Genomic DNA, 72,089 nt, shown 5'->3' with positions numbered 1-72,089 from the left:
ATCCAAACCATAGCACTTGGCATCCAGGAAAAGAGGCATATAGCAGCCCACCCCTGCTCCAGGTCAAACTCTCAAAACTAGACATCTAGGAGCAGCACAGGCCAAGGCAGGTCTGCTGTGGTTCTGCCATCTGTTTGCAAACCACAAAGGAGTGTCTGGCTCCTGCTATCCATGGTTTTCTTTATACCCTCAGATAATCAGAGCTCTGTACCTCCAGATCTAGTCCCTAGTCACCCATTCTGAGCAATAGAGAAAAATATCAGGCAATATCCTGTCATGCAAATAAACCAAGGGCCAAGTGGTCTCTCTATAAGACAGGGAAATTTCTTGTCATAGAACATGAGTTCTTTCTTTACTTAAACCCCTGAATTTATGAAAACTGTTAGATAAGGGGAAGTTGATGTCTAGTTGTTCATCTGTTTGTCTTACTCTTTCCGGCCCCAGACCAGTCCCTTTACCAGTTTCCATAAGAAACCCATTCCCATAAGTGTATGGGGAGTTCATGATTCTGAAAACCCTCAGCCAAATCATAAAGAGAGAATCACACACAGCATTTCACTAGAAAAAGTTTCCACTAGAAACTTGTCCTAAGTCTCTCAGTAACGGGGCCACTAGCAGTGACCTCCCCATTTCTTACCTTTGTTGCTCACCTCAGAGTGGCCTCATGGGCCTGTGACCCATGCAGTCACACAGGGCTCTATGCTTGAAGCTATGGTTTGGAAATGGCTTGAGTGAGTCCCCCAAAGAGTCATGAGTTGGAGGCTTGATCCTCAGTGTGGCAGTGTAGAGATGTGAGACCTTTAAGAAGTACAGCCTATAAACTATGGAACCAACCTAGATGCCCTTCAACAGATGAATGGATAGACAATGTGGTATATATACACAATGGAATATTACTCAGTCTTAAAGAAGAATGAAATTATGGCATTTGCCGGTAAATGGATGGAACTAGAGGATATCGTGCTAAGTGAAATAAGCCAATCAAAAAAAAAAAAAAGCCAGATACTTTCTTTGATAAGCAGATGCTGATCCATAGTGGGGCAGGGGGTATAGGGAAGAATGAAGGAATTTTGGTTTGTGTAGAGGGGAGTAAGGGGAGGGATGAGGTTGTGGGGATGGGAAGGATAGTAGAAAGACACAGACACTATTGTGTTATACCCATGTATGATTATACTGCTGGAGTGACTCTGAACCATGTACAGCCAGAGGAAGGAGAAATTGTGCTCGATTTATGTACAATATGTCAAAATGCATTCTACTGTAAAAATAAATAAAAGAAGTGGAGCCTAGTGGGAGGTGCCAAGGTCACTAGGAGTGCCATCCTCCAAAGGGATTAAGGCAGCTCTCCTGGGTCCCCTAAGTTAGTTTTCATGAGAGCAGATTGTTATAAAGGCCTCAGCCAGACCTCCTGTTTGCTCTTTGGCTTCTTATGATGTGATCTCTCACTCCTACACAAGCTCCCACCATTGTTATGTCATACACCATGAGGTCCTCAGCAGAACCAGGCTGATGCCCATGCCATGCTCTTAACCCTCAGAACTGTGACCTACATAAGCCTCTTTTCTTCATAAGGTATCCAGCCCTGCCGCAGCCCGGCTGGCTGGGCAAAATAACGGGGGGGTTACGAATAACTTGTGTACGTTGATACAGCAGGAATGGAAGCCCTTTATTCTAGGATCTGAGCGATATTTATACATTTTACACAGCTTATCTAATTAGCATAAAATAGATACAGCAGTCAACCAATAAGGAATCTCCACACTTAATGGCTCACTTTTGTTACTTTACAAACCACTCCCTCTGGCATTTTGCCAGGCACCATGCAGACTTGTTTACAGACTCTAACATTTCTCTGGCAAAATAACAGGTGCCAATCTGACTTGTTTACAGACCTTAACACAGCCCCAGATATTTGTTATAGTGATAGAAAATGGAAAATCAGTGCTGAGGAATGAGATCATTACTATAACTATAGATGAAAATGGGGAAGCAGTTTGGAATCAGGTGATACAGAGGTTGGGAGAGTTTGGGGGATCAGGGTAGAAAAAGGTTAGAATTCTGCCAGTGGAGAGTTATGGATGATTCTGGTGAGGGCTCATAAGATGAGGAAACTCTGAAACAAGTCTCAGATGACAATGAGGAATCTGTGGGAAATTAGACTAAAGGCCACCTTTCTTACACTGTGATAAAGAACTTGGATACATTTCACCCTTGCCCAAAGGCTATTTAAGTGAAACCAGGGATAGAATGAAGAAAAAGTGCATGCTAAAGACATTAGCTCAGATAAAGGGAGTCTGGCACTTTTTATCACAACAATTGTACAAAGGCCTCGAGGGCATCTCAGAAATCTTTGAAGCCACCCCTCCCATCACAGGCCCAGTATGCTCCTCTGTACTGGGTCCCAGTCTCTATTTAACATTTTTGGCCTTCATTTCTTTCAACCACATGGATCACATTTATGCATCATAGGAAAGGATAAGGAACACAGTAATCCCTGACACCTGGGCAGAGTGAGGGGCATTCATAGCCAAGTAGCAGCTCTCTACAAAGAAATCTCTTCACAAACCCAATTCCTATCCTTTCAGCGGCTCCAAATGGGTGAGGCAATTGATGATTAACTGAACCAGTTTCCCACCAATTGAGGAATTATAGACTTCAAAAAGTCTACAATTGGTGATCTTTTTTTTAACTTAATGTCTATTAGATTTTGGTGTTTTGGGTTAAACTTCAAAAAGATTACATTATTTACAACAAAGATGGATTTGAGAGGAATGCTCATAGCTGCTAAAATGATGGGTTTTTTCTGAAGCATTACATTTTTCTGGGGAGAAATTTCATAGGTCTCAGATTCTCAAAGAAGTCTGTGATCCCATAAAGTTTAAGAATTATGGCAAAGGAAGATTATTTCTAGAATGATTTTAAGTTAATATTTAATTCAATTTTAGATGAATATTGCCATCTGCCTGGCCATTTAAGTGCTGAGAAGATAATGCCAGAACAATCATAATCCCTCTAGTGATTCAGCCTGAACTTCCTCAAAATATTAGCTTCTTCACAGTACATAAAGTGGAAGTGGTAATGGTGCTCTTCTCCCAGACATGCTTTCCCAGGCACAGATCCCCAAATATTCTGCTCTATACTCCTTCTCTTCTCTGCTAAATGCTTCCTTCCCCCAAGGAAATCCCACTTGGATTGGTCCTACCCTAAAACTCAGTGAGTCCATGAAAGGGAGAGAGGGAAGGGGTGTCAGGGGAGAGCTAGGGATCAAACAGGCCTGATACAGTAACAACTTTTATAAAAGGCGACTTTCATGTGATTTCAGTTCCACGTTTCATATATCAGACTGTGACAATGACCTTGAGAAATACAAAAATGAAAAAAAATGTACTGATTCTGAGAAATTTCTCATTGAGAAAAATGAAAGGTCAATGTTCACCTAACTGTGACCAACAAAATGAAATAGGCGAGAAAGGTGGGAGCGCTGGCCTCCCCTTCACCCACTCATGTGTTTGCTCTTCCTCCTTCCTAAAGGTCGTCCTGCAGACATCACCTACAATCTTCCCGTGGAAGTTGTCAGATTATTTAAGGGACATACAAAACCATATGTTCTTTCCTGAAAACGCATGTGTTTCTGTTCTGTGCTTCTGTTCTTGTTAATTCCTTTAGCTCCAAGGCTCCTTTTCTACCATTTAAAATCCTTTGAGACATAGGTCAAATTTGGATGCAGTTGCATGTAACAAAAAACCTAAATAATAATGTTTCAACCAAGAGGGACTTTTTCTTTTCTTCCTCACATAAAAACTTCTGGAAAGAAGCAGTTCTGAGATGGTGTAAAAATTACACATAGTCATCAGGGAGCCATTCTCCTGCCATCTTTCTGAGCCACTATCCTGAGCCCCCACCAGGCTATCATGTCCTTTTTCGGGTAATAAAAACAAAGGGTTTGTTTTTGTTTTTAAGTACTATCCAGCTATTTTTCTCTTTAATAAATTGGCTACCCCAATCTGTAAATGACAGTGGGAAATTCAGTTCCTGCCTTGGGCAGATTGCCTCAACCACTCTTACTATTTAAAAAAAAAAAAAAAAAAAAAAGCATGGCTATTGGGTACACAACTAGACAGGTCTGCTCAACTTCTACAAGCTCACTTTCTTGTTATATAAAAGATATAATATACTTTAATTTTTTCCCTTCACTAGACAATAGTGGCATTGGCATTTGAGGCTGGATAAGTTTTTGTTGGTGGGGAACTACCTGACATGTCAGATGATGATTAGCAGCATCTATAGCCTCTACCTGCTAGATGCCAATAGGATCTCTCTGTAATTGTGACAACCAAAAATGTCTCCAGAAGTTGTCAAAGTGGTCCCTTATTAGGAACCACTGCACTGACTATCCTAATCATCTTCATATCCCCTCTCCAGCTTAAAAATAATAGCAACTACTTATTGTTATAATTGTCTATTTTAACATTTAATGCTATTTTAAGCTCTTATTTTTAAAAGTGGGAAATGAGCTTATCAAGAGTTTTCTATGGATCACAAAACAAGACCCAACAATATGCTGCCTACAGGAGATGCATTTGATAGGAAAAGACATACATAGACTGAAGGTGAAAGGTTGGGAAAAATCATATCACTCATATGGACTTCGGAAACAAGCAGGAGTGTCCATACTCATATCAAATAAAATAGATTTCAAGCCAAAGTTAATCAAAAGGGATAAAGAGGGACACTACATACTGCTCAAGGGAACCATACACCAACAAGACATAACTATCATAAATATATATGCCCCAAACAATGGTGCAGCTATGTTCATCAAGCAAACTCTTCTCAAGTTTAAGAGTCTAATAGACCACCATACAATAATCATGGGAGACTTCAACACACCTCTCTCACCACTGGACAGATCTTCCAAACAAAAGTTGAATAAGGAAACTATAGAACTCAATAACACAATTAATAACCTAGACTTAATTGATATATATAGAATATACCACCCAACATCAAGCAGTTAAACTTTTTTCTCAGCAGCACATGGATCCTTCTCAAAAACAGATCATATATTATGTCACAGGGCAACTCTTAGACAATATAAAGGAGTGGAGATAATACTATGCATCTTATCTGATCATAATGGAATGAAACGGAAAATCAATGATAAAAGAAGGAAGGAAAAAACATGCATCACTTGGAGAATGAGCAATAGGTTACTAAATGATCAATGGGTTATAGAAGACATCAAGGAGGAAATTAAAAAATTCTTAGAGATAAATGAAAGCACAGACACAACATATCGGAATCTATGGGACACATTGAAAGCAGTTCTAAGAGGAAAATTCATTGCTTGGAGTTCATTCCTTAAAAAAAGAAAAAACCAACAAATAAATGATCTCATACTTCATCTCAAAATCCTAGAAAAAGAAGAGCAAAACAACAGCAAAAGAAGTAGAAGGCAAGAAATAATTAAAATCAGAGCTGAAATTAATGAAATCGAAACAAAAGAAACAATTGAAAAGATTGACAAAACTAAAAGTTGGTTCTTTGAAAAAATAAATAAAATCGACAGACCCTTAGCCATACTAACGAAGAGAAGAAGAGAGAGAAATCAAATTACTAGCATACGAGATGAAAAAGGCAATATCACAACAGACACTTCAGAAATACAGAAGATAATCGGAAACTATTTTGAATCCTTATACTCCAATAAAATAGAAGATAGTGAAGGCATCGATAAATTTCTTAAGTCATATGACCTGCCCAGATTGAGTCAGGAGGATATACACAACCTAAACAGACCAATATCAATTGAGGAAATAGAAGAAACCATCAAAAGACTACCAACTAAGAAAAGCCCAGGACCGGATGGGTATACAGCAGAGTTTTACAAAACCTTTAAAGAGGAACTAATACCAATACTTTTCAAGCTATTTCAGGAAATAGAAAAAGAGGGAGAACTTCCAAATTCATTCTACGAGGCCAACATCACCCTGATTCCTAAACCAGACAAAGACACTTCAAAGAAAGAAAACGACAGACCAATATCTCTAATGAACCTAGATGCAAAAGTCCTCAAGAAAATTCTGGCGAATTGGATTCAAAAACATATCAAAAAAATTGTGCACCATGATCAAGTAGGATTCATCCCTGGGATGCAAGGCTGGTTCAATATATGGAAATCAATAAATGTTATTCACCACATCAATAGACTTAAAAATAAGAACCATATGATCATCTCGATAGATGCAGAAAAAGCATTCGACAAAGTACAGCATCCCTTTATGTTCAAAACGCTAGAAAAACTAGGGATAACAGGAACTTACCTCAACATTGTAAAAGCAATCTATGCTAAGCCTCAGGCTAGCATCATTCTGAATGGAGAAAAATTGAAGGCATTCCCTCTAAAATCTGGAACAAGACAGGGATGCCCTCTCTCACTACTTCTGTTCAACATAGTTCTCGAAACACTGGCCAGAGCAATTAGACAGACGAAAGAAATTAAAGGCATAAAAATAGGAAAAGAAGAACTTAAATTATCACTATTTGCAGATGACATGATTCTATACCTAGCAGACCCAAAAGGGTCTACAAAGAAACTATTAGAGCTAATAAATGAATTCAGCAAAGTGGCAGGATATAAAATCAACACACATAAATCAAAGGCATTCCTGTATATCAGCGACAAATCCTCTGAAATGGAAATGAGGACAACCACTCCATTCACAATATCCCCCCAAAAAATAAAATACTTAGGAATCAACCTAACAAAAGAGGTGAAAGACTTATACAATGAAAACTACAGAACCCTAAAGAGAGAAATAGAAGAAGATCTTAGAAGATGGAAAAATATACCCTGTTCATGGATAGGCAGAACTAACATCATCAAAATGGCGATATTACCACAAGTTCTCTATAGGTTTAATGCAATGCCAATCAAAATCCCAATGGCATTTCTTATAGAAATAGAGAAAGCAATCATGAAATTCATATGGAAAAATAAAAGACCCAGAATAGCAAAAACAATGCTAAGCAGGAAGGGTGAATCAGGCGGTATAGTGATACCAGACTTCAAACTATACTACAGAGCAATAGTAACAAAAACAGCATGGTACTGGTACCAAAACAGGCGGGTGGACCAATGGTACAGAATAGAGGACACAGAAACCAATCCACAAAACTACAACTATCTTATATTTGATAAAGGGGCTAAAAGCATGCAATGGAGGAAGGATAGCATCTTCAACAAATGGTGCTGGGAAAACTGGAAATCCATTTGCAACAAAATGAAACTGAATCCCTTTCTCTCGCCATGCACAAAAGTTAACTCAAAATGGATCAAGGAGCTTGATATCAAATCAGAGACACGGCATCTGATAGAAGAAAAAGTTGGCTACGATCTACATACTGTGGGGTCGGGCTCCAAATTCCTCAATAGGACACCCATAGCACAAGAGTTAATAACTAGAATCAACAAATGGGACTTACTCAAACTAAAAAGTTTTTTCTCAGCAAAAGAAACAATAAGAGAGGTAAATAGGGAGCCTACATCCTGGGAACAAATCTTTACTCCTCATACTTCAGATAGAGCCCTAATATCCAGAGTATACAAAGAACTCAAAAAATTAGACAACAAGATAACAAATAACCCAATCAACAAATGGGCCAAAGACCTGAACAGACACTTCTCAGAGGAGGACATACAATCAATCAACAAGTACATGAAAAAATGCTCACCATCCCTAGCAGTCAGAGAAATGCAAATCAAAACCACCCTAAGATACAATCTCACTCCAGTAAGATTGGCAGCCATTATGAAGTCAAACAACAACAAGTGCTGGCGAGGATGTGGGGAAAAGGGTACACTTGTTCATTGTTGGTGGGACTGCAAATTGGTGCAGCCAATCTGGAAAGCAGTATAGAGATTTCTTGGAAAGCTGAGAATGGAACCACCATTTGACCCAGCTATTCCCCTTCTTGGTCTATTCCCTAAAGACCTAAATAGAGCATGCTACAGGGACACTGCTACATCGATGTTCATAGCAGCACAATTCACAATAGCAAGACTGTGGAACCAACCTAGATGCCATTCAATAGACGAATGGATAAAAAAAAATGTGGCATTTATACACAATGGAGTATTACTCTGCATTAAAAAATGTCAAAATCATAGAATTTGGAGGGAAATGGATGGCATTAGAGCAGATTATGCTAAGTGAAGCCAGCCAATCCCTAAAAAACAAATGCCAAATGTCTTCTTTGATATAAGGAGAGTAACTAAGAACAGAGTAGGGAGGAAGAGCATGAGAAGAAGATTAACATTAAACAGGGATGAGAGGTGGGAGGGAAAGGGAGGGAGAAGGGAAATTGCATGGAAATGGAAGGAGACCCTCAGGGTTATACAAAATTACATACAAGAGGAAGCGAGGGGAAAGGGAAAAATAATACAAGGGGGAGATATGAACTGCAGTAGAGGGGGTAGAGAGAAGAGGGGAGGGGAGGGGAGGGGAGGGTGATAGTTAAGGATAGAAAAGGCAGCAGAATACAACAGACACTAGTATGGCAATATATAAATCAATGGAAGTGTAACTGATGTGATTCTGCAATTTGTATACGGGGTAAAAATGGGAGTTCATAACCCACTTGAATCAAAGTGTGAAATATGATATATCAAGAACTATGTAATGTTTTGAACAACCAACAATAAAAAAAAAAAAGAGTTTTCTAAATCAGAGCAAACAACAGGTTCTACTGAGTTCATGTTCTTCTTCCTCTACCCACTGCCCTGACCACCAGCACAACCTGCCCTCTGGCCCTCTAATACATTAAGCATTCAGGAAACATCAGCTGGATCAAGCTTAGATCAGAAAAATGAACACACGGGGGTCCAGGAAAAAATCCTCAATGTTTTTAAACACAACAGATTTTAGAAGGAAGGAGGAAAGAAAGATAAAAATTTCTGGAGAGCTTTAACATAGTCATTCCTTAAGGTATCTACCTTCAGAGCAGGTAAGGAGGTGACTACCTTATCAGTAATGAGTGATCATAAAGGATAAAAGAATCAGAATAAATGCTGCACTACTTAGACTGTCAAGAAGCATCTAGTGATTTTTCTCCTATAGCAAAGTGTTATTGTTGATGGTGAAATTCAACTCTCCCATTTCTGCTTCAGTGGCAGCTCTGAACCAGTCCAGAGAGCCACAGGAAATGCAGTCATTGGCAAGGGATGGGGGAAAGGCGGACAGGAGGTACACTCATGCCTGGACAGGTCTTGCATTCCCTAGGCAATCTGTAGTCTGTTACAGATCTCATTTGGAAATTGGGACAAAGCACTAAAGAAGAAAGTATGCCTGGGCCCACCAGCATGAAATGCAGTAAGTAGCCTCTCCCTCCCTCTCACCTACATGGACAATGGAGCTAAATGCTTAATGGAAAATACAATATGGTACACCTAGGAATCGGGATGATATTAGGAAAATCCTACCTGGTGGAAAATGTGTCCCTTTTTATTATATACAATGTTTATTGAATGTACTATTTATTTTGTGACCCTGAGTTCCTAGAATTTATTGGATAAGGCATATCTTATTCAGTGTTAGAAATATTTAAAAATCAGGGAAATTTCACTTGATCTGTTCAAAATATTTTTATTGTGATAATATATATCACAAAATTTACCATTTTAATAACCATTTAGTTTAAAATTCAGAGACATTAAGTACATTTCACTTGACTTTTTACATAACTTGGCACTATTAATTATACTCACATTAATACCTACATAACTATTCCCAAAATTTTAGCATTATTTGGCTATTAAAAAAATTCCTATGAGAACAATAAGGTTAATGATTTTTTAGAGATGCCCTTACTCTCACAGACTCTTCTATCATTTAGAAGTGTCAAGTTTTTCTCACCAAAACATTAAATATTATCTATACTCTCTTTAAGTATGTCTCAAAGGGGGTATTGATACTAACCAATTTTTTCCTGCCCTCTTTTATCACCTCACCAGCTCAGATATACTGGATTCATCTGGAGCCAGAACTAGTACTTCTTTGGAAATACCTGGGAGGACAAATGTTTCTGTCAGCAATTAGATATGGTGAGACATTTATCTCAAAATAGTAATATAAATGAAGAGTTTGAGTTTAATTTTCCTAGGAAACAAAAAATGGCCAACAATTATTCATATGCTATTTTATATCACTTTTCTTTGAACTGCAGAGCTCCTCATATTCTTCCTAATGATTTATTTTTACTTTATATCTTATCTGTTTCCCTTATCTTTTTATATTACAGCTAATAAAATCTAGAAATGTTACAATTAATGTCTTAGAATATCTAACAAAATTAGTCAAAAAGATGCCCAAAGATAATAAAAACAGCTGCTCATAGAATATCATGGCATTTTTCCTCTCATGATATAGAATGAATGTAATACATATAATCCTATGTGTAGCTTAGAAAATGGAAAGAATTATTACCCATACTCTCATCCTAAACATAGGAATTAATTATGAAAGGAGCCAAACAGGAAAAACATTATTAGAGCAGGAGTCAAATTAAATTATAACCAGATTAATGTCAAATTGAGACTCTTTGAAAGAGAAATATTATTTTAATCCTGAAGAAAATTTATCATAAAATCTATTCACTTTTTGCTAGATTTCTAAGCATTGGTGTATTATAGTTAATAAAACGTAAAACTATTGTTTCTCTTTCTTTAAAAAATGCAACAAAAGTGATTAGCTAGAGCAATGCACCAGCATAATTGTCACACTGCTTTTAAAATACCATATAGCTTGTCCCTTGTAACTTAAAGCACTAAAATATAACCAATGCTGCAAAATTACTTTTAACCACAAGAGGGCAGAAAATGTGACATGTCTATACATAACTAATTTTAAATTCTTAGGCCAAAACAATAACCTGCACCAAACACCACTACAGCAAAGTCTTTAAGAGGTTCTTGTTTTATTCTGTACAACACACTGTATACACTGGGCTCAGTTAACAACTTTAAACATTTTTAACATTTTTAAACTAATATACAATTACCTCAATTCAACAGTTTATAAAAGGCAAAAAATAAACATCATTTTTTATATCTTGAGTCTAGCTATGAACTAAGGACCATTTGTTTGTACCATTAGTCCATCCTCAAAGAAAGACAGGTACTTAAAACCAGTACCCTTTGAGAATAAGCAAGATTCTTTTTATGTTAAAATATCTGCAATGAGAGACAAAAGTGATATTTATTCTAAAATTGAAATAGTCACTGACTTCACAAAGTTATCCAATGCTAAAATATTTACATTGGCATCTTTAATTTCTGTATGTTCTTTTATTAGCACAAGCCAACAGTAGATCTAATTGAGGTAAACATGTTTTTAGTTTTGTCTTAATTTATCTTTGTGACCTAATTAACTTGTTTCCCTTCCAATGAATCTATTTGCATTTCAGTAAGTGACGAATTACTTTCTTTGATTAGAAACCACAACCTCTTCACTTTTTCACTCTCATTAATTAAAACACATCATGGTAAATTAAGCCATTTGGGTTTCAGTCTCGGTGGGTGACATTTTAACTGTGCCCCTTCAACCTCCTCTCTCTGTCAATCTTGGTCATGTCCTACATCACAGAATAGCTAGAGGGCAATGGTGGCAGGCTGATGGAGGAATGGATCCAGCAGGGAGCCAAGGTTATATATCACTGAAGTAGGTGACTACTTGGATGCATGAGGCTCTCACTTGCCAATCAAACCTGATATGACCTACCTTGCATGACTTTGCCCATGACACTAAATCATTTCTGAAGTCTTGTTTCTCTCCTAAGCAAACCTGTTCTCCCCAGTTCTCAGGTCTGTGTGCAATGTTCACTCTGACACTAATAAATACAGTGCACTGGTTCAAAAAAGCTGGGGATAGGACAGGGTAAGGTTGTTTATTCTTGAGGACTAATGAAAGCAATGCACTTCTAAAAAAGCAGGGCTTTTAGGCTAACATCAGCTATAGAATGGTGTTCAAGGATGAATAATCATCCTGGTTTTCCAGGTACAGTTCCAATTTGCATTAGTCTGTTGGGGCTGCCATGACAAAATACTATAAACTGGGTGAATTAAATAATAGAAATTTATTTTCACACAGTTCTAGAAACAGGAAGTGAGATCAGGATGCCAGGATGGTCAAGTTCTGGTGAGGACTCTCTTCCTGCCTCGTGGACAGCTGCCTTCCCACTCTATGTTCACATGTCCATTCCTCAGTATATGTACATGGAGAGACAGATGTCTCCCTCTCCTCTCTCCCCTCTCTTCCTGCCCCCATCCCTGTGACCTCTTCCCCTTCTTCAATAGATTTAGGGCCCCATCTATTTAACCGAATTACTTCCCAAAGACCCTGTCTCCAGATAATAGTCACATTGTACATTAGAAATTAGGGCTTCAACATATGAAGTTAGCAGGGAGGAATAACAGTTCATAACACAATTTATACCTATTATCCCAGACATGACCCTTTTTCACTCTCAAAAGTGTCTGGTTGGGTGAAAAAACACCATCCTATGTCCCAACCTCATTTTTTTCCAATTTCTTTTCCCCTTAACAACTATTTTCAACTTGTCTAGGATTTCTTCTATTAGGCTCCAAATGTCTAAAAAACATTATTATACTACTTACATCAGCTATAAATTGAGTGTGAATACTAAGTTAGAAACTACATGAAAAAAATCATTAAGAAAATAGAAAGGGTACCTACAAGGTAAACAAGGTAAGATGTCTAAAGATTTATTTCTCTGAAAAAGAATTTTCCTACCTCTCAACACTATGGAATTTCATGCTCATCCGAATTCACAACAAAGTCTACAAGTAGGTGTTGAGCTTTTTGCGTTCTATATACCCTAGAGATTAGTGTTCTATCTGATATGTGAGGGGTAAAAATTTGCTCCCAAGATCTAGACTCTCTATTTACCTCACAGATTGTTTCTTTTGCTGAGAAGAAACTTTTTAGTTTGAATCCATCCCATTTATTGATTCTTGATTTTAATTCTTACACCAAAGGAGTCTTATTAAGGAAGTTGGGGCCTAATCCCACATGATGGAGATTAGGGCCTACTTTTTCTTCTGTTAGACACAGGGTATCTGGTTTTATTCCTAGGTCCTTGATCCATTTTTGAGTTGAGTTTTTTGCATAGTGAGAGATAGGGGTTTAATTTCATTTTGTTGCATATGGATTTCCAGTTTTCCCAGCACCATTTGTTGAAGAGGCTATCTTTTCTCCATACATGTTTTTGGTGCCCTTGTCTAACATGAAATAATTATAATCTTCTGAGTCTCTATGTCCTCATCTACCAGTCTGATTTAGTGCCAATACCATGCTGTTTTTGTTACTATTGTTCTGTAGTATAGTTTAAGGTCTGCTACAGTGATGCCACCTGCTTCACTCTTCCTTCTAAGGATGGCTTTAGCTATTCTGTGTCTCTTATTTTTCCAGATGAATATCATGACTGCTTTTTCTATTTCTATGAGGAATGTCATTGGGATTTTGATCAGAATTGCTTTCCAATCAATAAATGGACCAAGGACCTGAACAGACACTTCTCAGAGGATATACAATCAATCAACAAATACATGAAAAAAATGTTCATCATTGTTAGCAATTAGAGAACTGCAAATCAAAACTACTCTAAGATTTCACCTCACTCCAGTCAGAATGGTAGCTATTTTGAAGACAAACAACAATAAGTGTTGGTGAGGATGTGGGGAAAAAGGTACACTTATACACTGCTGGTGGGACTGCAAATTGGTGCAGCCAATATGAAAAGCAGTATGGATATTTCTTGGAAAATTGGGAATGGAACCACCATTTGACCCAGCTATCCCTCTCCTTGGTCTATACCCAAAGGACTTAAAAACAGCATACTACAGGGACACAGCCACATCAATGTTGCAGGTAAATGGAGGGAGCTGGAGGAGATTATGTTCTATATGTGTAATAAGAATTTTAATGCATTCCACTGTCATATATAAATACAGAAAATTAATTTTAAAAAGTATACAAGTAGAAAGAATTTCATAGTTGAGACACACTACCTAGATATCCCTTCAAAGTAGGAGATCTCCCTTCAAAATAGGATTTGCTATCCAAGTGACCAACTCCAGCAGAGATTGCCTCTACCCCTGGCCCACCTTAAGCCTTCCTAGATGCCTTCCTGCATTTAATACCTGATCAAGACAGGGGTATAAAGGTCATTTCCACCCAACTGGAATGGCTCTGACAGGCCATATGTGCTGCAGAGCTCCCCAGAGGTAAGCTGAGGTTTTTTATTTGTTTGTTTAATTTAAAATTTTTTCTTTAGTTTTAGGTGGACACAATATCTTTATTTTACATTTATGTGGTGCTGATGATTGAACCCAGTACCTCATGCATGGGAGGAGAGCGCTCTACCACTGAGCCACAAATCCCAGCCCAAGCTGAGGTATTGTTAGGACCCCATCACAGATGGACTTCTCAGTCCTAGTTCTGCTTCCTTTCCTTCCTCCACAGGTGCTGATCTTCAATAAATATCTTTATTTCAAACTCTATCTTAACATCTGCTTCCAGAAATCTGCACCAAGCAGAAAATACAGTTTAAATTTAAAAGGCTACAAAAATGAATATGATGAAGCATCTCCCTCCCTCCACTCAATTCCAGTTACCAGTTCCCCTGGCCAAAATCAATCAATGTGTACAGGTTCTTGTGCATATTTCCAGAAAATTTCTATAGGTATGTAAGAAATTGTGTGAATGTATTATTTATAAGAAAATATATAATTTTCTTTCACTTGTTATCCAAATAGTAGCATACTCTTCAACTATTCTATATCTTGATTTTTTTTTGCCCTCAAAAAAATGTGGAGGTTCCAATCATTACATTAAAAAAATCTTCAAATCCAAAATCTATGGGATGTAGCGAAAGCTCTTTTATGAGGAAAGTTTATAGTAATAAATGCCTATGTTAAAAAGTAGAAAGACACCAAATAAATAATCTAATATTATGCTGCAATGAACAAAAAAAAGAAACAAACTTAAACCAAAATTAGCAGAATAAAGGAAATAATAAAAATCAGAAAAGAAATAAATCAAATCCAGAAAAGACAAAGAAACTGAGTTTTAAAAAAAAAAACAAAATTGACAATTCTTAGCTAGACTAACATTAAAGAGAGAAAGAGAAGACCAAAATAAATGAAATCAAAAATAAAAATGAAAAATTTAAAACAGATGACTCAGGGAAAAAAAGGATCAAAAGGGACTATTATGAACAATTATACACCAACAAATTGAATAACCTAGAGGAAATGCATGAATTCCTAGAAAAATACAACCTACCAAGATTGAGTTAGAAAGAAACAGACTGAACACACCAATAACAAATATAGACATTTAAAAAGTACTTTTAAAAATTTCTCAATAAAATAGGACCAGATGGCTTCATAGCTGATTCTGCAAAGCATTCAAAGAAGAACTAGTATGAATACTTATTTCAACTCTTCCAAAAAATAGAGTTTGAGGGAATACTTCCAAACACATTTTATGAGACCAGGATTACCTTGATATTTAAGCCAAAGATACAAGAAAAGAAAACTATAGGCCAATTTCTTGGAGGATTTTTGGATCAATATTTATCAATGAAACATTAGCAAAACAAATCCAGCAGCACATACAAAAGATTATATATTACAACTAAGTGAGATGCATCCGTGACATGAAAGGCTGATTTGTCATATCCAAATCAATGTGATGTATCACAGTAATAACATGAAAGGTAAAGCCACATGATCATCTCAAATTCAAGTCAGAAAAAGCATCCAACAAAGTCTCATTTTCTTTTTTAATAAAAACTCTCAACAGTCTATAGAAGAAAAGTTCCTTGGTAAAATAAGGCCATTTGTGAAAAATCTACAGTGATGTCAATGGGACAAAACTGGAAGTTTTTCCACAAAGATCTTGTACAAACCAAGAACACCCACTTCTATTCAACAAAGTACTGGAAGTACTAGGAAGAACATCAAAAAAATAAAACGTAACTAAATGGGAAAGGAAGACTCTCTCCTTGTAGCTGACATAATTCTATATGTAAAATTCTTCAAAGATTACACATACACACACACACACACACACACACACACACAAATACAAGCTATAAAAACTAATAAATGGATTCAGTGAAGTTGCAAGCTATAAGATCAACAAAAAAACATCAGTAGTATTTTTACACACAAATAATGGTCTAATTGGTAAAGAAATCAAGAAAGCAATCTCATTTATCATAGCACCAAAAATAATTAACTCTCTAGGACCAAATTTAACCAAAGCAGCAAAAGATCTATACAAAGAAAAGCCAATGAAAAAGTGGGCAAAAGATCTGAATAGACATAACATTGAAGACATAAAAATGGCCAGCACATAGATGAAAAGATGCTTCACATCATTAATTATCAGAGAAATGCAAATCAAAACCACTATGTGATGCCACCTCACTCCCACTAGGATGACTTTTATTAAAAAGTCAAAGATGAAATTGAAGGGGTTGCTCAGTGGTAAAGCATTAGCAAGGCCCTGGGTTGATCCTTAGTGCCCACAGTCTGGCTGGGCACAATTCAGGAGCCACTTGTCAAAAGAAACTAACTTTATTTTTAGAACCACACATGCCAAACAAAACAGCTCCTCAGGAAAAACCCCTCAGAGCCCAACTGCCACCACTGGCTTCCCACTAGCCACTCTCACACCCACCAGCCTCTTCACCTCCCACAATCCTCCTGCTCTTGAGGCCGATTGGCTGGGTCGCATGGGCGGAGCCAAAAAAGTCCCCCAATGAGCAGCTCCGTGGTCTGAAAGGGCAGGGAAACAGCCCAATGAGCATCACCGCAGAGGAGCCAATCAGCTAGATGTTGCTAGATGTTGCTGGGGCCGCTGTGAGCCAATCATCAGCTGGCAGTCTGGAAGTTTGCTGGCAGCTGGAAGTTTGCTGGGGCCCCTTAGGCTGTGGCTCTCAATACCTTAGCACTGAAAAAAGTTAAATTAAAAAATCAAAGATAGCAAATGTTGGCAAAAGTGTGAAGAAAACTGTTAGTGGAAATGTAAATTGGTATAGCCATTTTTGAAAAACAGTATGAAAGTTTCTAAAGAAATTAAAAATATAACTACCCTATGACCCAGCAGCCCTCCTCTGAGCATATACCCAAAGGAAATAAAATCACTACATCTCAAAGAATATCTGTACTCCCATGTTCATTGCTTTACCATTCACAATAGCAAAGATTATACAATATTTTTCATAGAAATAGAAAAATCAATCATAAAATTCACATGGAAACATAAAAGAGCCCTAATAGCCAAAACAATTCTTAGAAAGATAAACAAAGGTAGAAGTACCACACTTCCTGATTTAATATTATATTGCAAAGCTGAGAATCATTGCCACACTACACACAATGGAATATTACTCAATACTAACAAATAATGTGATATTGCTGTTTGCCAAAACATGGATGAAGCTCGAGGATGTTAAACTGAATGAAACAAGCTAACCACAGAAAAAAATATATTTCATGATATCACTTATATGAGGTGTCTGACCTCATATCTGTGCAAATTCAGGAATATTCAGAGGTGCAATGATTTGATTATGAAAGCTGTAACCTAATCAGTCCATCTTAGTTTGAGTGTACTAACTGGGTAGTGACTATAGGCAGGTAAGCTGTGACTGAAGGAGGTGGGTCAGCGGAAGCATGCCCTGCCCTGCAAGGGTTCATTTTCCCTGCATCTCTTTCCTCTGGCCCTCTGCCTCCTGGCTGCCAGGAGTTGAATAGCACTTTTCACCATGCCCTTTACCATGATGTTCTGCCTTACCTTAGACCCAGAGTTGGTTGACCATGGAATGAACCTCTGAAACCACCAGCCAAAGTAAACTTTTCCTTCTCCAAGTTGTTCTTGTCAGGAGTTTGTGTTAGTCAGATGTTTGTCACTGTAAACAACGAGATCATGAAGGTGGTTCTCTAGTGAGAGCTTAAGTGTGTTTTTAAGATGAGGAAGGGTCCTGAACTAGCACCTTTGCTCTGTCTCACCATGCAATGCGCTCAGACATGTTTTGATGCAGCAAGAAGGCCCTACTAGATGCTGAGTAGATGCATCATGCTCTTGAACTTCCCAGCCTCCATAATAGTGAGTTAAATAAACTCCTATTCTCTTAAAATTATCCAGTCTGAGGTATTCAGTTATAGCAATAGAAAATGGACTAAGGCAGTTACTCAAGGGGAAAATTTGAATATTAGAACATCATTTAACTCATTTTTAGTCTAATTTTAAAGACAGCAGAATTGTATGTATGTGCATGTGTGTGTATTTTAATTGTTCTACTAATAAGTAGATATATACACTAAAATCAATAAGGTTTAAAGTCTTACACTTTAAAAATGTGTATTTTTTTAATCATGGAGAAGTTTTTCAATATATCTTATAGGCAAGTAACAGATCCAAAATGTTTTCATTTTTAAAATATTCTTATCTGCCAAGGAATACTGAGATCCTCAAATTTTTATTTAATTCATTTTCAAATACCACTTTGTTAAAGGTCTCTGTAACAGACTTAAAAGAAAGGTTATAAACTAATTCAAGCTTTACATTATTATATTCTTTCTGCATATTCTTTAAATGAAGAGGAAAGGTCTAGGCATAAGTTGGAATTTTTGTCAACCCAGACACAGTATTAGAGACATATACTTTTTTCATTCCTAGATTTCATCTTCCCTGGATTACTAGGAAATGATAAAGTGAAAAAGATCAAAATGTCAGAAGCAGAAGGAAGGTAAACTGAGGTGATCTACTGACCCCACTGGCCATGATTTACCTAAGAAGTCAGTCACTTTGAGTATCCATGAGTCGAAGACCACTTTGTGTTTTGGGAATCACCTCCACATAATCTGCTGGCTGAGGCAAATGAGTTAAATCTCAAGTGCTAGAAATACAGTATATTGGTCAAACACAATAGATTCAATCTTGACCATCCCTGAGAAACTTTCAGATGAAGAAGCATTTCCAAAGAGAACAATTGTGTAAAAAGGATCTGACAATCTTTCTTACTTATCAATGAATTTTTTCAAATAAAACTTATAAGAAATAATTACATTTTCCTACCCCTTAGGTTCATTTGAATTAAAATAAATTTCAAACATACAACCTGGTAAATAGTACTATATATCCTGCTCATTCAACATGGGGTTACCAAAACCTTCCTGGTGTCATCATCAAGACAGTTCTGATTCACATATTATACTGTTATTTTCTCCCAGAAAGACTCAGGCCAAGATGAAATGGGACTAAGGTGCAGCACAGAGAAAAGGAGGAATATGGAAAGCACTGGAAGGCTGGAAGGCTGGGAGTGTGAAATGGGCTAGGCTGAGAGAGAATTTAATGGGAGATCCTGAGCCCAAGAGCAACAAAATGACAAAAGGCTAAGATGGCCTTTTTTCAGAAATTGAAAAAAAAAAAATGGGTAAACGGATCAAAAGCCAACTTCACTCTATCCACCACTCTATCTCCAGCATGTCCTACTCTTCCAGGCTTAGAGCAGCAACTACAGGCAGGTGGGGAGAGGGCCAGGAGTACACAATTATCTGTCTGCCTATACCAATGCACCTTCCTTCCCCCATGTCGGCTAACATTTCCTTAGAAGGCAGAGCACAAACAGAATACCTGCGGGTTGATGAAGAAGTATAAATAGGCAGAGAATAGCAAGGCACCTGTCACACCTCCCTTCTTAGGGGGGTCATTCTTGCAGCACTTTCTGGGTTCCTGCAGGCTGTTTTAGCTTTTCATTATGTAAAGATAACCCTCCCATATCCTGTTACTTCAGAGATGGTGGGGGTCTGTACTCAACTATCATCACAAACTCAAGACCCTGTTGGTGTAGAAACGTCGTTCGCATTAGTTTCTTAGGGGACTGGGGGAGGACCTGGGATACTCGAGATGGGTGGGGCTAAGCCGTAGGGGACAGCGTAGATAAAGGACTGCAGCTGTAGGCCGACCTGCCTGTTTGCCACGTCATCATCCACCAGGGAAAGAAGAGTAGAGAATCGGGACGCTATCCCCAGGGGCTGCGCTCGCAGAACCCAGGAACCCAGGAGCTCATCAGGACGCCCCCTGCTACCCTCTCCAGGACCCGCTTTCTTCCTTCGCCCAGACCTAGAGAGCAAACGCCCCAGGCAGAGGCGTTATAATAGCCACCCTTGGACTGCACAGCCCTCGAAACAGAAAACGATTCCCCGGCAGCGCCACCAGAGGGCACCTGCGGGCGACGCCTTGGGCTGAACCCTGCGAAAAGAAAAATCGTAAGAGGCGGGGCCAGGGGCTGGAGCGGCGGAAAAGCCCATCGCTGCTCTCGGCACTGCGTCTCGCCCTCTCTTCTCACTTCCGGTCCCACTTCGAAGACTCGCCAATCTCCAGACTGGCTTTCTCTGAGACCGCTAAGAGCTGCCCTCTGCTCCCCGCCCCTCAAGGATGCATCACCTAGTGCCGCGGGTCACCGTCACCGTCACAGGCACCCTCAACCCCACCCCCAGCCCGTCCCCGGCCCCTCTCTCTCCCTCACCCGCACCTGTTCGCAAGCGCCCGGGGATCCCAGGTGCGGGCAACCGGGAAATTCCACGCCCCGCGGAGACCCGCCAGCTCTGGGGAGGGGAAAGGGGAACGCACAATCCAGTGACGCTCCCGGGCAAATATCCCAGGTGCGTTTGGACCCCTCAGCAGGCTCGGCCACTGCTCCCAGGACCCGCGGTCCTGGCCAGTGCACCCCTTTGGTTCCCCCCCCAAGTTCAAGGGAGGGGTACGCGGGTACCCGACCAGTCTGGGAACCCAGAATCCCATTTGAAGTCCTATTCATGCTGTACAACTGGGTTTCCGCCTTTTTGCAATGGGATTCTTGTCCAGAATCCGCGAATTTTCTAGGAGGACAGTTGTTGGTTTTGTTAGAATGAGAAGTTTCCCTGATTTTTAGAAAGACCACGGGGGTAAAATTCAGCTGAGTGTTCTTGAATAGTTATGATTAAATTTGAAGCAACAACTGAATTTTAGTTGGTTGTCTGCGAAGTAGCAGATTTGTATGGACCTACAAGCCAGCAGTGTAGTATGCAGACTCTTAGAAACATCTTCCACTTTGTGGATTTGTTTTAGTTGAAATTCATTTCCACAGAACTTAAATTTGCTATTTCTTACTGATTTGACATCAGAGGATCCACAGACTTTCCTGGATTGCAGCCACAGGTTAAAGGGCTTGGTGGTACAAAACATTTTTCCGGCCCATTTTCCCAGACCAAATTTGACCTCTTTTTCTCTTCTTGGCTAAACAGACACAATCTAGAAGTATGGAGGTGATTCATGGCAGGCCCTACTGTTGCAAGGAGTTAGAAAGAGCTGACATTCTCTCAGACACTTTGTTCTCTAATGAACTACACACTCCGCTACTATCAACCACTCGCCCAACTGCCTCAGAAGACAGGTAAAACAAAAATTATTAGCAACAACTTTAAAAATGGTTTTAATATATTACTGTATTTTTTATGAGAAAATAAAAAGTAAAAATTTGTTCTGGGGCTCTTGTGTTTATCACATTGTAGGGAAGGGAAAACTGACCATGTAGTGTCCCTATTATTGTTGTTGTTGTTTGTTTTATTTTTTAGTTGTAGTTGGACACAATACCTTTATTTTATTTATTTATTTTTATGTGATGCTGAGGATCAAACCCAGGGCCTAGCACATGCTAGGTGAGAACTCCACCATAACCCCAGCCTGCATTACATTTTTTAATGTTCTTGATTATTATATAATTCTTTATAATGAGAGCATTTTTTTTCCCTTGTAATTTCTACCTGATGATTCTGGTTCTTCCCTCTGAAGCCATGAAAATAATACAACTCAGCATCCCCATGCTAGCAACCCTTGAAGAGTTTGAAGACTCTTTTGGCCCCTCTACAGGTTCTTGTTGCCAGATGCAACAGCATTCTCCCAGATTTTGCTCTGCTTGCATTGAGGCTTTCATCATCTTGATCAGACTTCATGGATCTATTCCAGTTTACGGATATACTATTTACATTAAGAAAAAGAAAGGTTTTTCTTTTCATTACAAAGCTAATGTGCTCTTTACACATAATTTGGAAACCGAAAAAAATCCAGAGAAAACAAATTCTCCATTTATCCAACAGAAAAAATATGAATTAAAGAATAAGAAAGAAAACTTGTATACATCTTTTATCCAGAAACAGTAATCACTGAAATTTATAACTCAATGTTTCTTCTTAATTTTTTTTAAATGTAAAGATCATATTCAACAAATCTTTTTGTAAACTGATACTATTAATGAAAAGGAATATTTTTATGTTTTTTTTTTTTTTGGAGGAAAGGGCTCAGTTCACTTCTATTCTGCATCAGTCCTTGTTGCTCCTATTCTACTGCTGTAATATGATTCATAAGAGTAGCTTTCAGCTCAAAATTCCAGCTTTTTTCCACTCCAAGGATCATCAGATTAGGGAGAGCTTCCCTTGAGTCAGAGGAAACATGTAGCAGATCATGTTTGACCTGGGGATAGGCAGTTGTCCCTAACAAAAATAGCAATGTCTATTTGGCCAAAAAGAGAAGGGTAAGAATTTAGGCTGACTAATTCACTGTGCCTTCAAAAAGCATTCATTAGGCAGGTACAGTGGTGCATGCTTATAATTCCAGTGACTTGGGATGCTGAGACAGTAGTATCACAATTTGAAGGCCAGCCTCAGTGACTTAGTGAGGCCCTGAGCAACCTGGTGAGATCCTGTCTCAAATTTTTAAAAAATAGAAAGGGGTTGGGGATATGGCTCAGTGGTTAAGTACCCTTGGGTTCAATCCCCAGTATCAAAAACAAAAGCAAAAGCACTCATCAGTAGCTTTTCACTGAAATATTGATTCCTTTACCTAAGTGGTCTGTGGTTGGGCGGTGTTTGACTCCAAAATCCCTTAACTAGTGTAAGATTCAAAAGGAACACATTTGAGAAAATACTGCCTTTCATTAACTGTAAAATTAAATACACATCTGGTCAGCTAGTTATAAACTGCCATAAAAGATTATTTGAAACAATACTTAGATATCAAGGATATGCTTGGCTCCTAATAACTAAAATTTACTTTCCCTTTTCATGTGAATTCTTTCCTTTCACAGTCCCCTGATTGAGAAAGCCAGGATGATCATGTGTTCTCAGAACCTATCTTAACTCCCTCTTAAAAAGCAGATAGTTTACATAAGATTCACTTTTCCCTAAATATTATTCTTCTGAACTTCTCTGGAAAGTATCATCAGGGTAACAGTAGCACTCCTCCCTATCATTGCTGAGGCTTGCTTCTTCAGAACAAATTCTGGGTCTATGACTCCCAATGCAAACCATAGGGCTTTTGTAAGTGAAACAAAACAAATCAAAAAGCTCCTGGTTTTTAGGGACTGTCCATCCTAATGATAAGGAATGATAATGAATAATGATAATAATGAATAATGATAATGAATGAATCACAGCATACATCAGCTCTCAGCAGGCTCAATTTCCTAAACACAGGCCAACTTTTTAACCCTTTTAAAATATGAAGTATTTTGAAATAACTTGGCAATTTTAATAGTGATGTAAAATGGTTCTCAAATAAGCCACCTCATTTCCGTTTTTGTACTAGACAACACCATCTAGCTGCATTGTTACCTAGGACTGGTTTGCAGACAAGGGTATATCAAAATCACCTGAGGTGGGGGCTGGGGTTGTGGCTCAATGGTAGAATGCTCGCCTAGAACATTCGAGACGCTGAGTTCAATCCTAATAAATAAAATAAAGGTATTGTGTCCAACTACAACTAAAAAATTAAAAAAAAAAAAAAAAAGTCATCTGAGGATCTTTCTGAAAATATTCATCACCAGGCTCCATCTGTATGTAATCTGACTCACTAGGTCTTCCTGCAAGGAAGTCTATATTTTTTTAAAAGTTTTTAGTTCATTCTGTGAATAACTGGGCTAGCAGAAAACACTGGAAACAGAAATAAAACCAAGATTCTATTTGGATTATGTTTCTGGCTTACCCACGATCAAGAGCAAATTAATAATCTTTATACCCAGTACTTCAATTACTTTACTTACTTGTATATTTTATAACAATCATTGTAGTCACTATTTCATACATCCTCACTTGATCTCTTTTAAGAATATTAAGTACATAAACAGGTAGTGTATTATTTTGTATTTCTTTTATTGAAAATTTAACAGCCAATCTGTATACAGGGTAAAATGGGAGTTCATAACCCACTGAATCAAAGTGTGAAACATGATATGTCAAGAACTATGTAATGTTTTGAACAACCAACAATAAAAATTAAAAAAAAAAAAGATTAAAAAAAAGGAAGGAAATTTAACAGCGGCAGTGACAGCTACTCAAAATCATCACAGATTCCTATTTCCTTTTTCCATTCACCTGACTTCTTACCTCTTGCAAGTTATCAAATTCATTAGGCAAACAAACATTACTTAAAGAAGTATCTTGATATTTGCTTAGTATTTCATTATTGGTTCCCATTTTGCTCCTGAATTTACTTCATTGCTTTCTGATTCTTTAATATTTTTTTATTATTAGTGTTCTAACTGAAAAGGAATGTGTTATATTTGTTGTTTTCCTTTAATCCTGCCTCCCAATAATTTGTAACTAAATTTAGCCCTTTTGATATGCGATATGGTACTTAAAATTCTATACAATAACTTAAAATGAGACACTGGTTCATCCACAGAAAATGCATCTTTCCTCAAAATAAGTATGATACTTAATTTCTGTTGGCTATAGATTGCAGCATCAGTAATTTGATCATTATCCTTTTTGTTATGGAGATGTGTTTTGTTTAAACTTTTAAATTATTTTCATCTGAAAACCTCATGTTTTAACTTGGTTCCTCCTATATAGTACTTTAAGCATTATAGGGTGGGAGGTCATAAGACCCTAAAATAAAAGAGAAACATGACTAATTTTGCATTGTCCTTTATTTTTAAATGGCCATTTGCAATTTACCACCTTTAGGGTGGATGCCAGCACACATGATTGATTAACATTTTCTACTGGCTTATCCTCTGGGACAGAGTAATATATGGGGGTCAAATTTGAGAAATGGACTCATTTATGATTTAAATGTAACTTTTACAGAGCTAAATATTAAAGCTTAGTTTGTCATTAATCACATGTATTTAAATATTTTTCATTTGTCATGTCCTCCAAACCATGACTGTTGATCATAGTCAGACCTCAAAGGCCCTATCAGCTCTCTGACAGCTGAATACCAGCATCCCTCTATAGCACCCAAAATCGATAGTCACCAAGACTCTCCTTGACTAACTAGTAGCAGGGGTTGGTAAACTTTTTCTTTAAATAATCAGATATTTTAGAATTTACTATCTCTGGCACAACTACTCCATTCTACCATAACAATGCAAAAGCAGCTAAACACTGTAGACAATGCATAAAAGAATGGCTGTGGCTGCATTCGGATAAAATAATTATTTACAAAAAACAGGTAGTGGGTTGGATTTAACCTATAGGCCATAGTTGGCCAACCTTTGGTCTAATGACTTCATAAGACAGTACAATCCTGAGTGTTACTTCTTCATTCCATTCAGTACTTTTTATAGAGGGATTACATTAAGCCAAGCACTGTACTGACACAAAGAAAAACATGGCACAGTTTCTGACTCTGAGCTCCCCTTTTGTGTTTCTCTGACTGGCTCTCCAGTGCTCTTATAGTATAGTCCAATATTGCCCTTTTTTCCTCTCATGCTTCACCTCTCATCATAGCTCTTCTCTACTGTGTCCTAATATCCTGAACTTTACATTAGCTCTATTAATATAGTCCAAAATTCAACTCTAGTTTCACAGCTCTTCAGATCTGAGTGATTCTCCTGAAATCCTTGGGGAACTCCTCAAACTTTATTCAAATTCCTAGGATGAGAATGGGGTGGCACTTTAGAATCTTATCCCATCTGAATTTGGGTTCCTGGTTCCGCTTACACTGATCCTATTCAGCAACCTATTGACCCAGGGGCAAAACTTAATTCAGTTTTCTGAAAAATCATTCCTCAGTTTTCTCCGAAGATCTCATCCAAACAGAGCATTTGTGAGCCTGGTAAACTTCACTGAACTGTTGAGGAACAAGTAGATCTTTTATAATATTTGTACTATTACTTTACAGTACTCTCCATTTGAAAAAAAAATAAAATGATCTCTAGACAAGACAAGAGGAATTCTTTTCCACAAATGGTTCTGGAACATTGGATTTCGACATGCAAAAGAATAAATTGATTCCTTATCTCATGCCATATATAAAGATTAACTTGTCATCAATCAAAACTCTAAGAAGAAAACAGGGATAAATCGTCTTGGATTTTATAATATATTCTTAGCTGTTAAACTCAAATCAAGCAAAAGGAAACAAATTGAATTGCATGATAATAAAAAACTTTTGTGTTTCCATGATACTATCAAGTAAGCAAAAAGAAATGTATATCACAGAACAGGAGAAAATATTTGCATGTCATATCTAACAGAGACCTGTATCTATGATATATAAAGAACTCTTACAACTCAAAAATAAAGCAAATAACTTGATTTAGAAATACAAAGGATCCAATAAACTTTTCTCCAAAGAAGATATACAAATGGCCAATAGTAACATGAAAAAATTTCAAATATCATTAGTCATTTGGAAAATGCAAATTAAAACCAAAATAACACTTCATACCTATTATTAAATGGTCTATAATAAAAATTATCTTTTTAAACACAATAACAACTGTTGGCAAGAATGTGGGGGAAATTGACTCTCATACAATACTGGTGGAAATTTAAAAATGGAGAAAATGCAATAGAAAACAGTTTGACAGTTCCTTAACAAATTAAACTCAGAATTTCAATATAACTCAGACATTTAGCTTCTTCATATACTCCATGAAAGTTAAAAACAAGTATTCAAACAAAAACTTGGACATGCGTATTCACAGTGGCATTGTTCCCAAGAGTCAATTATCCGACAACTGATGAACAGCTAAACAAAATGTGGTATATCCATATATTGGAATGTTATGTGGCTATTAAAAAGAACAAAGTACAGACACATGCTACAACATGGATGAACCTTGAAACCATTATATTAGGCACATCAGAGGCCAGGTGCAGTGGCACACATCTGTAATCCCAGCAACTTAGGAGGCTGAGGCAGGAGGATTGCAAATTCAAAACCAGCCTCAGCAACTTAGTGAGGCCCTCAGAAAAAGAAAAAGGGCTGTAGACGTGGCTCAGTGGTTAAGTACCCCTGAGTTCAATTCAAAGTACCAAAAAAAGAAAAGAAAAAAAAAGCCCATCAGAAAAGACTACATATTATATAATTCAATATGTATCATTCAATTTATATGAAATGTCCAAAATAGGCAAACCTATAGAGCAAGAAACTAGATTAGTAGTTGCTTAGGGCTGGAAGGATAAAAGAGGTATAGTGGATGAAGATTTAAGAGTACAGATTTTTTTTTTTAGATGATGAGAATATTCTAAAATTGTACATATCTATCTGTAAATAAACCAAAAATCATTGAATTATATATCCAAAGTTGATTAATTCTATAGCATGTGAGTTATTTCTCAATATTATTTTAGATAAATATACTACCACTGTTTGGTGGCAGGGAGATAATCTGTAGGAATTCAGGAATTTAACCTCAGTTCTTGGGTAGTCCCATGAAGCCTAAATACCCAGAAAGTATCATAATATACCCAGTACTGAGAATTCTCTGTTCTATCTAAAAATACTTATGAAGAAATGGAAATTTTAATTGTTGCTGAACAATTTCAAGTCTCTTTTATTCTAACAGGTATCGGGAATTAAGGGAGTCACTCCACCAATGTAAGCTTCCATGGGGTGCTGAAAGGGAATACGGTGGGATTATACCGATTTCGCTGCCTGATGAACACAGGCCAAAATATGAACCTCCTTGTGTCATGGGCAAAGGACATCAACATTATGGATTTGGTGGAGAAACCTGGCCAAGGTAACTAAACTTGCTGCTATTTACATAAAGATTGTTATTATCCATTTTCTCTATTTCTATTGAATCTTTTGTAAACTTAAATATGCCTCCAAACTAATTTCTTTTACTATGAATAAAAAGACACAGATAGTAAAATTAATTATATGATTTCTAATCATGAAATCATAAAAAGCCTGTTTATTAAATATTTTAATGTCCTTAGAGATGATAAAGTATTCTAAAAAATTCTGATTAACTTAATTCCGTTACTTATCACATCTTACCTAAAATTGAGAATATGAGAGAAAAATGGATATTAAACATGTTTTTTGTCTGAACAAAGAATTAGCCTAATTTGTGCAAATGTTCTTGGTTTTTGGAACTTTTGATTTGTAATTTTTTCACCAATCTTTGTAGTCATTAAAATTCTCTGTCAAATGTTTTCAAAAGTATTTATGTATTTCAATAATAACATAAATTTTTAAAGTCACTTTCAGCAACTCTATTCACAGAAGTTAAAACTGAACACAAAGCAAAAAAAATTTGAGCAGGAAATTAAATTTCAAATTGAATATTTATTAAAGATTACTTAATTTTAATTATGAAATTCAGAGAATAATCCATCAAACCATGGCACAAAGACCACTTTCTTCTTTTTTATCTAACAATACTGATTACCTGGTTTACTAACAGTCTAGCTAGTTTTTTTGTTCTATAACAAGCAAAAGAAGTAAAACAGATAAGACAAGCCATAGCTAGAGAGAGAAACATTAAAAATAGGGACATATGTGGCTGATAATCTTATGAAGACCTCAGTAAATCAGTAAAAAGCTGATGGACAAAAAGGCCCAACAGAGAGAGAGAGAGAGAGATTGAGATTGATCGTTGTCCTCACCAGTGACAAAAACCCAGACATGCCCTCAGTGATGCACCTCCTCCAGCCACACTTTACTTGCTTGTAATTAGACCCAGTTAATCTCTCTCAGGTGATTAACCTGTTGATTAGATTAAGACTCTCATAACCCAATCATTTCACCTCTAAATTTTCTTGCATTGTCTCACACATGACCTTTTGGGGCACCTAATGTCTACACCATAAAACTCATCATTTATTCATTTATCTATTCAGTAATTTAAGTATAGAAAGTATTGTTTTACAGACCTGGGGTTATAACTCTTTATGGAGTTTAATCTAAGCTATTGTCCTCCAAAATTTGAATATTAAACAATATGCAGTAGTATAAAGAATTAGAAATATTTGCATAGAATTTCAGTGTGTAAAAAGAAGGCCAAAGATTATTTTCTTAACGAGAATCCAGTTTGAAGTAAAAGGTTTGTGTTGGTCTTGCTGAATGCAGCCCCAAGACACTAAGAAAAGAAATACTTGTTTCAATTAGAATGCCTATCACCCCTGACTCACAAATGTAGGTTAATGTCTTTCATTCTTTTTATGCCTCTTCATGTCAAATATTATCATTTTAGCATATTCCTCTCTTAAAAATATATTTAGGACAAATTTCTGTCTTCATATATAGGGCTAATTGCTTGGCAAACAACTACAGAATAGGATTTACCTTGTTTCCTAACGAGGAATAACTGCTATTACCATATTTTTCTTTCTCCCTTAAAAAAAAAGCCTTTTATACAAAAATAAAAATGTTTTACAGCTCTCTTTATGGGTGAAGCCTCAATTTTTAAACCTTTTATTTAAAAAAAAAAAAAAAGTTTTTCTCTAGCAACCACACCCTACCACCTCCTTTGGTAGGAGGTTTTGTGAAAAACAGGATCACTCCTTTGCCTTACCAACTCTGTCCTATGCCTTTGGAAATGAAAGTACCTACTCCTTTGGAAAAGGTCCAGGAGGTGAGACATCCTAAAGTATGTCATCTGGGGTTAAGAAATTTTTTTAAAAAAGCATTACTTACTAAAGAAAATGTAGTTACCTGTGTTTCTATACACATGTTCCAATACAATGTCCATATAATGCCACATGGGGCATTGCTGCCCCTTCTGAGTCTTTCTGACATAAAATTATCAAAGTAAAACTCCTTTAAAGGAACTTTAGTAATATTTACTTACCTATAATATGCAAGTTTCAGAAATTCCAAGTGAGATCAGTCATCACCCAATTCAGCATCAATTCACTGAAGGAACAAAATCATAAAGTATTGAAAATGTATAATTTATTGTTCACTTCCATAAACATTGATTTAAGTTTGGTAAAGTAGTAAAATTGTTCATTTTAGAAAAGGAAATTCTTCCTTTAAGCTACTGGTTAAAAGCTCTTAAAATAGATCTGCAGTGCTCTGTGAACTAAAGGATACTCTGAATTTCCTGACAACTTTGATTTTTCTAGTTTAATAATAATACTGAAAGATATTATGAATGATTTCATAAAGCAAAATTTCTCCTTAATAAAATTTGTACTTGTTTACTCTTTTATCAGCAGCCAGTCACCAATGAAAGTCAAACAACCTCTGCCATTCAATTTAATAAGTGGCATATGTTGCAAAGTGTTTAGCACCTTTGGCTCTTGACCTGGAAATACTAGTTGCATCCTAAATTCATTGTGACAACCAAAATAAACCACCCCATATATTCCCATACTCTCCTGGAAATGTTGGGGCCCAAAGGGAAACAGTATGATTGTTTGAGAATCATTATACCTAACCCAACTCCTATATCCCAAATGCATATTGAGACAAGGTGAGCCTAAAAACCCCTGCAATTCTCTAGTTTGAAGAGATTAAAAGAGTAGGTTATCCTGTTAGTAAGGGAAAAAATCTTGAGAGAGACAAAGAGGCTTATGGTGCCTGGGAAAATCATTATTCTACATTATTATTCTATCGCAAATCAATAATTTCTGCAATATCTGAATGGATTCAGTGCTCACCAGCATTCCTTTCTTTCTTTCATCTTGAAAGGATAGTCATAGGTACTGGCACTGAGGTATATGAAAGGTGCAGTACCTTCCCTACATTTTGCAGTTTCCCACATTTGGAACATCCCCTTGCCCAAGTAAAATCCAGAAATCCACTTCCCAGCTTCCCTAGCATCCAGGGTGCAAATGTGTACACAAAAATTCTACTGATCACCCACATCTGCAGTGGATACTGATTTGCAGGTGACCAGTACCGACTCACTATAAAAATACAGAGTGAGCATTCAAAAGATATGGGGCAACCACAATGACAGGTGAGTACTACAATACGTCTGAAAATATTACAGGTGAGGCTAGCCTCTTCCCTCCCTCCTAGAGGGAACCACAGTTACCAATTTGGTGTGTCTCCTTCCATACCTTCTGTTACCTGTTTACATAGTTATACATGTGCCCACTGAAATTTTATGGTGTTATTTTGTTTATATGTGAAATCATTTGATATGTAGTGTTAAGCAAGTTGATGGTTTTTTTTTCTTTACAATCTAGAGATAGTCCTTTGTCAATAAACACAGATCTACTTTATTATTTTTAATTTTCTCATAATGTTCCACAATGTTTCACAGGTTATTTGACCACTCACATAGTTCTTTGATCCTTGCACAAATGTTTCCGTAGGGCATATCTTCAGTGAAAGTTCTGGGTCATAATATAAAATATTCAAAATATGAATTTTTTAATTTAGTAGATGTTCTAGATATCAATCCCTTCTGTTATTTTTATTTCTTCCAATTTTTGTTTTATTTAAGCTCTTTGTAGTGTCCATTGTCTTATCAATGTGCTTTTGGCTTTTGAAAGAAACATCTTATTTAAAAGGCCCTCTTTACCAGCTTAAAAAAAAAAACATATTCCTATACATTTTCTTTCTTTCTTTTTTAAAATTTTTAGTTGTAGTTGGACACAGTGCCTTTATATTATTTGTTTACTTTTATGTGGTGCTGAGGATCGAACCCAGTGCCTCACACATGCTAGATAAGCATTCTGCCACTGAGTTACAGCCCCAGCCCTTTCTTTTTTAATATTTGTATAGATTTATCCTCAATTCTTTAGATTTTTAATCTATCTGAAATTATCTTTTTGAATAATGTAGAGATGTATTATTTTCCAAATGGGTAGTGAATTTTTCCGGTACTGTTTATTGAAAAATATATACTTTTCAAATAATTTAAAATGTCATCTTTTCATATATTGTTTCTATATATTCATGATTGTATTAATCCTACTTATCTTTTATAGTCTCCCATTATACTGTGTTAATTTAAAAAGAGATTCAATTTAATATTTTCTTTCTTTTCAGAAAACTTCCTATTGAACAATACTATTATTTGACACAGAACCAAAAAAGTGATGTCTATGGAAATGATTCCTTGTAAGTTAGAGGTCCCCCTTCCCCTTACATGGGATCAAATAGTAATTTAAGTGGAAATTAGTTGTATGAGAAACAAAAAAAGCCCCCATATTGGAACTTTTAGAGAATTCTTCCTTTTTATTAAAATAGTGATCATTAACATTAGAAATTTTTAAAAAGCAGCAGCAGATAAACCAAAAGAAAGGGTTTGTAGCATTTAAACCAGTAAACAAAGAGTAAGAAATAATGATAGTAATGTTCAAATAGATTCCTACATGTCATCTTGATTCATGTTCTTACCTTGACCTACTTATTCAATATAATAAAAATTTGTTATATTTCTATTTCATTTTAAAAAATTACAGAAAATGCCACAATGGCCCTCAACAAATTTTGAACTGAAACTTCATAATAAGAGAGGATTGTTATGGTTATCTATAAGTAATTCTTTTAAAAATTACTAAGTATCTCTTTTGGATAAGAAATACTAATTTAGCTTGCACTTAAAGGTATTATGTTCTAGTATATTAAATTATTTTTACTCTTTGAAAAAAATTGTTTTTCATGTATATTACTAAGTCATGCATTTTTATTTTTTGTAAAATAAGAATAAAATATAAACACTACTGAAATGACAATGAAAATATTTTTTTATCTTTATTAAGATTTGTTGGTTGTTTTTAAATTAAGGTGATACAGTATAAAATTTAGCCACTAGAGGGAGCCAAAAAGATAAAATTAGCATTTGCTTATCTCTGGGTTTAGTTAACTTTGCAAAGGAGATATGGAGTATGGCAATAGGATTGAATAACTGGTTGGATCAAGCAAGTGCTGTCTCTGAGCATTTCATTTTACTTTAATTTTATCTTTAAATTTTGAATTTTTAAAAAAGATTTTTTAAAAAAATTCTTATTTTTTTTCATTTTGAATCAAATCAATTTTAGTCATATATTTATCAACATCACAGCAAAATTTGTCACATGAGAGCAATTTTAGATGCCAAGTTAATATTTAATATATAGCAGTAAATTGTAACTCTATATAACTTGGATTCATCATTCATCCCCGTCTCCAACCCAACAATATAACTGGAAGAGAGGAAATCACTTTTCCTTTTAGTTCCACACCCACATACTTAAGTGTCCAAATAAAGTCATAAACATTTTGATTCATGAGAATTGTGTATTTATAACACATGCTAGAGTAACAAAGTTCTATGACTTATATGTTACTTAGTAGTGAATATGTAGAAACATCTAAAAATTGTTCAAGTGTATTCAGTTTTATCAACTTGATAGTTTTACTATCAAATTTATGGCATTCTGTTCATTTTTCATGTCTGAAATCTTTCAGAGTCTTATTTGCATAGGATAAAACTAATAGCTGAAATCACATAAGTGGGTAACTATCCCTCTCTAGTAAACTTTTCCCCAAGGCTATAGTATTATTTCTTGGAAAGCAGTGTTTCAAATAAATAAATACACAACCTTGTAATGAACTAATTTGGAAAGGCAAACCTCCAGGAACTTTGTCAGTTTTGTTCTGTCCTTTCATAGCAACATTTACTATCATGAGAGATCAGCAACTCTGGGCAAAGGGACAAAGTGTACCCATTATCTACTTATCTTCCCAACAAGGCCACATTTGTGTCACTTCAGGTCATGTAATTGCACCACATATGTGATGTCAGGCTTCTTCAGGGCTCTTTGGCTACCACTTGATTATGAGAGTGAAGGTCAGTAGGAACCAGAGCTCTCTTATCATTAGAAGCTATCCATCAGCCCCTGTATCTCCCTGTAAATAAGAAATGCAAAAGGGGTAGGGGTAAGCAAGACTGAAGACTTACTTCATATATTGCCATATGAAGTAAGAATATGTGGAATGGAAAAATTTATCAGTAGATAACTGAGAGATGAAAATATATCACTCTTTCCTGTCAATATGCACAGTTCCAGAAAGTTAATAAAAATATTATCGTGGTGACAATGTAGTTTGAAAATGGGGTATATCCTTAGTCTTCAGCAATTTTCAAATAATAATAATACAAGCCTTTAAAGGCACTTAATTTAAATTATGAATTATTTTCTGTTTTTATTCTAGGTTGCCCAAACCATCTAATTCAACAATAAGGTAAGTATAAAACTTATATTTTCCTTCCTTGTTATAATCAGAAAAAAATTATTGGCATTTCATACCACTTAGACAGGTGAGAGAAGTGAGACTTTTGATGAAAACTATTTTTTAACAAATGGAAGGAGAGGCTGGTTCAAGTCCAAGGTAACATTATTTTGATTTCTTCCCAATTATATTCCCTACTCACCCCCTGCCCTTGCTGTTTGGTGGTACTGAGGATTGAAGCCATGTGCTAGGCAAGGACTCTACACTGAGCTCCTTCTCCAACCCACTGCCAATCTCGTTTTTTAAATAAACTTTTTATTTTAGTATAGTTTTAGAATATAGAATTATAAGGATGTTAGTATAGGGAGTTCTTCCGACATATCCTACCCCCGGTTTCCCCTACTATTGCCATATTAATGGGGCACATTTGTCACAATAATGAACCAGTATCAATGCATTAGTTTAACTGAAGTGTGTACTTTATTCAAATTTCCTCAGTTTTTACCTACTGTCCTTTTTCTGTTCAGGATTCTATTTTAGGATTCCACATTACATTTCATCTTCATGTCTCCTTAGGTGTCTTTTTGTAATAACACTTTCCTACACTTTCCTTGACCTTGACTATTTTGAGAATTATAGATCAGATATTTTGTAGAATGCTCCAAAATGGACTTTTAACTCATGTTTTTCTATGATTAGACTGGAGCAATGTGTTTTGGGGAGGAGGACCATGGAGGTAAAGCACCATTTTCATCACTTTCTATGAAGGGTGCATACTGTATACCTGATATATCTCTGCTGATGTTGACCTTGATCACCTGGCTGAGGGAGTGTTTTTTTAGGCTTCCTTACTGTACAGTTAGTCTTTTTTTCCCTCCTTTCCACACTGTTCCCTTAAAAAGAAAGCCACTGTGCACAGAAGACATCTGGAATCAGGCTCTACCTTCCAATAACAAAGTACCTTCTTAAATTTTTTGGTGTTCTTCTGCATGGTTATTCTTTTTCATTTATTTACTGAACCACTAATTTTCAGTATGGACTTGGGGATATTTTATTTTTTGGTACTTAGGCAGTAATACAGTACCCCCTTATTTTATTATTCAAATTGGCCATAAGAAGCTCCTCTAATTCTCGTCTGTATTCTTTTGACATTTCCCTCATCCTTGTGGAGGTTTGGAGGATGTTTTTCTTTCTTTTTTAGCATTTCCTTACTTTCTGGCACTATAAGATACTTCTGGATCATCTTGTATATTTCCTGCTCCACTCCTGGATGAGCCAAAACTCCAAGGAACCCTTGTTCTTTTTATTGGCAACTGGTACAAGAAGCCATTTGCAGCCTTCCTTTTTTCTCCACATTTTTTATTCATTCATCATATTTGTACATAATGATGGGATTTGTTGTTACATATTCATACATGCATACAATATAATTTAACCAACATCAATCCCCAACACTCTACCCATCCTTCCTCACCTCTACCCTGCCCCATACCTTTCCTCTACTGATCTCCCTTTGATTTTCATGAGATTCCCCCCACCTTTCTTTTCGTTTTCTCTCTAGCTTCCACAGATGAGAGAAAACATACAACCCTTGACTTCTGGGCTTGATTTATTTTGCTTAACATAATCATCTCTAGTTCTATTTATTTTCCTGCAAATGACATAATATCATTTTTCTATATGGCTGAATAAAACTCCATTATGTGCAGGTACCACATTTTCTTTATCCATTCATCAGCTGATGGACACCTAGGTTCCATAGTTTGAGTATTGTGAATTATGCTGGAATAAATATGAGTATACATTATCACACAGTAGGATAACTTTAATTCTTTAGGGTAAATAGTGAGGACTGGTATAGCTGGGTCATATGGTGGTTCCATGCCCAGTCTTTTGAGGAACCTCCATATTGATTTCCATAGTGGTTGTACTAATTTACAATTCCACCAACAGTGTAAAAGTGTTTCTTTTCCTCTCCAGCATTTATTATTATTATTTGTATTCTTCATGACTGCCATATTGACTAGTGTGAGATGAAATCTCAGAAGTTTTGATTTATATTTCCCTGATTTATAATGATGCTGAACATTTTTTCATATGTTTATTGGCCATTTGTCTTTCTTCTTTTGAGATGTGTCTGTTCAGTTCATTTGCCCATTTATTAATTGGGTTATTTCATTTTTGTGTAAAGTTTTTTGAGTACTTTATCTAGTACTATATATAGTGTATATAGACTAAGTATATATATAGTACTACATATATATGGTCTATATATATAAAGTACTCAAAAAAAACTTTACACAATACTAATCCTCTGTCAGAAGAGTAGCTAGCAAAGATTTTTCTCCCATTCTGTATATCCTCTGTTCATATTCCTAATTGTCTCCTTTGCTGTACCAGGAGCTTTTTAAATCAGTGCCATTCAGTTTATTAACTCTTGGCATTATTTCCTGGGCTTTAGGGGTCCTGTTGAGGAAGTTGTTGCCTGTGCCTATATGCTAAGTTTTCTTCTAAGAGTTACATATTTCCTGGTCTAATTCCTAGGTCTTTGATCCATTTTGAGTTGATTTTTGTACAGAGTGAGAGATAAGGTTCTAGTTTTATTCTTCTGCATAGGGATAACCAGTTGTCTCAGCACCATTTGTTAAAAAGGCTGTCTTTTCTCCAGTATGTTTTGGGCACCTTTGTCAAGCAAGAATCAAATAACTACAGATGTGCGTCAGTTTGTCTCTGTCTTCTATTCTGTACTTTTGGTCTATATGTCTATTTTTATGATACCATACATTTTCATTACAATAGCTCTTAGTATAATTTGAGGTCTGGTATTGTGATGCCTCCTGATTCATTTTTCTTGCTAAGAACTGCTTTGGCTATTCTAGGTCTGTTATTTTTCCAAATGAATTTCATAACTGCTTTTCTAGTTCTGTGAAAAATTTTCCAAATGAATTTCATAACTGCTTTTCTGTTCTGTGATGGGAATTCCATTGAATCTGTACATTGCCTTTGACCGTAGTATGCCCATCTTAATAATATTAATTCTGCCTATCTATGAATATGGGAGTTCTCTCCATTTTCTGAGGTCGTCTTTAGTTTCTTTCTTTGATGTTCTATAGTTTTCATTGTAGAGGTCTTTCACCTCCTTGGTTAGATTTGTTCCTAGATACTTTATTTTTTAAGCTATTGTGAATGGAATTATTTTCCTGATTTCTTTCTCAGCAAATTCATTATTCATTGTTAATATATAGGAAAGCTACTGATTTTTGTATGTTGATTTTTGTAATCTGCTCCTTTGCGAAATTTGTTTAATTATCTTTAGGAGGCTTTTGATGGAGTTTTATTGATCTTCTAGGTATAGAATCCAGAAATGGTGATAATGTGACTTCTCATTTTTATCCCTTTTATTTCCTTTCCTTGTCTAATTGTTCTGGCTAGGATTTCTAGAACTATATTAAATAGGAGTGGTGAGAGCAGACAATCTTGTCTTATTCCAGATTTTAAATGAAATTCAGTTTTTCCCCATTTACTAAGATGTTGGTTTTGGATTTTTCATAAATAGTTTTATACAATGTTGAGGTAGGTTTCTTCTATGCTTTTATCATGAATGAGTGCTGAGTTTTGTCAAAGGCCTTCTCTGCAACTATTGAGATGACCAATGATTTCTGTCTTAATTCTATTTATGTGTGAATTACATTTATTGCTTTGCATATGTTAAGCCATCCTTTCATCTCTGTAATAAAACCAACTTGGCTGTGTGATGTACAGTCGTCCTAGTAGGTTGTTGAACATGATTGCTAAAGTATTTTTGCTTCTGTGTTCATCAGGGATATTGGTCTGTAGTTTACTTTCCTTGATGTGTCCTTATCTGGTTTTGGTATGAGTATGATACAAAAGCCCTTACCAATCTTAACTGAAAATATTAAGCTGATATTGTAAAATTGTGTTTGAGCAAAGAACTACTGAAAAAGCTATTGAAATCAAGGTCTAGCTGGGCACAGTGACATATGCCTGTAAACCCAGCAACTTGGGAAGCTGAGGCATGGAGATCGTGAGTTCAAAACCAGCTTCAGCAACTTAGCAAGGCCCTTAGCAACTCATAAGACCTTGTCTCTAAATAAAACTAAATATAAAAAAGAACTAGGAATTTAGCTCAGTGGTGAAGCATCCCTGGGTTAAATCCCCAGTACTAAGCAAAAAAAAAAAAAAAAAAAAAAAGAATAGAAATCAAGATTTAGGTTTTGAGGGGCTTTGTTTTGTTTTTTGTTTTTTAAACAACTATGTGAAGAAACCTTGTTTTGGGCTTTTCTAGTTTTGTTCATAAAAAGTATGAAAAGAAAAGTCCTTTTAGCTGGGCTATAATTATTGGATTCAAGATTCTATTTGTAGCTTGATAAGCTTCAAAGTGGGAGGCTAGAAGTCCAAGATCAAGGTGTTGGCAGGATTGGTTCCTTCTTGGAACTCTGAAAAAGAACCTGCTCCCTGTTTGGCACCTGGCTTCTGGTGGCTTGCTGGAGTCCTTGGTGTTCCTTGGCTTAAGATGTGTCACCCTAATCTCTCCCTTCATCTTCACATAGCATTCTTGTGTGCTCATCTGAGTCCAAGTTTCCCTTTTCATAAGGACACTAGGCTCACTGGATTAAGAACTCATTCTTCAGTATGATCCCCCTCTTAACTCATTATGTGAACAACAACCCTATTTCCAAATTAGAACCTACTATAATGCCTTTGGGGTTAGCACTTCAACATATGGATTTCGAGGAGAGATGCAATTCAACCTATAACATTGGTCTTTCTACAAAATTTTTCTACAAAATAACATTTTTCTATTCTGTAACCTTCCTGATCTCAATTTTCTTCTGGTTTAGACAGTGGTTTTTGTGTTGTTGTTCTTTTTATTTTCCCTTAACCTCTGTCAGTACTCCAAATAATAGGAAAATTATCACTGTGGCCTTTTTCTTTTTTTCCTTCAGTGATCTATTTTTGGCTTTTTTATTTCAAAACAGTTTGTGTACATAAACGGGCAATATATTTTGTTGATCCGTCACTTAAAAGAAACAAATCCCTAGGTTGAAAGTTCAATCCAAGATGAGTGTATTACTGAACCAAATATCCAAAATTATTTCATAAAATAAAGTACATGGATCTTTTAAAACAGGAAACAGAAATTAAAAGCAACTAGAAATTCTTCCTACATCATCTGAAAACTAAAAATATCCATATATTGCTTATATTATTACCCAGTTATGGAGATTATTCATGATAAAGAATTAAGTATGTTTTATTTTTAAAAATGAAATTTAGTTTTGTCTAGCAAAATTAAGAAAATTTCACAGGTCTTGGAAGATAGTCTACAGACTGCCAACTCCATGATTATAGGAACTTTATCTGGGTTACTGTCATCCTCAAAGATTAGAACACTATAAGCCATAACAAAGAGTCCCAATAAATATTTGATGATTGATTTTTTCATCGCACTTCTTTTTCTTCTGTTTTTTTATTTGCTCAATAAATCTTAGCGAAATCTGCTTACCATATCCAATTGATCACCCTTACCATACACACATCTCTCGTGGAGCCATGTTCCCGACCTTTACGTCACCTAAGGAGCTCTACAATGATATTAAAGCCTGCACTCATCAGCCATTTGCTCCCACGGTGCCAACCAAGACCTATGATTCAACGATTTTGAAGACAAGAGGTAAAATGTGACTTAAAATTAAAACTATTGATTCTTATTATTATTGGAATTTATACATAATAAAATTAAAGAAAGCAAGAAGCATGAAGGACTCAAAACACAGACATGTGACCCCTCAGTAGATTAGAAAAGTTTGATCCGACTGTGGATGCACCACACAAATCATCAGGGACCCACTGCGGATGTAGCTCAGTGGTTGAGTGCCCCTGAGTTCAATCCCCAGTAGCAAAGAAAAAAAAAATTCTGTCCCAGCTTAGATGATGAGCATAAGGGGCAAGGCAGAAGCAGTGATTAAATTGAAAGCTTAACATTTGAACTAAGACTCAGGCACTAATTTATTCACATTCTCTTGACACCCTGGAGCATCTTTGTGGATGTATTTTATTAGAGAGGGCAGTAATCCTCTGCACCCATCCTAGAGTCTCACCCACCCTAGACTCCTCAGTCTTTGCTGACGAGATGCACACATGCATGAAAGCAGATGACACCTCTGAATGTCTGAAAGATGCTAAAGAGAGGATAATTGAAGGTAAAAGAAAAGGCATGTAGTAGGAAAAAATAAATACTTGTTGAGTTAATAATTTATGCTGTGGAGTAGATAAAGCTCAAGAATTGTCCTATAACATTAATTGTCTTCTGTACATGAATATATTTGTACCAAAGTGCAAGGATCATCAATAACAACCTCAGCACCTTGTTAGCAGACAGGTATGTTTTGGGTTTTGAAAAAGTGTGTAGCAGAAGACTTAAGAGCAGACTTTTCTTTTCCCTCCATACTAAGGGTTGAACCCAGAACCTTACACATGCTAGGCAAGTACTCTACCACTGAACTATACTCCCAGTCCAGAGGCAAGGACTCTGGAGTCAGAGTATAGGCATAAAATTCTGCCCTTACCATTTACTGTGGACTATAGTGGTTTTTCTTAACTTCCGTCTTCACTTCTCAATCTCTAAAATGGGAGTATTAGTGCCAACTTCATAGACAACAAAGATAAGTGTTAACAGTTTGTTTGCTTTCATATAGTGACTCCAGTGTGTGTTCACCATGATGAAATTTTACATTACCTCTCAGACCAGTCAGTATTGATAAGAGGCAGTGCAAACTGATTCTTCTAGAACATTTGTCTGTTTGGTGCTGAGGCTATGCTTAGTTATATTGGGAGAGTGAGATGAGTGAGTGCTGTGCAAAAACCCAAGATATGTATCTAAACAACTGAAAGTTTATAATTGTGTTAGGGAAACTATCAAAATTAACTCATTATTTTCAGTCCTGAATTAGATAATTTCTGAAATTATATTTAGTACATAGTTAGCAAGAAGTCACAGAAATATGTGTTGAACTCATAAAAACACCTTTTAGGGACTAAAGAAACAAGTTGCCTTCTTCATTTTCTGCTCTTCCAAGCATCTACCTCTTTCTGACCAGTCACTCACTCTTAGGGACTTTAAGATGAATCTGTTAATAAGTATAAAAAGATCTTTCCATGAAATAGTACTATATTGGGTTTCTAATCTTCCACTTATTTTAACCTTTTATTAGAAATAAATAGTATGTAGGGTAAGAGTACATGCTCTAGAATCAGATTGCCTGAGTTTGAATTCCATCTACTAGTGCTGTGAACTTGCATACATTTCTTATTCTCTCTGTGCCTCAGTTTCTTTATTCACTGACATGGGAATAATAGTATCTTTCTCATAATAATTTTATGAGAAATGCATGTGATGGTATATTAAAAACAGTACAGTGGCTGGTGCTTTGGAAGTATTCAATAAATGCCAGCCTTTGCTTGTTATATATTAGAATGGAGCTGGGAATGGTGGTGCATGTCTATAACTCCAGCTATTCAGGAAGATGAGGCAAGGGGATCACAGGGTCATAGCCAGCCTGGGCAAATTAGACCCTGTCTCAAAATAATACGGGCTGGGGATGTAGCTCAGTGATAGACTGCTTGCCTAGCATGTACAAGGCCCTGGGCTCAATCCCCAGTACCATAAGGAAAAAATAAGAATGGGTATTCAGAATATTCTTTAGCTTGAAATTTAAAATGAGAACAGAGGCAGCCATGCTGTGTTTGGTAATGCTTATTAAATACAAAACAAGACCTAAGAAGCTGTATTATTTAAAATGTTCTCTTTTACTACCTTTTTGATAGGCAAGTACAATTCCATTTTAAAAAAATAATAATAACCTTTCTATATTTGGGTAAAGAAAAGCCAAAACAGATAGTAAAGAAATTTATCTGTTGAGCCTCCAGACACCAGAAAGAAGATCCAGGAAGATTTATTATGTACCTAAGGATTTTGCTTGTTAAGTACAAGTGCCCTCTATCACTGCTGAGAACACTAAGATTAGAGACTCATTCTCACTCTGGTCCACATGCTGCCCATATAAAGGCTCAAGAATTAAAGAGTAGGCTGCATCTTGAAAGTTATAAGAAGGGGCTAGGAGTGTAGCCCTTAGTATATGCAAGGCCTTGAGTTCAATCCCCAGCACCAATATTTTTAAAAGTTATACTGTATAGCTATAATATACACCAGAATTCATCTCTAATCTATATTGTTTCTATTTATTTCCTTCCATAAACCCATTAGTTAAAAGACTGTTCTTAATTATTCAGGATAACAGTGCTTTTCTTGAAAATTTCAGGTAATCCTTATAGATACGAACTGCTTGATTTTCCCACGGATTCAAAGAAGAAATCATTGATGTGGCCAGGTCAGGATGTGTATTATGATGTAAGTTATCTTTCAAAATGTGTGTTTTAAGAGAAAGTACAATATATTTTTACCCAATAGTTTCTAAAACTCAAAAAGAGATTGTTTTATTTTCTACTTAGGTGAAACTTTTGAGATTTTTGACTATGGTTCACATTTTTCAATTTTATTAGCTGATTTCACATACTTTGGTTAGTTAATGAACATTTCCACAGTTATAAAACAAAAATGTTTCCCTCAGAAAGATGGTGGGGAAGAACTGTTTCACAGCCTTAATCCTGTTTTTAAATTCTTATAATTCATAATGTATCAAGTTATTCCAAATATGCATAGAGTAAACGAGAGACTTTCAGAAAGATTTATGAGCTGTCGTTGTCCCCATCATTATTAGTGCATTTATATTAAGTCTAAAACAAAATAAAACTAAAACAAGAGCTACCATTTATTGAGAAATTGCTATAAATTATGTAATTTAGATGTACTTTAATTCTTATAAAAATCTCATAAGATTAGTATTATCAAGTCCATTTTATCGATAAGGAGACTGAGGCTCAGAGAGTTTGAGACAAGGTCATGATCACAGAAGTCAGGTTTGTAAGACTCTAATCTATGCTGTTAACTTCTGTTCCCTAACTGGCTTCACCCACATCCATTAGATAATTCCTCTGAGAAAGTAACCCATAGCAAGAATGCCTGTTCAAAGACTTGTAACTCATATTTGTGAGCTAATAGTCTTCTCTTTCCTCCTATTTCATCCTATGCCCCAAGGGAAGAGAAAAGACACAAATAACTGATAAACAGGTCCTAACATGTGTCACCTACCTGCAAAAGAGAAAACTCTAGAAACTGTACTTTAGTATTTTTTCCATCCAAGCCAATAAAAAAATATGTATAATGTATTAGTAGAGTGTGAATTTTAAAGAGGCTCAGCTCATGGCTCTACCTTATCAGCTCTGTGACCTGGGTAATATATTTAATCCTTTAGTACCTCAATTTCCTAACAGATAAAATAGGAATGATAATAAAAACTAACTGTTGTCCTGAGAATGAAATTCATATAAAAGTACCTAGCACCATATTAATACTAGCTCATAATAAATTTTAACTGCTATCAGCATTATTATTCCAATGATTATAAAACTTGGTTGAACTAGCAACATTAAGAAACAGATAACTTTGGAAAGAAGAGTGTTCTAAATAAGATGGCTTAATCTTTTAAAATTTAAGTACTAGGGCTTAATTTTTATTTATTTAATGCTTTTATTAGTGCATTATGATTATATGTAATAGTAGGGTTCACTGTGACATAATCATACATTCATAAAATTTAATTTGCTCCATTTCAGTCCCCACAGGCTTAATTTTAACAAAATACTTTTAAATGTTATCTTGGTTTCATCCTTCCACATTATACATTTAGAAAGCCTGTGCCTTCAGGATTTGTAGAACTCTGAGAACCTCTTTCCCACCCAGACCCAGAATTGCCCTATGTTGTTGTCTATTTGGCCTGACTCCGTTTTCATTATCGATCGTTATACTTATGTCACTCTAACCAGGGCCTCTCTTGCTACCTCTCCCCTCTAAGATCTCTTATCACTGACCATTTATGGCCATTACCAGGCCAATCATACATTCTTTTTTCCTTTTACAATTGGGAAGCATACAAAGGTTTTAATATTTTACTTTTCTGGGTTGTTATTATTTGCTAAAGTAGCTAAAGACTTTTGCCCTTTCTCAAGAATAGCAACACTTGGTCTTAGATTTCATCCTAGACTTCTTTCATATCATAAAAGCTATCTTGTAGTCATCTTTTGAGTAAGACTAGATATAATCATAGAGGTTGCTATAAATTTCCCTAACCTTGAACTATTTGACGTGTTTTAACAAAAATATTTCTAAAGTCTACCTGAGCCCATTTATTTAACAGCATTCTTTACAACCCAGTTTTCCTTAAACGTAAATATTTGGACAAGCCCTTGGCTTCCCTTTGAAAGACAGCTCACTTGTCTTACCCCATGAAAGAACTAAGCCACCTGTCCTCTTTCCCATCTAAAATGCCCAAACCCCTCCTAGAGTTACTATCCTCATTTCTGGGGTATTTGTCTTTCCAGAGAGCCCCCATAATCCAAACTCATTCTCAGCTGGACATAATGAATTTGATGAGCATGCATGCACCTCCTTTGGAAACGTCTCATCTTATCAAATCACGAGATGTCCACAAGTGTACCTCTCCATTCCCATCACCACTCTAGGCTCTACGTCTTACCTGCTCAGCCCCAGCAACATCCATGGTATCCAGAGTGAGGAAAAAACATGGCACCCTCACTGTGGTCCCCATCAACCATGCTCCCCATCTTCTATCTTGCACCTCCGTATTTCCACCATTCCATCTCAGGCAGTACTCTTCCCTAACTGCATGGTTTTCTGTTATTTTAATGGTGATATGTGGAGTTTTGGAGATGACATCAAGACACTGGAACCTTGTACATAGTTTTGCATCTAATACTTAATAAACATTTAATAAATAACTAAGTATGCTAGAAATGTAACCAAAGTTTGTATAGTTATATTTCTGTAATTCATATTCAAATTCATATCCTCTAATTCCATATTCAAAACAATTAACTCCTTTTTATAGCCTGAAAGCCTAGAAACTCAAATGTCAGGAATTGGAATTCCTTCCTTGTATTTACCTCCATATCAGAAACAAACTCTGCCCTCAGATTGGTGTACTTAACCAATGAATACCTGTTGTGTGAATGACTGCTACCAGCTCCTCTCTCATTACCCTCTCTGAATAAAATCGCCTTCACGGGGCTGGGGATGTGGCTCAAGTGGTAGCATGCTCGCCTGGCGTGCGTGCAGCCCGGGTTCGTTCCTCAGCACCACATACAACAAAGATATTGTGTCCGCTAAAAACTAAAAAATAAATATTAAAATTCTCTCTCTCTCTCTCTCTCTCTCTCTCTCTCTCTTTCTCTCTCTCTTAAAAAAAATCACCTTCACATTTTAAATATTGACCAGCTCCTCACCGTCATGTGTTTCCTGGCTCTTAAACTGTGATCAAAACACTACAGGCTGAAGTTCACATTTCCCATTTTCTTTTTTGAGCCCTAGACTGCATTTCAATAGATCACTGCTATTATTTCAACCAGTATAAGACACAAGATTAATCTAGCCCCTTAGAACAATTTTGGAAAAATTTCCTTCCTATTTTCAAGTAAGCTAGCACTGCAAATAACGAAAAAAAATAAAGAGAACAAAGAAGGCATTCTTTAACCCTGAAAAAACAAAGTCACATTTTGGTTAAAGGTTTAATAGAGGTAGGCATTTTAATTCTTGAGGCAACTTTGAAGTACCTTTTCCCATGAGTACTCTGCTATGTAAAATGGGGATCACTTCAACCTTACAGAGTTGTCGCAGCAGCAACACGTTTAGGATCTAGAAAGTTAGAGAGCTCCACGCCTCAGGGGGCCTGACTCTGGCCCTTCTCTAGCTGTGCATTTCCCTAGGAAACAGGGAGTCTATATGGGGCCAAGAGGATATGTCCAGGGGAGCCCATGCTCCTCTGACCCACTCCAGAACATGTTCTTTTTTTTTTTTTAATTTTAATAATGTATTTTATTTAAATTAGTATGCTCCAAATCTTGTCATTTCAAAATTCAATCAGTGTAAGAATTATTAACAATATATTTTATTTTGTGTTTGAAATCCAGCATATATTTCATATTTACAGCACATCTCAATGCAGACCAACCACATCTTCAGTGCTTCTGAAGAGCTTTATGTGTGTCTAGTACCATAATATTATATATCCTGGATCTAGTGTTAAGAATTTAGGTGATTTTTAAGAAAATAAAGATGTAGGTAAGGAGTTAAAGTATGCCAAGAGTCTTATCTTATTCTCAGGACAGGTAGCAAAATAAAAATCCTGACAATGTTAAAAATTAATATTAACCAATATAAATATAATATGTAAGCAGAACATGTTCTTGAACCACAAAATTCCCTGACCAAATGGCTTTGAACCCAGTCCCAGGTCCTCCTGAGGACTCTTCCTCCCAAGGAGGAAGGACTAATCCTCCCAAGGGTTAACAGTGTTCCTGAGCTAGTATATTCATCAAGACCAAAGGGGTAACCAGAGATGGCTGTTGTCTGGAAGTGGGAATGATGGGAGGATGGAGCCAGTAGAAAAGAGCAGTGAGGGGTGCTGAGGCCAGAGGCAGCAGTTGGCTCTTCCTGAGTCGCCATTTAGTGGTCTAAATTAGAACCTGGATTTCCAGGTTGTTATAAAGGTATTCTGTCTGAGCAAAAGAATGAAACATATTGTATTATCAGCTTACTGGCTGACTTAAACTATTTAGACAAATGGAATATGGACTTCCAGCTTCAGCTGGAAGGTTCTGCAAATGTTAAAGGTGGGCTTGGATGTAGGACAATGAGTGGCATAATGTTCAAGAAATGCTGGTTCCACACTGTCACCGCCATCTATACCTCTGCTCCTACTGTTTCAATTCTAAATTGTCATTCAAAGTTCAGTTTTTGTGGTATGACAGAAGGGCTCCTCCTTCCCATCCCACTCCCAACCCTGCTTCTTGATTCAGCTGAAATCAATCTCTCCCTTCTCTGAACTTCAAAATCATTTTGTTTTAATTTCTTTTATAGCAAAGAGCTACTTACTCTCTTATATCCTCTACTGGCCAATATACTCGTGGATGGCTGGCTTTATTTCGGACCTGTCCTCATTTCCTGCCACTATTGTGTACACATAGGTGCTCAATAAATATTAACAAAGTGTCATCAATCTAAGAAAAGATGAATTTCTAAGTAACCAGAAAGACTGCAATGAAACTCATTCAATCATGTTTACATGCATACCTCTTTTTAAAAATACAAAAACTCATGTGTCTAAAGAATGAAAATTGTATTTGCATTTGAGTGACTTAAATCTTCTCAAAAAGTCATAAAAGTTATCTTATGGTTTCATGTCAAGCAGGGAAAGAAAAATAGAAGCCACACAATTTTGGCTATTCTCAGCCAAAAGAGTACCTTAGAACCTTTTGTATCTCTAACAGATTTCATTGGCTGTAGAATATCCAGGAGCATTTCTCTAATATAAGTTCTCAGAAGCTTTTAGAAAAAACCTTATCATTTTGTTATTTAAAAAAAAACTCTCAATTATGGTGAATATAAGGAAAAAGCCACCATACCTAGCTTGAGAATTAGTAATTAATGAATTTTTTAAAAGCATCTAGCAGGGCTGGGGATGTGGCTCAAGTGGTAGCGCGCTCGCCTGGCATGCATGCGGCCCAGGTTCGATCCTCAGCACCACGTACAAACAAAGATGTTGTGTCCGCCAAGTACTAAAAAAAATAAATGTTAAAAAATTCTCTCTCTCTCTCTCCCTCTCTCTCTCTCTCACTCTTTCTTTAAAAAAAAAAAAAAGCATCTAGCTTCATCCTAGATTTTCCTTTGTCCCTTTCCTGAAGAAATACTGAGTCCATCTTTACTCTACTAGATGAAATAACAGCAATAATCTTTATGTTCAATTCTAGATTCCTAAATGTGCAGAGAAAAATAAGCCAACATTCTACCCAAAACCACCTAAAACTTTCGCTCCCAACACTTCTTTAAATACATGGGATGTTCTTAAGTCCATAAAAGAAGCCAACATACGAAAAAATCTTGAAAGGTCCCATTGGATCTCTTCATACAATCATGATTTTACAGGTATGAGTCACATTAATACAAGTAAAAAATGAGAACAAAATTGGGATATTCAACAAATGCTATTACACATTTTCATCTTCTTATATTTCCTGTTTCTCAATATAAGCACTAATATTAATTAAGAGGTAAGTTTCTCTTAATGGGTAGCTGGGAGAGGTAGGACTGGTTTCCATTGGTTGGTTCTAATAATATTATTAAGGAGATGGGCTGTATCTATGTAGGGTAATTTAATTATTATTCTTCATTTACTCTACCAAAATAATAAGATAGTGTTTCCACTAAGGCCTGGGACCCATGAACCCCCTTGAACTGGATGATTACCACGAAAAGGAGGTAGCAGAATTAACTGGACAGAAAGGATTTGACCCACAGCCTGTAAGTAATTGCAATCAACTCTGTTATTTAAAGGGAGAATATCCAGTGTTGATATCCTTCCTGCTTTGCCCACTTTTATATCTGTCATGAGTACTGGTGCCCAACCTAGCAAAGAGAAAATTTAATTTTAGAAGTTAATTCTGAACTGTTCGGAACTGATTTGAACACCCTTTTGTACTCTTTGGAAAAACAAAGTTTCTTTTCTTCTTAGCAGTACTATTTTTTAACAGATTTTCTACTATGCTACTATTGGCTTAAAAAAGAATAGAGCCTAGCTAGTAATTCAATGAGATTCTTAATAAATTGGATCTTTGCACATTTGTATATCTTGTACATTATCATTGCTTTTAAAGAGATTAAAAACTTCTTCATGATATTCACAATAATTGAGAGTTGGCTGAATTACAATCAAAAACCAATAAATTCTCTGCCTATATCAATAGAGACTTCTTAGTTGATTATGTGAAATAGACTGGAAGAAATGATCAAGCCTTTTCATAACAGAAGGTATAATCTGTTGACTTTATTACATAAATAAAGTGAAATTACTTATTAGTATGCATATATGTGGTTTATTTTAGAACTTAATTTCCCCCCTCTGGCTATAAATTTTAAAAACAAAATGTTATCAAACATGTCAACTATGGAAGACACATAAAAGATGACTATTAGATTATTTCAGTATGAACTCTAGACTGAGATGTACATATTCAAGTTACATTAGCTTCAGCATTTACCACAGTGATGTAAAATCATAACACCAGAAATAGGTCTGTACACTGTTTTATCATTCACCAAATGGCTTTTAATTGTCTTGATTTTTCTCTTGTGATGTGGATTCTCTGTGGCTAGAAAATATACAAATACTCTGGCACTATTCAGGTGTGTTCAACAACTGTCCATATTTCCACATGACCCTGTAGGGTTTAGCCCCTCAATAAGCAACTTTATCATTTTTACAGAGAAACACTTGTACACAAAGGATGTTTGTGAAGTATATTGAGCACAAAATGTGCAGATAAATCATAACAAGATAAAATATACATAAAATCATTTGAAGTTTAAAACAGTTTCAGTGAAAATTGCTGGCTTATGACTGAAATGTAAACAATAGACTCTGGGAAAGCTTGTTTTAGAAACAGATATGAACTTTTTTTGTATAGAATAAAATATGGGTAATAAAAACTGCTTGTGCATAAGGGATACTGTCAGTTTCATATAAGCCCTATCCTGCTTTTAATGACAAATTTAACAAAGCATGTAGAGTTGGAATTTTTCCTTTCTTCATAGTATATTTACTCAAGCTGGGCACAGTGGCACAAGCCTGTAATCCCAACAGCTCGGGAGGCTGAGGCAGGAATACTGAGTTCAAAGCCAGCCTCAGCAAAAGGTGAGGCGCTAAGCAACTCAGTGAGACCCTATCTCCAAAGAAAAATACAAAATAGGGCTGGGAATGTTGATCAGTGGTCAAGTGCTCCTGTGTTCAATCCCCCTGTCCCCCTAAAATACCACAGTATATTTACTCAAAGTTGATCAGCTAAAAGTTAAAAAAAAAAAAAAAAAGTTAGTGACCCAGTATGACAATTCCTCCAACTTTAAGCATATTTGTTTCAAAAGCCCATTCTTTAAGTCCAAGCTACAGTTATTATTTTCTCAACATTCTCATTCTATTCTCTCTCCTATCAATTCCATCAACATACATAAAGTCTTTATTTTTTAAAATATTTTTTTAGTTGTACATGGACACACTATCTTTATTTTTATGTGGTATTGAGGATCGAACCCAGTGCCTCACTCATGTGAGGCAAGTGCTCTACCACTGAGCTACAACCCCAGCCCTACAGTCTTTATTTTTTTCATTATATTACTATAAAATTTTTTCAAACATATAGAAAAGTTTAATAATTTTAGTTAATATCCATATACTTACTATGTAAATTCTATCATTAATACTTTAGTATACTTGTTCTATCAAAATTTAATTTACCCACCTTTCCATACCTCTAGCCATCCAGCAATATACTTTATTATTTTTAACATGCTTTTACAGACATTAGTATACTTTACAGATATTAGTATACTTTACCCCTAAACATTTGACAGGCATATCATTAACCAAATTTCAGTATTTGTTTGCAGTTTTTTTCTTTGGTGCAATTTCAACTAACATATATTTCACTTTCAATCTAGATTACACATTTACTGAGTTATGACAAATGCATATACCTTTTGTAATCCAAACTCCTATCATAATATAGAAAACTATCATCATTCCAGAAAATTCCTTCATGTCCTTCCCAGTCAACTCTTCCTTCTTCCTGCCACCCGACACATCTCTATTAATGTCACTTAGAATATACTCCCTACTTTTGAAGTTACTAGTCATGACTGAGTTCATAATATTTATAATACATCTCAAAAAGAATCATAGACTTAACACATTTTTAAAAAATGACTGAGTTCAAAATATTTACAATACATCTCAAAAAGAATCATAGACTTTTTAACACATTTTAAAAATAAGCACAGATAGACTGGGGTGTACAGTGACAAAGCATGGATAAGATGCTGGGTTCAAACCCCCAGCATCAATAAATAAATAAGCAAGCACAATCATAACACCTCAGACCAGTGCTTCTCAAAGCACAACAGAGATGCTTGTTAAAAATGCAGATTCATGGGCTGGGTGTTTAGCTCAATAGTACAGCATGTGCTTAACATGTCTAAAGCCCTAAGTTTAATCCCCAGCACTTCCTCCTCAAAAAATTCAGATTCCTAAGTCCCACTGTAGACCTTCTGAATTACAGTTTTAAAAGGTCCAGGTTAGGAATTTCATTTTCTGCCATCTTTGAAGGTAATTCTTGCATGGGCTCTTTCTCATCCAGCAAGGAGGTCCACGGAACAGGGTAGAGGAGAGTATAGCTGCAGAGTCGCTATTCAAGACCTCCAGAGACCAAGCAGGAAGCAGGTCTGATTTTATTGCGCAGTTACCATGTATATGTACTCAGGCAGTAGCTAAGCAGATTACAGGCTGCCACCAATGCAATTTCTGCTAACCGTCCTTGCAGCGACCAGTCAAGGAATGAGCCATAGAGCAAGCACAGGGAGTGGCCTCCTGCCCAGGGCTGTGCTATGGGGTAAGCAGCCCCGCCCACATGCCTAGCACAAGGGGAGTGGCCTGTCACTCAGATGCCCTTAAAGTATGCCATGTATGCAGTACTCCAGGCACTTGTCCCCACAGTTTTATTTAGAGACAGGGTCTCAGTTACTTAGTGCCTCACTGTTGCTGAGGCTGGCTCTGAACTCACTATCCTCCTGCCTTAGCCTCTGGAGCCACTAGGATTACAGGTGTGTGCAACTTCGGCTTCAATGCCATTTTTTCTTGAGAAAAAGGAAAAAGAAGTTTTATTCCTTAGCAGATATCTTTAAATATATCTTAAAATTTTTTGAAATGTGCACTCCTACACCTATCTCACTTTTACACAATAGAAATTGGAATGAGTGTTCACCTGCCACTTATTAATATTTATCAAGCAATTAATTTTCTTCTTTCTCTTCCATCACTACAGCAAGAAAAATTCCACTCTATTTTAAAACCCTCTAGACCCTTGGAAGGGCGAATCGCCCGACTTACTCAGAATCGACGTCCTCTGGAGGCTATTATCCAGCAAAGTCCACGTTCCTGTCCAGATTGTACCCCTAATGTTTTGTGTACTTTTCATACCTTTATACCCAGTTCTGTAGAAATGATGGCACTAAGTGATAATATACCAGCTGGCGTGACTCATAAAAACCAGGATATTGAAGAGAAGATCAAGGAAGAACAAAGCTTACTATCTAACTACTCACTCAAACCTTCTTACTCAACAAAGGATCTGACTAGCATTTATGACATAAAACCATTTCCAAAAATCACAGATACTAAAAAGACAGAAGATTTGTACTGGAGACAGCTGTCATCAAAACCCCGACCTATATCTTACTGTAAATCAAGTGAATACATTCCCTATGAACGCTCTAAATCTACCCTACACAATCCATATAATATATGTAGAAACCGGGTCAGCTTTGCTAAACCTAGTCTTTTACAAACCAAACCAGACATGGAAATAATCAATTTAGAACGTAAATATTTAGGTAAGCCAGAAGAACAGCTGGGCTTGAACATGGAAAAAAACAAAGAAATAAGATCTATTCTGGGTTGGATTCCTAAAGCTGGAGTGGCCAAGCCTCAGACCAACCTTCTGGATCTTAAGAACTCTTTCTCAAAAACTGGTGCACAAAAACATTTCTATAAATCAATTCTAGACGACCATAAAGACCTTAGGGAAAAGGTGAATTCAGGGATGAAACACCAATTCTATGGCCATAATTCCTATGATTTCTATAATTGAGATATTCCTTCTTCCCTTCAAAACCCAGCCTCTTGCAAGAAAAAAAAATATTACAGAAATTCCTTCATTTTGCTGGCATGTTTCTAGAGTAAGCCATAATGGCCTCATTAAGGAGGTTTATGTTTTCAGGAATTTAAGTTAGGACCTAGTCAGAGGAACCAAGAAAAGGTGATGTTCTGATGTCTTGAAAAGTTTGAGTAATTTGGCAATAAAAATTACTACCAGAAAAATGTATACCCAGCCTCATCTTCAAATTATACTCTAAAGAAGTTTTCCAAAATTTCATGAAAAGCAATGTGCACAACGAAGTTTACATCATCTTTTTACAGAAAGTACAAATTTGAAAAAACTCAAATTCTCAAGAATTGAGAAATGATTATACAATCTGTTGTACCTTAATAAAATAAATGTGAATCCTGTCCTTTTATGTAAATGTTTGCACAAGATACTTTTTCCAGTTCCACCAGAGGAACTGATATCTATGGCAGTTGTAGCTTTATAAAATGTATTTCCTAAGTCTTAAAAGTTGAAAATACTCCTTGATCAATGGGCTGCAGAATGGATGTTATGTAAGCCAGCATAAAAACATTACCCTTATTGTACATCTCCATCAGAGCTCTTAGGTAAGCAGGTACATTGTTAATAAGGAGTAATTTTTTGAAAGAAAAAAATTTTTGAACAATTAAGTCTCAATAGTGGGCTTAAAATATTCACTAAATCATCTTGTAAACACATGCTGTCATCCAGGCTTTGCTGTTCCTCTCAGCACAGTTGATTTAGTATAATTCTAAAGGACTCTAGGATTTTTGGAATAGCAAATGAGTATATGCTTCAACTTAAAATCACCAGCTGTATTTTCTCCCCTACCAAAAGAGTTGTCCTGTCTTGAAGCTTTGAAGCCAGGCATTGATTTCTCCCAACTATTAAAGTCCTAGATAGCCTCACCTTCCAATATAAGAATGTTTCATCTACTCTGGAAAGCAGTTGTTTATTGTAGACAGCTTAAGTAGTTTACTAGAAGTTCTAAATGACTTGCTTCTACATCAGCACTTGCTACTTCACTTTGCAATTTTATTTTATGAAGATGGCTTATTTCCTTAAACCTCAAGAACCAACTTCTGTCAGTTTCAAGTTTTCCTCTGCACCTTCTCTCTTATCCTTAACAAAATCGTAAAGAGAGTTAGGGCCTTCATCTGGATTAGGCTTTGGCTTAAGGGAATGTTATGGCTGGTTTGATCTTCTATCCAGACCACTACAACTTTCTCCACATCCGCAATAAGAAAACCATTTGGCTAAATCAAAGTAGAAGCTGATAGAACTCAGGAAATTAATCAGAAACTGGAGGCTGAATTTGAGGGACGAAGAAGTCTAAACGTGACGTCCCAGTGACAGAAATGCATGTCAGGAAAGGGAGCTAGGTTTGAAGTGTAACTCGAAGCAGTGATAATAAAACCTGCATTTCTAATATGACCAGAAGGGATGCAATCCTTTAGACTTCCCAGAACATTCTAAATCACCTAAAATCGTGTTTCTTTCTAAATGCTTGCCTGCACATCCGTCTGCACAGAGACGCGAAGGGAAGGAGGAGACTTTAGAAGAAAAAGAAGCGGCAGGCATAGGGCCAGAGCGATCACCCGCAACTGCAGCACCTTCCCCAGTCTTGGGAGTGAAGGCAAAAAAAAGAAACTGGTCACAAGCTCCTGTCAAATAACTCCTGGTTCCTTGTTCATGGTATCCATCGAGGTGCTGCTGGCACCAGCGGTGGAAATACGACCCAGCCTGGGTAAAGGTCGCCAGCTGACCGGATGGTAGACCTTTAAGTGTGTCAAAGTTAGGGCGACTCCCTCTGGACGGAGATCGAACGATCCCCTCAAAGATATTACAACCTTGCTCTGGAGAATTGATACCTTAGCTGTTTAACTTCCTCAAGCCAAAAATCTCCGCTCCACCCTCCACGCAGCACACGCAGGCGCGCAGAGGCTGGGAGTGACGTCAGCCCCTCCCCGCACCGCCTCGAAGTCGAACATCCAAGGCCTGTCGTAAGAGCCGGGCAGGAGCGGCCTGGAGAAAAAGGGCATCCACGCGACACATCCTACCCTGCTAGCTGGTAAGCGCGCGCACGTTGCTGCCTGACCCTGGACGCCATAGCCAATGAGGCTCCGTAACGTCACCGCGTATGAGCCGGCTCGGCCTCACGTCAGGCCGCGGGGAGATGGAGCGAGTGCGGTTGCACTGACACCGGTACATAGGCGCAGACCGGCGTGTCCTTGGGCTAGAGAGTGGGACGTCTGGCTTCTGTTCGGGATCCTTCTTTGCTTCTTTGCGCTAGCCACGAAAGAACGGTGAGCACGAGGCGTAGAAACTGTAGTAGGTGGGAGAAAAAGCTGTGAGAGGCGCGCACAAGCGTGGGAGCACGCGGGCGGACGCGAAGCCGATGCCAGGGTCTCGGAGTGGAGCTAGCGCGGGGTCGGCTGGGCTGGGACTGGGCAACCAACACCGGATGTCTTGAGATGGAGCAGAACCGTAACTAGGTAGAAGTCTGGACCAGGTGGAGAATTGGAGGCGGTTTAGATGCCGATTCGACAAAGATGCGGTCCCCGGGTTGCCATTGCCCAGGGCCTGTGGAACTGATCGGCAACAATTCCTCCCGGAGGGCAGGAGCGCAACGCTTCAGGTTCTCCTTCAGAGAGCCAAAGCTGCCGCTCTTATGCTAAGGAGTCATTTTTTTTTTCCCCCTGGGCCATGTGTCATTCCTCTTGTTAAGCGTTCGGACATCTCAAAAGGATGTTGCACCAGTCTCCTTGAAACTGATCTGAGTGAGTGACCTCGTGGTCACCCTCGGGATCTCAGAGGTGGAGGTGGGAATAACCCTGTCCCAGCCTTTCCCTGTACTCTCAAACCACAGCAGTGCAAGTGAAGTGAGTTAAGCTAGACGTGTTAAGGCTGAAAGAGCTGAGACCCACCCCCCAATACCTTTTAAAAATTAACGGGTTTTGCCTTATCTTCAAAGAGAAGTGCCTGTAAGTTGTAGCACAAATAAGTAATTGGGTCTTTGTAAAGTTGGGATTTTAGTGGTTTCAGTTTAATGCAGTTCAGTTCAGTTTCAGATTTGTGACTTTTTGACCTTGACCTCATCTTTTGAAACTGAATTTTGAGCTAGGTTCCCACTTCTCTTATTTGGGTTTAACCTTCTGTCTCATACATACAAATATATATTTTAAGGAGATTCTCCTATATAGTAGTTGTTTTGCTACTGAAGAGTTTTGCAAATGTACTAAGTAAAGCAAAATGGGTCCTGGTACTTAGTGTCATAGATTAGCAGTTAAGTGAGTGGAGTGATCATTGGTTTCCACCGTGTTATTCCTTAGGGAAAACAATTTTCTGTATTACTGTTGGGTCTTTCGCTTTTTTTAGAATTAAAAATGGGTGATGTTGAGAAAGGCAAGAAGATTTTTGTTCAGAAGTGTGCCCAATGCCACACGGTGGAAAAGGGAGGCAAGCACAAGACTGGGCCAAATCTCCATGGACTGTTTGGGCGGAAGACAGGTCAGGCTGCTGGATTCTCTTATACAGATGCCAACAAGAACAAAGGTAAGAGAAGGACTGTTGTTAAATAACAGCACAGATTGCATGAATGTACTCTTATTTGGAGTATCATTTATTTAACCAATGCATCCCTTTTTGTTTAGGCATCACCTGGGGAGAGGATACACTGATGGAGTATTTGGAGAATCCCAAAAAGTACATCCCTGGAACAAAAATGATCTTCGCTGGCATTAAGAAGAAGGGAGAAAGGGCAGACCTAATAGCTTACCTCAAAAAAGCCACTAATGAGTAATAGCTACTGCCTTATTTATTACCAAACAGAAATGTCTCTTGGCTTTTTTATGTGCACCATAATTTAATTGATGTGATACACCAGAAATCAGATCATGAATGACTGACAAAATTATTTTTGTTGGACAATCCTGATTTAAGTAAAACTTACTTGTAGTTAAATTAATATTTTGGTTATATTCCCACTTCAGTAAATTCTATCACTGTTTCCCCTTTTTAAAGTTGTGGTTGGACTTAATTAGTAATGTTCAGTATTTCACAAAAATGGTGAATGACATCTGAAAACTGGTTTTATATTTAGTTTTATAGAACTGATTATGTGAATATGTTTAAAATATGGGGGAAATCCCTTCACTCTCTCAGAACCAAGCATGATTCACATTTGTTTCAATTTGTGTTCATTAGCTTATTAAAGGTTGAAGATAAGGAAGCAGTGTCTATTTTTGTTGACCATGCCAATTTAATTAGAATTCCCTGTATCTAAAATGCTGTTCTTTCCTTATGGAAAGGCATTTTTAGTGTGGTTTATGTATGATATTAAATAAAGAATATTTAACACTTCTCAAATTTAAAGCTGATCTATAAGTTCAGATGCTTTTTAAGTCAGCATAATACAGTAACAAGTTAGACTTTACTTTTTAATTCTTTATTTTCTAAGACTAAGTTATCATTCAGGATTGTTTTTAAACAACTATTCAGAAACAATACTATGGAACATCTAGGTGGTTGGTAGTGGTGCTTTTTGCCAACTTATTAGATGGAAAGATTAAGGTAAAAGAGATATACCCATCAATACAAATTTGTAAAATACGTTACCATAAGATTTAAGATAATTAAAAACAATCACAGATCATGATTTTTTGATTGTGCTTGATTTAATGACTAATGCCAAAACTATAATGGTTAAAAAGTACATAACCCTGAATGTCAGTGCAGCAGTGGTTGCTAGTTAAGTACTTTCTTAACTTGGTCCTCTAGGACAACCCGAACTAAAAACAACATATTGCTAATTCATTCCTAGAGTTTCCTTGACTAGAAAGTAAATTGCCAAACATGAATAGAGGAGTGCTTCTGGTCATGGTTTTGACAGTGAATGATAGTGAATAATTAACACATTATGTTATTTTGTACAAAATCTGCCATACATACTTAAGAGTAGTCCTTGGAAATTTTATTGAAGATGGTGAACTTAAACCCATAAAAAAACACAAGGGAAATAAATCTATGCAGGTAGAGATTAGAATCATGATTTTGAGGAACCTGAGAAAGGGTCTCATCTGTGATTTCAAAGGCATTAGGAATGATTAAATAGGCCTCTAAAGCTTGACAAAGTACTTTGTAAGTTTGAATCTTTATTCACAGAAGAAATGCAAGTAAGTCAGTTTGAAAACATGGAGAAACCATTTTGGAAAGTCTTGAGAGACAGTATAGCATTTAGCTTACAAAGGACAGTTAATAGACCTTTCATCTTGGTCGGTTTTACAAATTCAGAAATTATTTAATCCAGAAGTGAAGCTAGTGATTTAGCCATTATCAAATTGACAAATGCTGGTTAATTCATATAAAGGTGTACCTTTCTTGAGAGCTTAAAGTATTCTTATTTCTGTTTTCAACTAAGACCTACATTGACGCAGATGGGTACCTGCCATGTTCTAGGCCAGTTAAAGTCAACTAAAACACCCTGAAGATTTAGAGTGTAAATGATAAAGTAATTATCATAATTAAAAGAAATATATATATCTCAGGGGGAAAAAAAGAAACTGGGGCCAAAACCTAGAACTCTTAATTGCATTTCTAGTCCATTGTAGGTGGCTAGGTTAATGGTATCAAAAGTGAAAGCCAGATATATTTAAGGAGTATTTCTTCCAAGTGCTACCCACACTCTGGCTTTTGTCTAGAACTAATAACAGCATGTGGTTATCAACCCCTTGAAATATGGGGTGGGGTGTGACTGTAGAAGTGAATTTTTAATTTTATCCAAATAACTTTCCACAGCCACAAATAGCTAGTGACCACTGTAATGAAAATGCTTCTCCCTTAATCTAGGATTCTTGCAAATACATTATAATGCCCCTCTGAACAATGATTCCAGTACCTTATTCCTTAAACTTACTATGCTCACCTCTATGAACTTGCCATGGTTTACCTATTCTATTCATTGACTGGCAATTCATTTTAGATAGGTGGCTTTCTGGTGGTAGCTGAGATAAGCTTTTGTGTCATCATTTTCCTGCACTTCCGATTTTGTTTTTATAGACATTTTATGTATTCACTTTAACCATTGAAGACTGTTAAGAATATGAAGAAATCCATGTTGGCTGTCTAGGAAGATGCCTTTACAGGCATCTGGCCCTCCACAGTTGACTAGTCTTGGCTATTTCCTATTGGTCAAACCTCAGACAAAAGTAAACTAAAACCAATTCTTTTTAGGCTATTTGGCTGCCCTTTGTCATACCAGAATATCTTGGAAGACAGAATGTTGAACATGGAATAAGAGCTAAGGTCTTAAATTTTTTTAAGTTGTACATGGACACAATACCTTTATTTTATTTATTTATGTGGTGCTGAGGATCCAACCCAGTGCCCCACACATGCAAGGCAAGCACGCTACTACTGAACCCCAACGCCATTCCATACAACTGCCCTTTTATGTATCCATTGTTTCCCAGTTTTCTTGTGGTTATTTTAGACATTAAATGTTTCTTCCCTACACCTTTCTAATGACAATTGGCCTTGCCTCTCATTTCAGATATGAATTCTCAGCTTCCTGACTGCAAGGAAGTTTTGGGTCACCCCCCACCCTCCACTTTGAGCAATAATGATCTACATTCAGTGATGGTTCAGAAAGTTCAATTACATGACAACAGTAGACACAGATGTCACATACTCCAGAATCGTCACTCTAATACCCATTCTTCCCCTGCCTCGCTCTCCTATGGGAAGTTGGAAGAGCTCTCCACTTGCTTTCTTCTCAGTGCAGGAGCTTTGCATGGTGGTCACACTTCAATACAAATTATGCTGTCTGTGTAAGTTCTGGAAGCTATCATTTTTTCTATTCACCTTAAGTGTAATGAAATTATAATTTGAAGACAGCAGGTGAAATTTATAGATTTTCCCAAGTTACCTGTACGTTGGCTATATTGTATTGTAAGTAAGATGAAAACTATTTACACTTTGTACTGGTGGATGTTGGAGAAAGATGGCCCAAGGGTCTGAGTCCTCTGCTGGCACTGCTTAACAGAATCCGAGGCATGTTAAACTTTCTGCACCTTAGTTTCTTTATCTGTAGATTAACACTAACGACTAACGTCAGTCCTTAAGGTTGTTTCGACAAATAGGAGAATATATTTGGCATATACAATAAACAATCAAATGTTAGCTATTTTTTAACTAAATGGGCTGGACAATTTGATAAATTGTTTGACAGCTGGACAAATTGCATGGAGGGACGACAGTTGGACAAATTGCATGGAGAGACGAAGACACTCACTTAGATGCTTCTTCCACGTAGAGTGAACAGAAAGTTCAGTGGGAGAGAAGTGCCTACAATTAGAGATTTATATCCATGACACAGGCACTAATTCTAGTAATTCACCAGTCAAGTGATGTTTCATTCCCTATTAGGGACCTGGACTAAGAATCAGTGAACTCCAACCTCCACCAAATCCATTTCCTTCAAGAGCTTTTTCTGGGGGGATCTGAGACTTGTAGCCAAAAGTTAAAATGGGTGTCTAATTTTCATATATTCTCATCTTCTAAGTGTGTCTAGTTTTTCTAGTAACCTGACAGTTTTTAATATCCTATTTACTGGAAAAAAATGCAAGCTTTACCCCACTTCTCCTAAACTTTAAAGGTAAATATAAACAAAAAAGGAGACAAATCAAGACAGGTGTCTGTACATCAGAGGCATCTCACAATGGAAAGAACTTGGGGGCTTCGTTGCAGCCTCCACACTCCTCTCGCAGGAAGGTTTATTGGGAGGTTCAGTCCAGGTCATGGGAGGGTGTAACCTAAAGTGCCCTTACCTGTGAATAACTAGTTCTTTATCCCGGCCTGTCACAGTGCATTGCTAACTTGTTTTGAGCAACATTCAATCATATATTGTTAGCAACTGTTGACCCTGGAACCTCAACACCTCAGTAATTCTAGAATGGACCACACATTTTCTGTATCAGTCACTTGGCTCCAGAAAAGTAAGCTTCCCAGTTATTTCAGAGTTTTGCTTGTCTGTTTAGCATTCCTTTTGGGTCTCATGATTTATGGAATGATAAATGTCACTTAATGCTGAAAAGAAATAATTCTTGGATGGGCATATATAAGATGAAAGGAAAAAAAAATACTATGTTAGCCAAACAGACACTGCTGAGCTCACAGGTCAGAGGTTAAGGGAAGGGATCTGGGAGAGGAATTTTAGCTTGTGAGTTTCTTGAAGCAGCCTGGTTTAAGATAATAAAAGAGTCAGTGCTTAGTGGGAAGTGACAGGAAGGGCCTGCCCATTTAACCTCCTCCCAACCCATTATCTTGCAAAATAAGGTTAGGAAGGTTATTTTATACTGTAACTCAAGGTCAAGTAAAGACTGAGATATTCTTTCAACAAACAAAATGTAGAGTGTACCTGCCAGGGTCTTTTAGTAGATACCCTATCTAAAAATTCTGGTGGTTTTCTTTCTAGTCTCCATCCTTTAAAAGTTGATTAGGTAGGATAGCACCAAAGCCTGCCTATCTTAAATACTAGAGAACACAAGGCAGGGCGTGGTGAATTTTCTAATGGATCCTGTATGTTGAAGCAATTGCCCCTTCTGCCCAAGCTGGTTCTGCAGCAGAATGTCATGAAAGCAGAGATCTCATGGCCTTCTACATGGCAAATACCATAACTTGAGTTCACAGGAAATAGGGGTGTAGCCTTCAGGACAGTCACAACCTTCCCATCATTTCCTCCTCCCCTATTTCATTGATCTTTCATTCTTGGTCTCCATCATAAGCTTCTTTTTTGGGTTTATTCCTGCAGACTGCCATTTGCCTACTCAATACCCATTCTCCCCTTCAATTTTAGTAACACCTTGATCTTTTTCAGAGAGATAATGGACCTGTAACAGACTACACTGTCCAGCTTTCCTAGGTGTGGTCAGCATATGAAATAGAGTCATGTGAGACTTCTGCAATATCTTTTTTAAAGAATCTGACTTAAGGTCTGGGGATATAGTTCAGTTGGTAGAGGGCTTCCTCGCATGCACAAGGCCCTGGGTTCAATCCCCACCACCACAATCATCATCATCATCATCATCATCATCATCATCATCATCATCTAACTTAGCCAGAAGGACTTCCCTTTTTTGCCCTTTGTTTTGCCTCTATTTCCTGCCTAGACCCTGGGCAGATAGCTGAGCTCCTCTCGCAGCCATCTTGGATGGAAGGCATTACTGAAGAAGGTAGCCATGCCCCTGAGCATGGAAGGGCAGAAAGATCTGGGATGTGAGTTCATGGCGAAGCTGTCATACTAGCCCAGTTTAGTAAACATTCTTTTCATTTAAATCAGTGTATAAAAGATGCAGCTGATTTGTGTTAATCCTAATACAACTACCCCTTATGGAATAGTACTCCCTAAAGTTACACCTGTTATATGTTTTTATTTTTCATTTGCTATATAGGTACACCCGTAAATTAAGCACACCTTGGCCAGTAACTGCATTTCTGTATCTATATATCAAATCTCTCTTGAGCGTAAGAACCATACATTCAACTGACTTTTAAATAACTTTATTTGATCCCCCATAGATACTGTGATAGGTTGAAAAGGGTCCCCCAAATATGTCCATTCCCTAATCCCTGGAATCTTCAAAGGGTACTTTGTCTGACAAAAGGGACTTTATGAATGTGATCAAGTTAAGGGTCTTAAGAAGGGAAGTTTACTTGGTTTATTTTGGAGGGTGTTGTGATAGGGATTTAGAATAAGGAGAAACAATCAGTTTTAAGAGAAACACCCTCAAGCTATTGAAATGTAGAATCAAGCCATTGAGATGCAGAAAACATATTAGCAAACCTTGGTCCAAGCCCTTGTAAAATGAGGGAAATAGGCAAGTGCAGGAAAACTGTTGCGAATTGTGTGGCTCCATCCTGGTTTCACTTTTATTCTGAACCCCTGATCCTATAAATATTGGACCCTCAGCCTAAGCCCTGCTTCTCACTTTGGAGTCCACATTTCTCCCTTGAATGTGTATTTACTTTATTAAATAAACCTCTTGTTATGCCAGATTCCTGGGACCCCAGTAGACCTCCAGGAGCCGAATCCTATGTAAGCACACAAGAGTCTTTATTGCAAGCTCGAGCCTGGACTCACAATCATTCCGACACAACCGTTTCAGGGAGTGAGTCCTGGTCCTTTGTTCAGTGAGATTTTATAGGTTTTGGGGGGATACTCTATGCGTCACAACATCACACAGCAAATCATTGCATACTGCAAGAAAGTCAAACAACAACTCCTAACATTGATTAGCACATTCAATGGCAGGAACAAGTTGGGTAGGGGTGATTGGTTAGTACAAAAGGGGGATTCGTTTGAACTGATTGGTTTAAGCCACAAGGGGTGTACATGCTAAACTACATGGTTTCCCAACATGTTATCAACCACCATAAACTACTGGGGGGTCATCTGGCATCCCAGGTATTTCCCTGTCTCATGCCAATTGGAGGTTGCTAGGGGGGTTGCTATGGGTCCTCACCTAGCTTAACTGAGTCAGGGACACCAGGGGCCTCAGACCTCTCCTGTTATTTACAGACAAACAACTCAGCAGGGTGGGTATGTGCTTAGGAATGCTCTATGGGTTTTTCCAAGGACAAGGGTCATGCCCCCTCCCTTAGGACAAGCCTTGAGGTAGAGGCTGCTGATATTTATTTATTTTTAAAAATGGAGTCACTTTAGTTTCTCACTCCGTCTTTGGATGGTGCTGAAATTCTTTATCACCTTGTATGTCAAGAACCCCACTGTTCCTGGGTTGAGTTCCCTTCTTATTTTTGTGGGGGAGGGTACTGGGGATTGAATCCAGGATCTTGTTCATGCAAAGCAAGCATTCTACCAACTGAGCTATACCCCCAGCCTCAGTTCCCCCCTATTCTGGGACTCCTTGAACACTTCTCCAGAAACCTCTTTTCTCCCATAACAGGTGTGGTCTAATTACAATATGGTCCTTAAAAATTAGGGAAACAGGAATCAGGTCAGAGAAGGCAATGTGACAAAGAAAAAAGATTGAAGTGATGTGACCACAAACCAAGGAATGCTGCTGGCCTCTGTGGAAGGTGAAAGAGGGAAGGAACTGATTGCTTGTTTGAATTTCCAGAAAGAACTAGCTCTGTTGACTCCTTGATTTTAGGTCTCTGAGACCTATTAAGACTTTTTGTTGCCAAAAGTTGGGTCCTTGTCACCAATGCCAATCCAATAACGAGAGCTCAGTTTTGAGAAAAAGGAAAAAGAAAATTGATTACTTTGCTAGCAAAGGAGAAAATGAAAAACCAGCCTCTATCTCAGAGAAAAGCCTGTCCAAGGAAGGGACATGACCTTTGTCCTTGGAAAGACCCACAGAGCACTCCAAGGCACATTCCCACCCGGCTAAGTTGTTTATCTACAAATAACAGGAGAGATCTGTGGAGCCAGGTGTCCCTGACTCAGTCAGGCTAGGTGGAGACCCATAGTAACTCCCTAGCAGCCACCAATCAGCATGAGACAGGGAAAATACCTGGGATGCCAGATGACCCTCCCAGTAGTATGGTGGTTGATAACATGTTGGGAAACCATGAAGTTCAGCACTACTCCCCTCATAGCTTAAACCAATCAGTTCAAACGAATCCCCCTCTTGTAGTAACCAATCACCCCTATCCAACTTGTTCCTGCCAGTGAATGTGCTAATCATGTTTTAGAGTTGTTATTTGATTTTCCCGCGGTGTGTGATGATTTGCTATGATGTATGTGAAGTCCCTGCCTTCCCCAAAGCGTGTATAAAACTGCTGCAAACCCTGGGCTCGGGCCTCTCAGCGTCACCAGTTGCAGTGTGTGCGCGCGGAGGACCGAGCTAGCTCGCAATAAACACCTCTTTGCTGCTTACATCGATCCTGGGTCTCTGGTGGTCTTTTGGGGGTCCCGAATTCGAGCATAACAAAACACAGGGAACTCCTGTCCCAAAGGCTATGATTCTGCCCATCAGCAGGAGCAGGGGGCTTTTAAAGAGTTGACTCAAAGGCTACTTCCCCTGTGTTCTCTGGCTGGAGTTATAATTCATTTGTTAATGTGGGAGACAGTCATTTCTGAGATCTTCTAGAACCATACTCAAAGTCTGAATGACTTCATTCCTATGGTGGGTGTGTACTGAGGGACAAACTGCCCTGCCTAGGATTCGGAAGATAGGTAATCCAGTTTCCCCTGAGATTAGGGAGGGGGAGGATTAAGGAGGAGCAGGGAGAGAGGAAGAGAAAGAAACACTCATTTAAAAAATAAGTTGTGGGGGCTGGGGATGTGGCTCAAGCGGTAGCGTGCTTGCCTGGCATGCATCACATACAAACAAAGATGTTGTGTCCACCGAAAACTAAAAAATAAATATTAAAAATCTCTCTTTCTGAAAAAATAAAAATAAAAAATAAAAAAAAAAAATAAGTTGTGGCTGGGGTTGTAGCTCAGCTCTTGCCCAACACGTGTGAGGCACTGTGTTCAATTCTCAGCACCTCATATAAATAAAAGTCTATCTACAACTAAAAAAAATGTCTAAAATGAAGAAATTGCAGTGACAGAGCAGCAAAGGGTTATATTCAAATCATAAAGTGGACCACTGTTACATTACTTTCAAGCCAATTTAAAAGAGAGAAAGGGACAGAGAGAGAAATGAAGGAAAATGGGCCTGTCTGTCTTTTCTGATGGTTCTCCACAATAGTGCTCTGCTGCAAGATAGTTCATCTTTGAACTCCGGCCTCCCTAAGTCGTCCACCCTCCCTCTTTAACCTGGACCTATAGGTTCCCTTTCAAAGGAGCTGCCCCATTAAGAAACTGCCTTAAGGACACAGAGAGAGCACTCTTACAAAAGTTTTCATCACAAAAATGATAACTCCATAGTAAGTTAGGGGATGGACATATTGTCTTGATTTCATCTTTCTACAATGTATACATATATCAAAGCCACACTCCCCCATGAATGTATCAAATATTAGGCCTAGGAACTTAGGAGTAAGAACTCACTAAGAACTAGGAACTTAGAAGTAAGAACTCACTAAGAAGGCCATAGGCAACTCAAAAAAGAAAAGTAAAGTTGTTGGTGCAGCCACTGATGATTGGTTAATGGGGTCTCAGGGAACTACAAGATTTTTCAAGGGTGAGGAGCAGAAGTTATGGATGAAGAAGTGTAATTGTGGCCACAAAAATACCAAACTGGTCTCTCCTTGAGTGACTTCCTGGACTCAGTGCAGGTAGGTCTGTGTGTTCTCTTATTTCCATCTCTAGTTAACTTTTATGTCATTCCTATAATTAGAATTGACCGCCCCCCCCCATGATTTAAAAAAAAAAAAATCTTCAGTCAGGGTTCCTAAGAAGGAAAAGAGGCCTTCATTAAGAGTCTTCAGATAAAAGGAAGTTTTGAAGGTTTTTTTTTTTCTTAAAATAAGATAAAATCAATAAGGAAGAGTCTGAAATTTTGCCTTCCTTGCACAATAACAGGTTTCCCTACCACAGTTTCATGGATTCTGGCAAAAGACACAAGACTCCTAGAAAGAGAAAAAGGAACATTTTTTAATTGCTACATTAGCAGAAACCAGACTACCAACATTTTTGTGTCATATTCCCAATTCCCAGTTCCCAGAGGGCAACACAAAGTGGTCCAGATAATATCTACATATGCAGAGGGTTATATTGAAAACCCAGCCTCTACCTCAGAGCAAAGCCTAAGGAAGGGGGCAGCGTGACCCTTGTCCTTGGAAAGACCCACAGAGCATTCCTAGGCACATACCCACCCTGCTGAGTTGTTTATCTACAAATAACAGGAGAGATCTGCTGAGCCGGGTGTTCCTGACTCAGTCAGGCTGGGTGGAGACCCATAGTAACCCCCTAGCAGCCACCAATCAGCATGAGACAGGGAAATACCTGGGATGCCAGAGGACCCTCCCAGTAGTTTATGGTGGTTGATAACACGCCTCTCAGCGTCACCAGTTGCTGTATGCACTTGGAGGGCCAAGCTAGCTCACAATAAAAGCCTCTTTGCTGCTTACATCAATCACAGTCTCTGGTGGTCTTTTGGGGGTCCCAAATTTGAGTATAACAATATTACATGAGGAACCTAGAGCATAGGGAACCCAAATCTTTCATAATGGGCTGAATCCTGCTTGCCTTTTGTCACAATGGGAGACATTATCTTTATTTTACTTGGACAGGAAATAAATCTTCCCTTTGTTCCAGAGGATCACAAGAAAAGGGAATCTAGAGATAATCTTAAATACACACACACACACACACACACACACACACACTTTCATTCTATTTATATGAATATATCTTCCAAGGCTATTCATTTTACAAAAATCCTTCCAAAAAACCATCCCAAACCAAAACTGTGTTCACAAAGTGAGTGTACACGTGAGAGATTCACAAAGAACTGTCTCCCAACTTGCTCATCGAATATCAGGGGAAATCCTAAATGCAGCTGGTCCTCACAGAGTCAAGAGCGGGCATGGCAGGAGTTTGGGGATCACAACTCTAGAGCAAAACCATTATCAGGACTCAGCCACAATCCATGCTTTTTTTCTGCCCTGCTACAAACTGGAATTCCTTCTTCATTTCAGTGCAACATAAAATTGGCCTCCCTCATCTTTTAATCCCAGATCTTCCGTCATATATTGCTGACAAGTTTATATTTAAGCATCGGTCTGATCCTTCAGTGGTCTAGACAACAGTGATTGGAGGACATATGGTCTTAAAAACCTCCATGTGGAACACTGTTAGTGTCGCCATGGAGTTTCAAATAATGACCTCTCTTCCTCACACAAGTTCTGAATGAAATGAAATATGCAACAAAGAACAAGGCAGATGGGAAATTAAATGTCATCTAGTTCACTGATGAAGATGAAGCTGGAAAACTTAGGCAAGGGCCCGGTAGACCTACTAACTGAACTCCAGAGGTATAAAGATATAAATACGACTTGCAGGTAGAGTAGGAAAGTCTGTTTTCTTGAGCTCTCAAAATGAAGCTCCTAAAAGGCAAAAGAAGATTTCGTCCATACGTGACCATTTTAATTCTTCCTACATTTACATAGGAAGTGGTGAGGGAGTAGAAAGAGGTCATGAGTTCTATTAACTGACTTTCTTCTATATGAATGCAAACGTTGGTCAATGTTTTCCTCCCACTAATAGGAAACAGTAACTGTGGGTATTAAAAGCATCTTCAGTCCTTATCCATATCCTACCCTCACTGCCCTGTCCATATCCCTGTGGAGTCTCTGAGCCCCTGGAGGACACCATCTATGTCCTATTTATCTTGGTATCCCTAATATTCTACTTGGCAGTAGTGATCTAATAAATAACCCACAAATTAATATTTATGATCTTCCCAACTTATATAAGTTCTGTGAAGGCAGAGACACCTCCTTTAATTTTTATTCCCCATGCTGCCATTAATTTTATTTGATTACATGCACCAGAGATCTTAGACTCCCTTAAGAAATGGGTGTTTATTGAAAAAAGAAAAAGAAACCTATTGTAATGTAGGAATTTGGTATCACATGAGCCTGTAAGAATAACTCCATTCACAGTTTAAGGCAGCTTTGGCACCAAATGAAAAGGTTCGCCCCTTCTGCAGCAGTTGTTGGATCTTTAATCTAACATGCTGCTATTAACCTCTTATAGTCTTTGCTTCTCTTTTATGTCTTATGTACATCTGTTATTGACTAACTGACCTTGTCCCCATTCAACTCTCTGAGGGAGAAAATCTGATTGACCAATCAGGTCTTTCTGATTGCGAGGGCTTTCTAAGCTACGCCACTTCACAGGTTGCCAGGTCCCCATTTACTCTACCAACCTACAGCCACTTCACCTAGCTGGGACTCTGGGGAGCTACTCTCTCTAGGAAGCAGTTATTGGACCTGCCATGTCCTGTGAGTGGCATGTCTAATAAGGGCCTTACACAGAGTTCAAATTAAATGTTTATTTATGTTATCTGGGAAAGCCAGAAGAATATTATGACTATGTATAATTTACTGAATCCCATTTAGTAAGTCCTGGGTGTTTGGATGATAACATTGAGCTAGGGCATAAAAGGCCTATTCTTTGATTAGTAGTTGTCATTGCCATTTTGAGTTTATGAATCTGTCCTTCTCTTCGCATTTAGTTCCCTGCCTTTGACTAAAAAACCAACTTGCTTTTGAGACTGAACATCTTCCTCAATGGAGTCCCAGAGTCGTGACACTTTGTTTTCCAAAGATCATTTGCCAAAACAATACGTTTTTTCCTCCTCAGAATCATTCAATTAGGACAGTACCTTTATACAAATAAGCAGTTTTACATTATCATGATATGGGCTTTACCTCATGTCTTTCTAAAAAAAAAAAAATTAACATGAATTCAAAGTAAATATTTTGTATACTATTAATATTTTACATACATTATTTAGTCCTCCTAACAGCCCCATGAAGTAGGTATGAAAGTATTTTACAGACTAGAAAATCAAATTCTGAAGGAAGATTAAATAATTTGTCCAAGTTGGTACAATATTATACATATAGAATGGAAGTAAGCCCATGGCCGTCAACATCCATATCCTTTGTAGTCACCTATGTTGAGTCATTTTCCAGGCTTTATCAGAATACAGGCTATCATCTGGGGGATCACAAAAGTAAAGCCATCTCCCAGCTCTCTTGTCTTGATTACCACCCCTGCGTCCCCCAGTGCCTGCATTATCTGAGGCAACTGAGTATGTGTTCTCTTTGGTTCCATCCATCCCTCAACATCACAACATATTTTCATAACATATGAAAGTAATTCTTGGAGGCCTAAAATGTTAATTTACATTTAGATGATGTAAAAGCCCATTATAGGACTAAAGATGATCTGGAAGCTCCAGAGGGAATACATGGGGGAAAGGAAATTGTTGGAGAAAGTAGGACGAAAAAGAAAACAAGGGAAAATAAGTAGTTTGTGTTCTTCTCAGTTTTGCCTAGAGCTGTAATTCTGAGTGTGACCGCCTTTTAAAACTGGTAGTTAAATTCTGATACTTCCTATAAGAGATGTATTTTAAAACATCCTTTGGCAAATCATGGAGAGCCGGCTGTGTTGGACCTCATATCGAACACTAGAGGGCGCTAAACTCCACAGTGATGCACAGCCAGGCCACTGAGGTCTGATCTTGAGTTGGATGTATGCACATATTTCCAAGTGATATTTCTTAAAGTTATACCACATACTAAACAGCTTATAACTTCTTTCCTTAGATAAATTACTTGTAGTTCAGTTGATACCCATATCAATTAATTATGATTTTATGTGACTGTGATATTTGTCAGTCACCATATGAAAGATATTAATATTTCTAAAGAAATCAAAAGGTCAGTCAGTCTTGGGATATAGAACAAAAAAGCTTCAGAGGCCTCAGCAGGGGCCATCCAAGTTTCCCGCATGAGGAAGGAGCCTTAGTGAAGACTCAGTGTCACAGTCCTGGAAGACCCACACCGTTTTAGCTAGAGCTTGTTAACTCTTCTAACCCCCATGCTCTGGTCCCATGCCCCCAACGCAACCTCAGACAAGGATTTATCTTCTTATTGGGATCTGCCTGTGGATGGGGTATCAAAAGTAAACTTTGAAAGTTTCTGTGACAAAACAAAACAATAGTGAAAATATTATAAACCAATAATGGGGGCTGTTACATTTTTTGTAGTTGTTAAATACTTTTTTTTAGTTGTAGATGGACAATGATACCTTTATTTTATTTATTTATTTATCAAATCCAGGGTCTCACATGTTCTAGGCAAGAGCTCTACCACGGAGCCACAACCCCAGCCCTGTGGCTGTTACATTTTTTATTTTAGGTGGGTTGCAAGATGAGAAAAAAAATATTTAGCACTCAGATTTTACATCTGACTATAGATAGAACCATTAAAAGAAATAGGAAAAGATTAGAGACAGTGGGAATTAAGGTTTTGCAATGAATTTGAGGTATAGGCTGTTTGTGCAGGTGACAACTATCTTATAATTGGAAATGAGATCTTATATAGGAGAGATGAAGAAGGAAGATACAAGTTATGACTCACTGACACCTCATTGTCTTATAATATTTTATCAAACAAACAAAAAAATCTTATTCAAACTTCCTAACTATCCTACAAGATGGATTAAACAACTAACCCAGGATTGTAACACAAACAATATGACTATAAGTTCCATGTTCTTTGACTATAGCACATTTATCTATACAGGTGCAGAACAGAAAATCTGTATATTATTCTTCTCACTCATAATTCTAATAATTATTTTCCTTTTAATATATTTTTATTTTCAGTATCTTAATGGCTACATGATAGATTTGTAAACAAATCCATCATAATTTATTGAAACTTTCCTCTCGGATATTTTGGTGATTTTAAGGTTTCCTATGCTATAAAAAAAAAAAATTATCATGAACTTCTTTTACTCTTTTTTTTTTTTTTTAGAATTTTTTTTCTGAGAGAGAGAGAGAGAGAGAGAGAGAGAGAATTTTTAAAATATTTATTCTTTAGTTTTCGGTGGACACAACATCTTTATTTGTATGTGGTGCTGAGGATCGAACCTGGGCCGCATGCATGCCAGGCGAGTGCGCTACCGCTTGAGCCACATCCCCAGCCCCCATGAACTTTTACTCT

General features: G+C 37.3%; 2 protein-coding genes across 2 annotated transcripts; both read left to right on the top strand.

Moving 5' to 3' along the window:
* Positions 1–21,394: 21,394 nt before the first annotated feature.
* Positions 21,395–53,399, top strand: Spmip4 (sperm microtubule inner protein 4). The gene is made up of 9 exons (XM_077105621.1): positions 21,395–21,528; positions 27,931–28,107; positions 32,322–32,393; positions 34,473–34,502; positions 40,004–40,185; positions 42,833–42,921; positions 48,456–48,630; positions 48,914–49,005; positions 52,575–53,399. The coding sequence occupies exons 1-9, from the start codon at positions 21,395–21,397 to the stop codon at positions 53,397–53,399; spliced, it is 1,776 nt and encodes a 591-aa protein (XP_076961736.1).
* Positions 53,400–55,609: 2,210 nt separating this feature from the next.
* Cycs (cytochrome c, somatic) lies at positions 55,610–57,803 on the top strand. The gene is made up of 3 exons (XM_076835468.2): positions 55,610–55,741; positions 56,814–56,990; positions 57,089–57,803. The coding sequence occupies exons 2-3, from the start codon at positions 56,822–56,824 to the stop codon at positions 57,235–57,237; spliced, it is 318 nt and encodes a 105-aa protein (XP_076691583.1). The 5' UTR covers positions 55,610–55,741; positions 56,814–56,821; the 3' UTR covers positions 57,238–57,803.
* Positions 57,804–72,089: the final 14,286 nt, after the last annotated feature.

Source organism: Callospermophilus lateralis, chromosome 1 (assembly GCF_048772815.1).
Source record: "Callospermophilus lateralis isolate mCalLat2 chromosome 1, mCalLat2.hap1, whole genome shotgun sequence".
In the NCBI taxonomy this organism is placed as follows: Eukaryota; Metazoa; Chordata; class Mammalia; order Rodentia; family Sciuridae; genus Callospermophilus; species Callospermophilus lateralis.
The sequence above is the reverse complement of the archived record's forward strand: the minus strand, read 5'-3'. Positions and strand labels throughout refer to the sequence as shown.

What these genes read in the sequence shown, in the direction of transcription:
- Spmip4 (XM_077105621.1), top strand. Translation starts at nt 21,395, where the DNA reads ATGGAGGTGATTCATGGCAGGCCCTACTGTTGCAAGGAGTTAGAAAGA. An exon ending in CCAACTGCCTCAGAAGACAG is followed by an intron (nt 21,529 to 27,930) that starts GTAAAACAAAAA and finishes TTATTCTAACAG; the next exon opens with GTATCGGGAATTAAGGGAGT. An exon ending in GTCAGGATGTGTATTATGAT is followed by an intron (nt 42,922 to 48,455) that starts GTAAGTTATCTT and finishes GTTCAATTCTAG; the next exon opens with ATTCCTAAATGTGCAGAGAA.
- Cycs (XM_076835468.2), top strand. Translation starts at nt 56,822, where the DNA reads ATGGGTGATGTTGAGAAAGGCAAGAAGATTTTTGTTCAGAAGTGTGCC. An exon ending in AGATGCCAACAAGAACAAAG is followed by an intron (nt 56,991 to 57,088) that starts GTAAGAGAAGGA and finishes CTTTTTGTTTAG; the next exon opens with GCATCACCTGGGGAGAGGAT.